Source organism: Mustela lutreola, chromosome 5 (genome assembly GCF_030435805.1).
Source record: "Mustela lutreola isolate mMusLut2 chromosome 5, mMusLut2.pri, whole genome shotgun sequence".
NCBI lineage: Eukaryota > Metazoa > Chordata > Mammalia > Carnivora > Mustelidae > Mustela > Mustela lutreola.
The window spans coordinates 69,752,580-69,824,668 of record NC_081294.1 but is presented as its reverse complement, the minus strand read 5'-3'; the positions used below and the strand labels follow the sequence as shown (position 1 = coordinate 69,824,668).

The 72,089-nt window shown below is 38.0% G+C and overlaps 2 protein-coding genes across 2 annotated transcripts; one reads left to right on the top strand and one right to left on the bottom strand.

Moving 5' to 3' along the window:
* Positions 1 to 15,530: 15,530 nt before the first annotated feature.
* LYRM7 (LYR motif containing 7) lies at positions 15,531 to 54,018 on the bottom strand. The gene is made up of 5 exons (XM_059174486.1): positions 53,901 to 54,018; positions 45,350 to 45,422; positions 43,846 to 43,916; positions 39,469 to 39,550; positions 15,531 to 20,828 (listed from the first exon to the last, which is right to left on the bottom strand). The coding sequence occupies exons 1-5, from the start codon at positions 53,916 to 53,918 to the stop codon at positions 20,758 to 20,760; spliced, it is 315 nt and encodes a 104-aa protein (XP_059030469.1). The 5' UTR covers positions 53,919 to 54,018; the 3' UTR covers positions 15,531 to 20,757.
* A 4,318-nt stretch (positions 54,019 to 58,336) lies between these two features.
* On the top strand, positions 58,337 to 63,001 carry HINT1 (histidine triad nucleotide binding protein 1). The gene is made up of 3 exons (XM_059174485.1): positions 58,337 to 58,560; positions 60,641 to 60,745; positions 62,676 to 63,001. The coding sequence occupies exons 1-3, from the start codon at positions 58,450 to 58,452 to the stop codon at positions 62,838 to 62,840; spliced, it is 381 nt and encodes a 126-aa protein (XP_059030468.1). The 5' UTR covers positions 58,337 to 58,449; the 3' UTR covers positions 62,841 to 63,001.
* The last annotated feature ends 9,088 nt before the right edge of the window (positions 63,002 to 72,089 follow it).

The window sequence follows — 72,089 nt, the reverse complement described above, 5'->3', positions numbered from 1 at the left end:
TTGGTGAGAATTTTCAGAATGGTTTGGAAAGAAGGATTATGTGGTATAAAGTTCCCTGAGAGGAGAGGGAATGGAATTCTTGAGGACCTGACCGGATCATCTTCCCAAGTCAGGTCACTTCACTGGCAGCTTGATATCTCTATGGGGACCTGAAGATCAGGGAGGTTTGCACCTACTATTGGAAACACCGCTGTGATCCCCGTTTTAGTGCAAATGAACTGTGTCACTTACCTAAATGAGACAGTAGTATCCTCACCCTGTGTCTATAGTCTGTTTCTGTCAATCACTTCTAAAACTCCTACACTCTTGGTTATAGAAAATAAACTTCATTGTAAGTGAATATCAGAAATTGGTTTAAGCCACACGCCAATCACAAATCAAGAAAAAAACATCTTGGGCGCCTGGGTGGCTCAGTGGGTTAAGCCGCTGCCTTCGGCTCAGGTCATGATCTCAGGGTCCTGGGATCGAGTCCTACATCGGGCTCTCTGCTCAGCAGGGAGCCTGCTTCCCTCTCTCTCTCTCTGCCTGCCTCTCCATCTACTTGTGATTTCTCTCTGTCAAATAAATAAATAAAATCTTTAAAAAAGAAAGAAAGAAAGAAAGAAAAAAACATCTTTAGTCCAAGTGGTTTAAACCTTTACATTTTTCCCTTGTGAAAATGGTCTTTTTGTACCTCCTGATATTTTATTACCAGGTTAATTAACATTGTCAGTTTTGTATGGGTCTAAATAGAAAAGAAAAGCTGCCAATGCATTTTGCTGAGGTATTTAAGCTTCAACCTCCCTTGTTTGTCAAATTTCCATTCACAATTTGTGTGTTTTAATGAACCATTATCATTTTTAAATAATAGTTTAAAGCATCATATAAGAATCAGTGAAAAGTGAATAAAATTTTATTTAGGTAGCAATTTAGTCAAATCACAGGATTTTAGACATAACAGCAGTGGACAAGTTAGCTGCCACAGAGCATTATCTTTAAAGTTTTCTGGAAACTTCTCTCCTCACTAGGTTCCTCACCCGGATGCAGTTGTTTCAATCAGAGGTTGTTCCCTTCATACGTATATGACAAACAAGCACTGTTCTCAGACAATCTGGAACTGAGACCAAGGGATTTTAGCCTGGGTGTGGCTGCTGTCTTGAATATAGGAAATGAAAACTCAAGAGTAGCTGTTGGTGTTATTTTCCTCACGCGAACTAAAAATCAGAGTGAGCCCCACTGCATTACTAGTGAAGAACGGATCAAGTGCAGAGGTTGGGGTGAGGGTGTCCCTGGATAGCCTATAGCACTCCAGACTGTTACTGAAACTCAGCTTCAGCACAGCTTCTGTGAGATGGACATTTATTCTTTACACCAATCCCCTTCTCTTTCTTTCTCTCAAACTAGGTAAAGAGGGTTTCCGTTAGTCACAACTGAAATATTTCTAACTAATACATCATCTAGGCTACACTTTTCATGGTATAGGAAAAGAAACACAAGTCCAGGGATGATAAAGGATTTTCTTAAAGACCTAATTTTCAGTGACAGAGCTCTAACTAGAACACAGTCTCCTCCCTTTTTGCCAATTTTTTTTTTTTTTTTTTTTTGTCCAGTGAATCTAGATATTTATTGGATGAATGAATCAGTGACTCCATGAATGAATTCACCTTGAATCTCAGCTTGTAACTAGTTTTTTCTAATGGGTTTGCTCTCTCCTTTTGGTCTAAATATGTGACAAACTCTCTCTGGGGCAGCTTTAGAATTGTGCTTTTCCAGCTCAAACAGTTTGAGCTAATTATGGAAAGGCCTTATTTGGTATAGCAGATTCTGTGCATGGCTCAGAGGTCGCCTTCAGAAGGAGGCATTCATATCACTAGCTCCTGGAAGTGTTGGCTGCTGAAGGTTCACAACTGTTGCCCTTTTTAGTTGTACCACTGCCCTTTTTAATTGCCTCAGTGAGGCTATGCCTCTTCCCTGGGGTCTGCCTGTCCTCCATGATTGCTGATGCCAGGAAACAACAGTCCGGTCCGCTTGTCTCACTTCAGCACAATTCTGAAGGCCATTTCATTTCCAGGCTGCCTTTGCAGCTATGTGGCAGTTCAAAAACTCCCTCTGCCTAACCTTCCTTACTCCTTCATAGGGGTTATTCCTGAGCACACTCCTTAATTTAAATCTCCTGCATGCACAAAGTCTATTTCTCTGGGAATCTTATCCAAGACAGTAGAACTTTCACTCTGTTACCAGAATAAAAGATAAGAGGAGCAAAAAAAGCTACAAAAAGCAGTATCAGAAAGCTTAAGATTCCCCAAAGTTCTCCTGTCTCACAAACAAAACTCCATTCTTTTCATTCTAATTGATATTTTAAAATAGTGTTTGTTGTGTTTTTTAATAAATTTTTTAATATAATATTTATTTTTGGGGCACCTGGGTGGCTCAGTGGGTTAAGCCTCTGCCTTCGGCTCAGGTCATGATCTCAGGGTCCTGGGATCGAGCCCCGCATCAGGCTCTCTGCTCAGCAGGGAGCCTGCTTCCCTCTCTCTCTCTGCCTGCCTCTCTGTCTACTCGTGATCTCTCTCTGTCAAATAAATAAATAAAATCTTTAAAATATATATATATATATAATATTTATTTAAAAAAAAACTTTTTTTAAAAGATTTTATTTATTTGACAGAGAGAGATTACAAGCAGGCAGAGAGGCAAGCAGAGAGAGAGGAAGGGAAGCAGGCTCCTGGCAGAGCTGAGAGCCCTATGTGGGCTTGATCCCAGACCCTGAGATCATGACCTGAGCAGAAGGCAGAGGAATTAACCCAATGAACCATCCAGGCACCCTTAATTTTTTATTTTTTATTAATATATAATGTATTATTAGCCGCAGAGGTACAGGTTTACACACTTCACAACACTCACCTTCCCCAATGTCCATAACCCCCCCACCCTCTCCCTACCCATCCCTCCCCCTGCCCCCCCCACCCCCCAACCCGCAACCCTGTTTGTTTGGTGAGATTAAGAGTCTCTTATGGTTTGTCTCCCTCCTGATCCCATCTTGTTTCATTTATTCTTTTCCTACCTCCCAAGCCTCCCACGTTGCCTCTCAACTTCTTCATGTCAGGGAGATCATATGATAATCGTCTTTCTCTGATTGACTTATTTCACTAAGCATAATGCCTTCTAGTTCCATCCACGTTGTCGCAAATGGCAAGATTTCTTTTTTTTTGATGGCTGCATAGGATTTCATTGTATATATATACCACCTCTTTTTATCCATTCATCTGTTGATGGACATCTAGGTTCTTTCCATAGTTTGGCTATTGTGGACATTGCTGCTATGAACATTCAGGTGCACGTGCCCCTTCAGATCACTACATTTGTATCTTTAGGGTAAAGACCCAGTAATGCGATTGCTGGGTCGTAGGGGAGCTCTATTTTCAGCTTTTTGAGGAAACTCCATGCTGTTTTCCAGAGTGGAGATTCCTCAAAAAGTTGAAAATAGAGCTGCACCAGCTTCCATTCCCACCAACAGTGTAGGAGGGTTCCCATTTCTCCGCTTCCTCTCTAACATCTGTCATTTCCTGACTTGTTAATTTTAGCCATTCTGACTGGTGTGAGGTGGTATCTCATTGTGGTTTTGATTTGTATTTCCCTGGTGCCGAGTGATGTGGAGCACTTTTTCATGTGTCTGTTGGTCATCTGGATGTCTTCTTTGCAGAAATGTCTGTTCATGTTCTCTGCCCATTTCTTGATTGGATTATTTGTTCTTTGGGTGTTGAGTTTCATAAGTTCTTTTATAGATTTTGGGTACTAGCCCTTTATCTGATATGTTGTTTGCAAATATCTTCTCCCATTCTGTCAGTTGTCTTTTGGTTAACTGTTTCCTTTGCTGTGCAGAAGCTTTTGATCTTGATGAAGTCCCAATAGTTCATTTTTCCCTTGCTTCCCTTGCCTTTGGCGATGTTCATAGGAAGAAGTTGCTATAACTGAGGTCGAAGAGGTTGCTGCCTGTGTTCTTCTCAAGGATTTTGATGGATTCCTTTCTCACATTGAGGTCCTTCGTTCATTTTGAGTCTATTTTCGTGTGTGGTGTAAGGAAATGGTACCGTTTCATTTTTCTGCATGTGGCTGTCCAATTTTCCCAACACCATTTATTGAAGAGGCTGTCTTTTTTCCATTGGACATTCTTTCCTGCTTTGTCAAAGATTAGTTGACCATATAGTTGAGGGTCCATTTCTGGGCTCTCTATTCTGTTCCATTGATCTGTCTGTTTTTGTGCCAGTACCGTACTATCTTGATGATGATAGCTTTGTAATAGAGCTTGAAGTCTGGAATTGTGATGCTACCAACTTTGGCTTTCTTTTTCAATATTCCTCTGGTTATTCAAGGTCTTTTCTGGTTCCATATAAATTTTAGGATTATTTGTTCCATTTCTTTGAAAAAAAAAAGGATGACATTTTGATAAGGATTGCATTAAACGTGTAGATTGTTTTAGGTGGCATAGACATTTTCACAATATTTATTCTTCCAATCCAGGAGCATGGAACATTTTTCCATTTCGTTGTGTCTTCCTCAATTTCTTTGATGAGTATTTCATAGTTTTCTGAGTATAAATTCTTTGTTTCTTTGGTTAGGTTTATTCCTAGGTATCTTATGGTTTTGGGTGTAATTGTAAATGAGATTGACTCCTTAATTTCTCTTTTTTCTGTCCTATTGTTGGTGTAAAGAAATGCAACTGATTTCTGTGCATTAATTTTATAACTTGGCACTTTACTGAATTCTTGTACAAGTTCTAGAAGTTTTGGAGTGGAGTCTTTTGGGTTTTCCACATATAGTATCATATCATCTGCAAAGAGTGATAGTTTGACTACTTCTTTGCTGATTTGGATGCCTTTAACTTCTTTTTGTTGTTTGATTGCTAAGGCTAGGACTTCTAGTACTATGTTGAATAGCAGTGGTGATAATGGACATCCTTCCTGTGTTCCTGACCTTAGTGGAAAAGCTCTCAGTTTTTCTCCACTGAGAATGATATTCACAGTGGGTTTTTCATAGATGGCTTTGATGATACTGAGGTATGTACCCTCTATCCCTACACTTTGAAGAGTTTTGATCAGGAAAGGATGCTGTACTTTGTCAAATGCTTTTTCAGCATCTATTGAGAGTATCATATGGTTCTTGTTCTTTCTTTTATTAATGTATTGTATCATATTGATTGATTTGCGGATGTTGAACCATCCTTGCAACCCTGGAATAAAACCCACTTGGTCGTGGCAAATAATTGTTTTTTTTTTTTTTTTTAAAGATTTTATTCATTTATTTGACAGAGAGAAATCACAAGTAGATGGAGAGGCAGGCAGAGAGAGAGAGAGGGAAGCAGGCTCCCCAATGAGCAGAGAGCCCAATGCGGGACTTGATCCCAGGACCCTGAGATCATGACCCGAGCCGAAGGCAGCGGCTTAAACCACTGAGCCACCCAGGCGCCCCACAAATAATCGTTTTAATGTACTGTTGGGATTCTATTGGCTAGTATTTTGGTGAGAATTTTCGCAGCTGTGTTCATCAAGGATGTTGGTTTGTAATTCTCTTTTTTGATGGGATCTTTGTCTGGTTTTGGGATCAAAACCCTTTGTGAGTTATTTTATAACTGTTTACTTCTTTTTTTTTTTTTTTAAGATTTTATTTATTTATATGACAGAGACAGATCACAAGTAGGCAGAGTGGCAGGCAGAGAGAGAGAGAGGGAAGCAGGCTCCCCGCTGAGCAGAGAGCCCAACGTGGAACTCAATCCCAGGACCCTGAGATCATGACCCGAGCCGAAGGCAGCGGCCCAACCCACTGAGCCACCCAGGTGCCCCAACTGTTTACTTCTTTAGGAGATCAAAAGTACATCATCTTGTATATTTATTTTATTTTATCAACCACTTTCTAATAAATTACTTTTATATTCTTAAAATTCTGTTTAATCCCTATATAGCAGTAATTATACTACAACTGCCTCCGTCTTTGCTGGTTTTCTCTTCTAGATTGTCTTGTCTTTGAATCTCTAGCACCTATCTTTCAGACTGCCCCTGAGCAATTCAGTTAATGTTGGTTGAATAAATAGATTGTATTCAGTTGAAATTTGGAAAATTATAGCAGGGAAAAAACCTCTTAAACAGAAGGCCTGAATCACATTTCATTAAATAAGATTTCTTTTTAAAATTAAAAATTTTTATTATATATATATATTTAAAGATTTTGTTCATTTATTTGAGAGAGTGAAGAGCATGGGGAGGGAGCAGTGGTAGAGAGAGAGAAGGAAGCTGAGTCCCCACTGAGCAGGGACCTGGGACACAGGGCTTGATCCAAGGACCCTGGGCCAACTGAGCCATCTAGGCACCCCTGAATAAGATTTCTTATACTCAGAAGCCTTGAGATATTAACAATAGAATTGTCAGAAAGACATTTTAGAAACTTGTTTGTTTCTAAAAGAAACAGTACCTGGAATTCTGAATTTGGCAACATGTGAACTAAGCTAATGTAGAACCATTCCCTCAACAAAATGCTGAATGAGATTCAATTTTTAATTTCCTCCAACTTTTATTTTGAAAAATTTCAAAGCTAAAGAAAACTTAAAAATCTGCAAACAAACAAACAAACAAAAAACCCTTGCCTTTTTCTTTCTCTCCTTGAGTGTCTTTATAAACTCATGGAAATTTTATTTTTTAATATTATTAGTCCACGAGGGTCTAATTATTATTTTTGATCCATACAATGTCTCGAATTTGACCAAGGAGTTCTTTCAATCTGGTCTCTGTATCCTTTTAACATTACATTAGTCTTTAAGTATTTCTTTGCACTCTGGCTCATATTACATGGCTGAGCTCACAAGAAAAGAGAAAATTCATATTTGCTAGAAAGATAACTGAAAACCAAGCAGATTATAATTGTAAACTGACACAGAGGTAACCCAGGAGGCTGTAAGGGGACCTGGATCTGGACCTTAATAGCTAAGGGCTTTGATTTTAGTTCCCGCATATCAACAGGTGATGAGTCCCTGGAGTCGAGTGTAGCATGGAATAGAAGTGAGATCTCTAAACAAAGCAGGTCCCCTTCAAAGAGCTGCAAGTGCCATGAAATGGGACTGAAAAACTTTTCATAAGGCCAGAGAGAGAGAGAAGATCCAGGGACTCTGGGTGGAGGAAAAAAAACCACTGGTGACAGAAGAAAATCACTACACCAGTCAGTGATTCAGTATCAATTTTAAATTACCTGAGGGGTATGGACATTTCCAAGGTACTCTTGGCATGCCTGGCAAAGGCATGCATAAACTCTTTTTGGATGGACACTCCCATGATCTACAATTCCACATTAGATCTTCAGAAAAATAACAACTACCATTCAAGATATACACACATCAAAAAATTAAAAGACACATGAGTAAAGACTGTCACGAACAAAGGAGTATTGAAAATCTAGACAGTTGATAAAATAGAATATTCTGAGAGAGTCTATAAAATTAGTATTTTTTTTAGAGACAGAGTACATGTGAGTAGGATGGGTGGGGAGGGGCAGGTTCTGCACCCAGCATGTAACCCAACATGGGACTAGATTTCATGACTTGAGTCGAAATCAAGAGTCAGATGCTTAGATGACTGAGGCACCCAGGCACCCCTAAAATTAGTATCTTTAAATTATAAAACATATAAAGTCTGATTAGAGATCAAATCACTATGCAAAAGGAACAGTGTGTTTTTTTTTTTTTAAAGATTTTATTTATTTATCAGAGAGAGAGAGGGGAGAGAGCGAGCACAGGCAGACAGAATGGCAGGCAGAGGCAGAGGGAGAAGCAGGCTCCCCACCGAGCAAGGAGCCTAATGTGGGACTCGATCCCAGGATGCTGGGATCATGACCTGAGCCGAAGGCAGCTGCTTAACCAACTGAGCCACCCAGCCGTCCCAGGAACAGTGTATTTGATTTTAAAAAATTACTAGAAATGAAAAATAAAGTCAATGTAATGACAAGAGAAATGCATGGTGTGAATTAAATGACCAGACACAAATGAAGAAAACAGTAATGAATTAGAGCAGATATTAAACCAGTTAAATTGAGCAAAGTATCAGAATGAAGCATAATGAGAGATGCCTAAGAGAAGCTCTACTAGGAAAAAACTATAGAGAATGTTTGTGAGATACTGAAAATATAGTGGATGAGAAATTTCCAAAATTGAAGTATAGCGTGACTCCTCAGAAAAATGAAATAAACCAGGGCGCCTGGGTGGCTCAGTGGGATAAGCCTCTGCCTTTGGCTCAGGTCATGATCTCAGGGTCCTGGGATTGAGCCCCACATTGGGCTCTATGCTCAGCAGGGAGCCTGCTTCCCCCTCTCTCTCTGCCTGCTTGTGATCTCTCTCTGTCAAATAAATAAATAAATCTTAAAAAAAAAGAAATACACCAAGTTTGAGTACGATAAACAAAAATAAAATCGCTGCCTAGAATACTGAGAAAAACACAAAAATCTTAAAAGCAATCATAAAGAAAGGGCAAATAAGATAAAAGGGACTGGAATTAAACTGCTGTTAAACATCTCAGCAGTAAAACAAGATTAAAAGATAATGCAACAGTATCTATGAAGTGTTCAAGGCAAAGAAAGCCAACATAGAATTCTGTACCTAACTAAACTATTATTCAAGAGAAAGGGTGAAAATAAGTATTTACAGACACATATAATTATTGAAAGAAATATTAAGAATGTATAGAATGGTCAACTGCTACTATTTTTCAGTTCTTTGACCAATACTACACTTAAAAAGAAAGTTTTTAAAAAACTTTTATAGTTTTATAGTTTTTCACTATAGCTTTGTGATATTTTTAACAGCTTTATTATAGTTGATATACAAGTTAATTATACATATTTAAAATGTACACATGCATTTTGTACATTTTTTGGTATGTGCATACACATATGAAACCATTGCCACAATCAAGGTAATAAGCATATATATGACCCTCCAAAATTTCCTCACGCACCTTTTTAATCCCACTCTCCCTCCCTCCCCATGCCCTCATCCCCTGGTAACTACTTACCTGCTTCCTATCACTATGAGTTAGTTTGCAGTTTCTAGACTTTTATATAAACAGAATCATAAAATATGTACTTGTTTTTAATCTGTTTTTTTTTTTCTCATTGAGGATAAAATATTTTGAGATTCATCCATGTTGTTGCATATAGCAATAGTTCATTTCTTTTTATTCCAGAGAAGTATTCCTTTGTACGGATACAATAAACAAAATTTATTTATTCATTCATCTGCTGATGGACATCTGGGTTGTTTATAGTTTCGGGCCATTACAAATGAAGTTGCTAGGGCACCTGGGTGGCTCAGTCATTGAGAGTCTGCCTTCGGCACAGGTCATGATCCCAGGGTCCTGGGATTGAGTCCCACGTCCGGCTCCCCGCTCGCGGGGAGCCTGCTTCTCCCTCTCCTGCTCCCTGTTTGTGTTCCTTCTCTCGCTGTTTCTCTCTGTATCAAATAAATAAATAAAATCTTTTTAAAAAAGTCTTTTCTATTGAGATATAACTGACATATAACATATTAGTTTCAGGTGTATACTGTAATGATTCAGTATTTGTATGTACTGTGAAATAATCACAATAATAACAATAAGTAAAATAAGTCTAGCTAAATTCATCACCACATACAGCTGCAGTATCTTTTCTTGTGATGAGAACTTTTAAGATTTACTCTTAGCGTCTTTCAAATATACAATATTATTAAATACAGTCACCATGCTGTACCTTATATTCCCATAATTTACTTTTTTTTTTTTTTTACAACTGGAAGTGTGTACATTTTGACCACCTTTGATCACCCTTTCTGCTCATTCCTTACCTCTTGTCTCTCGAAGCTACCAATCTGTTCTCTGTATCTATGAGTTCAGCCTTTTTGGTTTCAGAGTCCACAAATAAGTGAGATAAAAAATATTTGTCTTTCTCTGTCTGACTTATTTCCTTTAGCATAATGTCCTCAAAGTCCATCCACGTGGTTGCAAATGGCAAGATTTTATTCTTCTTTATAGGTGAATAATACACACACACACACACACACACACACACACATACACATACCACATTTTCTTTATCCATTCATCCATCAATGGACACTTAGGTTACTTCCATGTCTTACCACTGTAAATATGTTGCAGTGAACATGCAGGTGCATATATCTTTTCCAGTTAGTGTTTTCTTTAGATAAGAAGTGGAAGTGCTGGATCAAATGATAGTTTTATTTTGAATTTTTTGAGAAACTTCCATAGTTTTTCCATCATGCCTGCATCAGTTTACATTCTACCAACAAGATACAAGATAACCCTAACTCTAACCCTTTTTGTCCACATTCACACCAAAGCTTCTCTCATCTTTTTGATGAATCATTCTACATCATTCTCAGATTATTCTCACATCAACCACAGATATGAGGTGATACCTGTGGTTTTGATTTGTATTTCATTGATGAACAGTGATGTTGAGCATCTTTTCATGTAGTTGTTGTCGATTTGTAGGTCCTCTTTGGAAAAATGTCTATTCAGATCTTCTGCCCACTTATTAAATTGGATTGTTTTTTGCTATGGAGTTGGTAAGTTCTTTACATATTTTGGATATAAGCCCCTTATCAGATATGACCTGCAAATATTTTCTCCAATTCCATAGGTTGCCTTTTCATCTGATTGATGGTTTCCTTTTCTGTGAAATATGTCTTTGCATGGATAAATGCTTTCATTTCTCTTAGATAAATACTAAGGAGTGGAAAGTTTGGATTATATGGGGAGTATATGTTTAAATTCTTAGCAGATTTTCAAATTTTTTCTGTCATTTTGCATTGCATTCAGCAGTATGTGGGAATTTCAGTTCCTCTAGATCCTTGCCAACCCTTGGTATGGTCACTCATTCTAATTTTAGCTACCAGAGAAGGTATATAGCAGTATATAGCATTATTAAATTGTGATTTTAATTTCCAAAGACTAATAATGTTGAACATCTTTTTATGTGCCTATTTTCCACTTGTATATTTTTTTGATTATTCGATAACTTGGTAATTTTTTCAAATATTGATCTGTTTTAAAATTTAGATTGTCCCCATATCTTAAAAGTTCTTTATATATTTGAGATACAAGTTTTTTTTTTTTTTAAAGATTTTATTTATTTATGTGACAAAGAGCAAAAGAGAGAACACAAGCAGGGGGTAGCTGGAGAGGGAGGAGGAGGCAGCCTCTGTGCTGAGCCTGGAGCCCAAGGACCTTGGGCTAGATCCTAGGATGCTGGGACCATGCCCTGAGCTGGAGGCAGACGCCTAATGACCAAGACACCCAGGTGCGCCTGGACACAAGTTCTTTATCAGTTTATTATTTGTGAATATTTTCTCCCAATCTGTGGCCTGTCTTTTCATTCTCTTAAGAGTTACCTTTTACAGAGTAAAGGTTTTTAATTTTGATAAAGTCCAGTTTATTAATTTTTTTGTTAATGTATGGTATATTTTGTGTCATATCTAAGAAATCCATGCCTAACCCAGAATCACAAAGATTCTCTCCTGTTATCTCACGAAGTTTTACAATTTTAGGTTTTAGATTTAAGTTTATGATCGATTTTGAATTAATTTCATATATATATAGTTTGAGGTATGGATCAAAGTTCCATTTTTTGCATATGAATATCTAATTTTACTTTTGTCATAGCTGATTTAACTATTTGTGGACCTTTATTATTCCTCATAAATTTCTGAGTAAATTTTAGTAGTTCCTCAAAAAAAACCCTACTGCAATTTTAACTGTGATTACAACGAATTTAAAGGTCAATTTGGGTAGAATCAACATGAGCATAAGTCTCCCCAATTATATCACTGAAATTCTCTTGCCATAGTCATCAACACCACCTCCATGTGTCTAAATCTTACTGGAATTTTAATTGTGATTACCCTGCAACACTCCCTCTTCAATGAAACACTTTTTTCACTTGGTTTCCAGGACTCTACCCAGGGGTCAACAAACTTTTTCTATAAGGGGAGCAGACAGTAATTTGAGAGTATGAAAGCAGCTATAGAAAATATATAAATGAACAAATGTGGCAGTATTCCTATAAAATTTTATTCACAAAAAAAGGCAGTGGGTCAGATTTAGTCTTTGTGAGCCACAGTCTGTCAGCCTCTGTTCTACATTCTTTTTGTTTTTATTTTACCTTACTGGAAACTTCTCTGTCTCTTGTGCTTATTATTCCTTATTTCCTTAACCTCTCAACACTGGAGTAATCCAGAACTCAACTTTCCCTCTCTAGGTATAATCAATTTCTTGGTGATTTCATCCAATATTATAAATTTAAGTAGTTTATTTATGTTAATGGCTGCCAAGTATGTATGTCCAGCCCAGACAACTTCCTGAACTCCAGCTATTACACATTTGTTGTCTTATTAATATCTCCACTTGGATATCTAATAGGCATTTCAATCAATACATGTCCAAAACTAAACTCTTGATCTTTGTTCACAAACCTGGTCTGTTTTCACCATAATAACTGATGGCAACAATATATTTGCTCAGGTCAAAACCCTTGGAAATCATCCCGAACTCCTTTTTTTCTGTCTTACCTTACATATACTCCATCAGGAAAACCATGACCTGTGTCAAAATATACCCAGAATCTGGACACTTCTTAATTACCATCATTGCTGCCACTCTGGTCTAAGGCATTATCACCTCTTACCTAGATTTATGCAACAGATTTCTAGTTGATATTGATGCACTGAACCTTGCTCCGTAGTTTCTTCTCAGCATAAGCGCCAAAGTGATCTCTTTATTTTTTTATTTTTTAAAAGGTTTTATTTGACACAGAAAGAGAGATTACAAGTAGGCAGAGAGGGAGGCAGAAATAGAAGGGAAAGCAGGCTACCTGCTGAGCAGAGAGCCCCATGCAGGGCTAGATCCCAGGACCCTGAGATCATGACCTGAGCCAAAGGCAGAGGCTTAACCCACTGAGCCACCTTGGCACCCCTAAAGTGATCTCTTTAAAACTTAAGATCAGATCCTATCACTTCTCTTTTCAAAACCATATAAAGGCTCTGCATTTTATTAAAAGTGAAAACCACAGTCCTTGTAATAGCCCACATAAAGTGGCATCCAGTCCCCACCTCCTTCTACCACCAGATCATTTCTATGATTTCATCTCCTACTACTCACTCCATTAACCACTTTGCTTCTGTCACTGGGCATGAACCCGTCTTAGGAACACTGCACTAGTAGTCTGCGGTTTGGTAAGCTCTCCCCTTAGAAGGATACTGTACATCCTAATCTTTATTCAACTCTCTTTCTTTGTGAGAACTTCCCCGTTCACATTTACAATTGTAATACCCTACTGTTCCAGGCTTCCCTATCTCCCTTTCCTGCCTTTCTTTCTGCTTTACTTGTTAATTTTGTCTATCTATCACCTCCAAAAGTAAGTTCCCCCGGGCAGTGAATTATTGAGCTGCCCAACAGAAAATAGATGGTACACTTAAAATAGCAGCAGTTTGAGAATGTTTTACTTGTAAAGTGACTACAAAACTATGTGTAGGGGATGGGGCGCCTGGGTGGCTCAGTGGGTTAAGCCGCTGCCTTCGGCTCAGGTCATGATCTCAGGGTCCTGGGATCGAGTCCCACATCGGGCTCTCTGCTCAGCAGGGTGCCTGCTTCCTCCTCTCTCTCTGCCTGCCTCTCTGCCTACTTGTGATCTCTCTCTGTCAAATAAATAAAATCTTTAAAAAAAAAAAAAAAAAAAAAAAACAAAACTATGTGTAGGGGAACCCATATGGTTAGTGCCAGAGGAGCTGTTGCAACCCCAGGCCTGGAGAGGAAAGGGAAGCTCTTATCCAAACCAGAAGGAGTGAACTGTACAGAGTCACCTTGAAAGATGCTGTGAGGGAGAGTATAAAGTAACCTTTCAGATAGTCAGAAAGATAAATACCTGCCTTAACTCTCCTGTCTCCTGATCTCCTGCTGGCATCCCCCATTAGAGAACCAGCCAAAAGTCAGAGGGTACAGAAAACACTTGAGCTGGTTGGTACAAGTCAGTTCTCCCAGAGAAGGTTGAAAGCAGAATCAAAAAAGACTTAAGAGGGGCGCCTGGGTGGCTCAGTGGGTTAAGCCGCTGCCTTCGGCTCAGGTCATGATCTCAGGGTCCTGGGATCGAGTCCCGCATCGGGCTCTCTGCTCGGCAGGGAGCCTGCTTTCTCCTCTCTCTCTCTGCCTGCCTCTCTGCCTACTTGTGGTCTCTCTCTGTCAAATAAATAAATAAAATCTTTAAAAAAAAAAAAAAAAGACTTAAGAGTGGATCTAAAATGACAAACAGGGCGCCTGGGTGGCTCAGTGGGTTAGGCCGCTGCCTTCGGCTCAGGTCATGATCTTGAGATCCTGGGATCGAGTCCTGCATCGGGCTCTCTGCTCGGCAGGGAACCTGCTTCCCTCTCTCTCTGCCTACTGTGATCTCGCTTTGTCAAATAAATAAATAAAATCTTTAAAAAAAATAAAAAAGAAAAATAAAAAAAATAAAATGACAAACAAGACAAGGCAGGCGTTTTTGTTACTAGGGTTCATGTGTGTATAAAACTCAATAGGTTTACAATAAGAGTGTCTGGGTCTCTCTGTTTAAAAAAGAGGGAACACTTGATTATGCCAACTGCTGAGAGAATGAATAAAATGAGGACAAAAAATTGACCTTTGGACTTACAAGTGGAGGTCGTCACCAGTAACTGGGACAATATGGGTTTGATTAGAATGGCAGAGATTAAGTTTTGACTGGGATTTCCATAAGATAGAGTTGTAAGAGAAGTGGCGACAGTAAGCACAGAAGCCTCTTAGTAAAAGTGCAGAAAAATGGTGCTGAAGCTCAAGGGTGGGGGTGGGTTCAATAAAGCTTATTTTTTGTTTTTTAAATATTTAATTTTTTATTAAAGATTTTATTTATTTATTTGACAGACAGAGATTACAGGTAGACAGAGAGGCAGGCGGGGAAAGGGGGAAGCAGACTTCCTGCTGATCAGAGAGCACAATGTGGGGCTCGATTCCAGGACCCTGGGATCATGACCTGAGCCGAAGGCAGAGGCTTTAACCCACTGAGCCACCCAGGTGCCCCGGGAAGTATTTTAGAATGTTGAATGCTGTTGAAAACAATCCAGTGGGGGGCGGGGCGGATAAAAGATTTGGTGGAGGAGAGAGATAATTGTAGGAACAAAGTCCTTAAATGATTCTTATATATAGTAACTTGGGATATGATCACAGTTGTTTTAGATGTAATCAAGAAAAGGATGGGCTATCCAATAAATGATGCTGAGGCAAACTTTTCTCATAAAAAAGGATAGAATTAAACTCCTTCCTCATAAACAAAAGCAAATTCTAGATGGCATAAAGGACCAAAAGTAAAAAGCAAAATTTAAATGTTCAAAGGAAAATGTATCAGAAGACCTCTGACTATAGAGTAGAAAATAATACTTAAAAAGGTACAAAAACAAAAGAAAAGATATTTAAGAATTTACTCACTGTAAAAAATATTTAAACATGCAGAAATTACCATAAGAAAAATCCCCAATTTATTTACAAAATAAATTCCCATACTACAGGTTTATATAAATAGTGTTAAAAAGACCAGTCACATTGTGGAACAAAATATTTACATAACAGATAACAGACAAAGGATTAGTACCCAATATATAAAAAAAGGGATCAGTAAGCAAAAGCCAGATAATCCAAGAGAAAAAAGTGAACAAAGGATATGATCACACATTCATAAAGGAAAACTGTAATGACCAATAAACACAAGATTATCTATTTCACCTGTAATCCAGAAATGCAAATTAAAACATGATACCATTTCATATCCATCGATTTGAAAAAAATGGGAGAAGTCATATATAATAATAATAATTAGAATAAGGAAAAATGGGACCTCTCACACAGTATTGACTAGAATATAAACTGATACAACTCCTTTAAAGAACAATTAAAAATTCCTGGAAGGACTGAATATGCACATACCCTATGACTTAGTGTTTCTGCCTCCTCCTATAAATTCAGATAAACTTTGGGTACAAAATCCATGTGCTGGAGTTGTTGGTAAATTTGTTTGGAATATCAAAAAACAAAACAATACTATCATTCATCAAGAGACACGGATAAACTAGTTCATTCTTACAATGATATAAGACATAAAAGACCCAGATATTTATACAATAGATCCCATATAAAAAATTAAAAAAACAGATCTTTAAAACCTAAGTATGATGAAAATAAGTTACAGAACACATGGAGCATAACACCATTTATTTTCATTTTAAAACTTCAAAACAAAACTATGTATTGTTTTGAATACACATACATTTGTAAAAGTACAAAAACAAGTAAGGGAATGGTATCCACCAGTTGTAAAACAGTAATTATACCTGAAAAGACACAGGAGGAAGAAACAGAAGTGGGACTTTGGCTTTGTAAGATTTTGTGACTTATAAGAAAGGACATCTTTAAACAAATATGGCAAAATGTAACCTCTGTCAATGTGGGAATGAGGGTCACGAGTGTCTGATACACTAGATGCTAATATTTTTACTATTTCATAATTAAGTTTTTTTTTTTTAAAGATTTTATTTATTTATTTGACAGACAGAGATCGCAAGTAGGCAGAGAGGCAGGCAGAGAGAGGAGGAAGCAGGCTCCATGCTGAGCAGAAACCCAACGTGGGGCTCCATCCCAGGATCCTGAAATCATGACCTGAGCCAAAGGCAGAGGCTTTAACCCACTGAGCCACCCAGGTGCCCCTCATAATTAAGTTTTAAATAAATCACTAGTAGCTTAGGTATCGTCTTTTAAAAATTATACATTAATCTACTCACTGTAAAAAATATTTAAGCATGCAGGAGTTACCATAAGAAAAATCCCCAATTTACCAGTCCTTTCATCAAGTCTCATTTTCCTACCTAATTACAACTGACCCTCGAACAACATGGGGGTTAGGGACACTAAACTCCCATGCAGTTAAAAATTGACATATAACTTTTAATTGCTCAAAAACCTAACTATGAATAAGCTACATGCTGGCCTTACTGACAACATAGTTGGTTAACACATATTTTGTATGTTATGTGTATTATATATGGTATTCTTATAATAAAGTAAGCTAGACAAGAGAAAATATTAGGAAACTTGTAAGGACAAGAAAATACATTTGCAGTACTGTACTCTATCAAGAAAAAGGTCCACGTATAAGTGGATCCATGCAATTTAAGACCTTACTGTTCAAAGGTCAACTGTACTTTTTAAATTTTTTTTATTTTTTTATGTGTATTATTTAAAGTATGTAGATTTCTATTAATTTGTGTGCGTGTATATATATATACGTACATATGTATATACAAGAATACATATATACGTGTATATATAATATACATTATATTTCTCCATAATACAAGAATACATATATACGTGTGTGTATATATATTCTTGTATTATGGAGATAAAAGACTGAGTAAAATGTTAATTTAATTATTTTTAAAATGGAGAGCGGCAGGCAGAGTGAGAGGGAGAAGCAGGATCCCAGCTGAGTAAGGAGCTACACGACGTGGGGATCCATCCCAGAACCTTAAGATCATGACATGAGCCGAAGGCTGATGCTTCACCGCCACCCAGGCATCCCAATATGTTTATTTTAAATTTTAATGTCAATTTTCCTTTCAAAAAGGTCCTATCACTTTTATCCCTTCCAGAAATATTTGAGATTATCCACTTCCTCATACCCATGTTACCCTTACAAATAATGGATATGATCAGTTTAACTTTTACAAATTTGATGAACAAAAAAAGTTTCATTTCATTTTAATTTACATTTCTCTGATCACTAGAGGGGCTTAATATTTCTTCTTTTGTGAAGAAATGGACCATTTTCCCCATGTTTATTTTTCACACAATTATGATTAATTAAGTCATAGGAGCACTTAAATATTTAAACTATTTTAATCACTATGTTGACAGCAAATAATTTCTCTAAACCTTTTTAATAGGAGCTTTCACAGAGTACAGAAGTTACATATTCTTGGGTGCCTGGGTGGTCAGTGGGTTGGGCCTCTGCCTTTGGTTTAGGTCATGATCTCAGGATCCTGGGATCAAGTCCTGCATCGGGCTCTCTGCTCAGCAGGGAGCCTGCTTCCTCCCTCTCTCTGCCTGCCTCTCTGCCTACTTGTGATTTCTCTCTCTGGTGTCAAATAAATAAATAAAATCTTAAAAAAAAAAAGTTACATATTCTTATGTTGATGTATCTTTAATCTTTTGGGATTTTGATAGATAACATTTAAACTGTTCATGTCCATAACTTTCAATTGTCCCACCTAAAAACACAATAGTCTTCCATTAAGTTATACTTTTTTTAAAGCCTTACTATTTTATAGTTTTCTCTGCTAATATAAACAGGATCCTTTTTCTTATATATGTATATGTATATATACATATATGTATAAAATATATGTATTTTGAAGAAAATCTCATAGCCACTGGGTTTCATAAAATATGCATGTGAATTATTAATCTCTATTGCTCCTAATGATAAGTTTATAAGAAAAAAGAAATCTGTTCAGATATTTAAATTAATGTGAATGAAGAATGGAACACAGGAATTAAGATTAAAGAAAGAAAGCAAGGGAGTGCTCAGTAGTTTAAGCATCTACCTTCAGCTCAGGTATGATTCTAGGGTCCTGGGATGGAGTCCTGCACTGGGCTCCCTGCTCTGCAGGAGCTGCTTCTCCCTCTCCTCTTGCTCCTAACTCCTGCTCATGCTTTCTCTCTCTCTGTTAAATAAATAAGTAAATCTTTAGAAAAAAAGAAGATAAAAAGCTAGAAACTATTAAAATTTTCAGTATTACTGAAACAATTAAAATATATTAAGTTAACCTAGGTCAGCCAACTTTCCTCCAAATAGATAATATAGATACTTAATGAAACAATAGTAGGTCAGGGAATTTAGCAGTGATTATACTGTGACAACTTTCAGCATTCTTTTATAAGAACAAATTTCAAATATGAAGCAACAATTAGGTATCATTTCCATAAAAATAAATACTATATATGGGAGATGAAAAATTAATGTTGCAAGTCTTCTGACATGTATAAACCATTTCACAGACAACTCAACACTCTTCTTACAAGTATTAGAAGACATTAAGGCTAGTTAATGGCTTAATATTAAGTGTAGTATGTCTGAGGAATTTAGAAAATCTTTGATCTCCCCAAATTAAATGATTTTATTATTTTTAAATTTAAATTAAATTATTTTAAAATATGACATTTTATATCCAGTATGGATATATCCATGTTTTGCCAATAAAGCTTGCATTAAGAATCCTATAAAAATTAAAAATTTTGTAACATCATTGAATGGGAGAATTGGTCAGCAAATGGGGAGAGAACACACTGTTCACTAAGAGAATGATAAAAATACACAGTTAAAAGAGAAACAAGAAGAATATTAAATACAATTTTTTAGTTCCCACCGTTAGATGGTAGAATGACACACTGTTTTGTGATACTGCCCATTACGTCAGGGATGGATGCGATATGTGGAAAAAGAAAAGCCATTTAGTTTTATTGATTACAATGGAAAGAATGTAGCCACATATTACATTTTCACAATAAAGTCCAGCTGTGGCCCAAGTATACTATTTCTACTAAGGCTGTATTACATAGTTTGATTAAGGGTCGCTATTTCCTAAAAAAATTAGGATTCTTTATTCCACAATGATCCTACGTGATTTTGATATTTTATTTATCTATCTTCAGAAGACTAATTTTTTCTTAAAGATTTTATTTATTTGACACAGATAGAGAGATCACAAGTAGGCAGAGAGGCAGGCAAAGGGGGATGGGGAAGCAGGCTTTCCCTTGAGCAGAGAACCCGATGTGGGGCTCGATCCCAGAACTCTTGAGACCATGACCTGAGCCAAAGGCAGAGGCTTAACCCACTGAGCCACCCAAGCGACCCTCTTCAGAAGACTTATTAGAAAAATATCTTTACAGGAACAGAGAGAGACTCTATCTCTGAAAGGAAACTGAGTAATCATTTGTTAGCTACAGAAATTTCACTGCTTTAGGAGACTAAAGGCCACATTCTATCACATTGTGATTTTTCTGACCAATTTAGTTTATAGAACTAAACACAGATTTATTAATTTTATTTTCCTTTTTTTAAAAAAAATTTTACTTATTTGAGAGTGAGAAAGAAAGAGAGAGTACAGGGGCAGAAGGAGAAGGGAAAGTAGACCCATGCTGACCAGGGAGCTCAAAATGGAGCTCAATCTCAGGACCCTGAGATCATGACTCAAGCTGAAGGTAGACACCCAACCATATGAACAATCCACACACCCCCAATCTAACAATTTTAACATAATAGTTTCATTTCACATGGGAGGAAAATCCACCAACTTGTCAAATCACTGCATTCTTAGTTAAGACCAAAATACTCATCAAGGTCATAGAAAAATGAATACGACATATCTCCTAAGCATTTATTTTAGTTTATAAAGTTTGATTTTCAAAGCAAACGACATGTCTTATTTAAAGCTGTCTAAAAATATTTAACTATGTTCTGCAGTTTTCAGCAATGTTCTTTTAATGTGAAATTTAATTATGAAATGGTACTTTAATTCATTCACTTTCAATAGGCTGGTTCTGAAATACTTGCATTTCCAAAAGTTCCATTGCCACAGTTATATATTTAGGATTAAAAACTAAAAGACTTGATTTTATCCTAGAAAACTCATTGCTTCTGAGTTGGTGCATCACAATATGGCACATTTTCTATAAGGAGCTCTCTCCTAGGGATCAATTCTGAAAGAAAAATAAAAAGAATAATTGATATCATTAAAATTAAAATAAAATGAACATAATACTTGTTCCCCCCTAAAATTTCTATCAGTAAAATACTGAATTTTAAGGTAAATCTTCCAGAAATATTTCATTTCAGTTAACTTCAAAGGTGAAGTCCTTGATTTTAAATGGAAACTGTTAACAGGATTCTCATTTCAGATTATATTAAAACATCTATGATCAACTTAACCCTTAATCATTTATTTATTAAATATAACTAATTACCTAAACAGAATTTGACTAATGTACATTATCACCTATCTGATGACAGATTGCTGATAATTAAAACAATCAACTTGAAAATTTGTTAAAGTGCTTACTATATAAAAAGCAAGGCCATTTTCCTTACTTAAAGACTCTAAATAAATTTTACAGAATAGTGGTTCTCATGTGGGGGTGTTTTGGGTTGTCACATCAAATGAAGAATGCTACTGGCATTTAGTGAGCAGGAGCCAGGAATGTATGGGAAGTCTGGTGCAGTGAAAAACTATGCTGTTCTGGGGTGCCTGGGTGGCTCAGTGGGTTGAGCCGCTGCCTTCGGCTCAGGTCGTGATCTCAGGGTCCTGGGATCAAGTCCTGCATCGGGCTCTCTGCTCAGAGGGAGCCTGCTTCTCTCTCTCTCTGCCTGCCTCTCTGTCTATTTGTGATTTCTCTCTGTCAAATGGATAAATAAAATCTTAAAAAAAAAAAAACAAAAAAAAAAACTATGCTGTTCAAAATGTCAACAGTGCCCCACTGAGAAACCTAGTCAAACAACAACAACAAATAATGAGTCTTTGGTAAGACATCCTGCTGGAGCTCAAGTGAGATGCAGCTTTTAATTAAGATAAGAAATTTTGTAAACATCATTGATTTTTCCTTTTTTTCTCCAGAAGAGATGAATTCAGGTATCATGATAACTTGGATATACTCTTCAAAAATAACATGGTCAAGAAAGACAAAGACAGATTGAGGAATTGTTCCTGATTGAGGAAGACTAAAAAACATGGTGACTAAATGCTATTTGTGTGATCCTCAACTGGTTCCTAGACCAGAGGGAATTTTTTTCTTCTGCTACAGAAGACAAGTTAGGACAAATGAAAAATCTGAATGGTAGAGTTATATCAATGTTCATATTCTGGTTTTGATAATTACACTGTGGTTTTATAAGAGAATTATTTGCAAATTTAGCAAACATATATGAAAGTTGTTTATTATTTTTTTAATTTGATAGACAAAGATCACAAGTAGGCAGAGAGGCATGCTGAGAGAGAGAGGAAGGGAAGCAGGCTCCCCGCTGAGCACAGAGCCTGATGCGGGGCTCGATCCCAGAACCCTGGGATCATGACCTGAGCCGAAGGCAGAAGCTTTAACCCATTGAGCCACCCAGGGGCCCTAAGTAATTATTATTTAACCATTGTTTATATCTCATCTGCTTCCACCAATCTTTGGAGATACCACCAGAGAGCAAATTAGAGTTTAGGTTTTAACATATTAGCGATGGCAGTAAATTGTTTCACTTATCAAACATATATATATATGTGAACATTACCTCACAAAATAAAAATGTAGAAGCAAATATAGAATAGTCTCTTCAGTACGGCATAGTGGCTGTAGTTAATAATACTGTATTGCTTATTTGAAAGCTGCTCAAGGGGCGCCTGGGTGGCTCAGTGGGTTAAAGCCTCTGCCTTTGGCTCAGGTCATGTTCCCAGGGTCCTGGGATCGAGCCCCACATCGGCCTCTCTGCTCAGCAGGGAGCCTGCTTCCTCCTCTCTTCCTTTGCCTGCCTCTCCGTCTACTTATGATCTCTATCTGTCAAATAAATACCTAAAATTTAAAAAATAAAAATAAAAAAGAAAGCTGCTCAAAAAGTGTATCTTAAAAGTTCCCGTCCCAAGAAAAACAATTTGTAACTACATACGCAGACAGATATTAACTATACTTATTGTGGTAATCTATTTTGCAGTCTATACAAATATGGAATCATGTTGTACAAATGAAACTAATATAATGTCACATGTCAGTTACACCCAATAAAAAAAGTCTATTCAACTTCAAGGAGTTTACAATCTGGTGGAAAATACAGATCAACCAAAAGTCCAACAAAAGACAGTTTAAAAAAGTAAGGGGTTTAATTTGCTCACATATCAAGAAATATAGATTAAGGCATCCTGGGCTACTGCTGGTCTTTACTACCACTAAGAAGCCAGGCTCTTTTTAAATTCCTGCTCTGCTATCCTTCATGTTTGATTTTTGTCTTTACTATTGCTGTGATATCATAGCAGGCAGATGGGAAAAGGGCAAAAGGACACTGCTAGGTAGGCTTATGCCTTTTTAACTGGAAAATACCCTTCTTACAACAACATCCAGTATACAACTGCTTAGGTGGTCAGAAAGGTGTAATGTAGTCTGAGAAATAACTTTTTTTTTTTTTTTTTTTTTTGGCTTGGCATACTGGATCCCAAACAAAGTTTTTCAGCTGGTAAGAAGGAATGGATATTGAGGAGGTAACAAGTAATATACTCTTCTGGCTATACAACATGAATATATGCCTTCATTTCATATATAGAATATATCCATTTACTACGTGACTTCCAAGGTCGCATCCAGATGCAAACTGGGTACCTCTGGCGAATGTGCTAGCCTTCCCATCAGGACTAGCCAGCACCCACATGGTAGTTACCTACTGGACTACAGTAAAGAATAAATAGATACAGCAATGGAAACCTGGAATAGGAAGCACATGGCAGTCACTGTTCCACAGTAAATTATAAAACCTGCTGGAAGAGCAAGGAACCCTTGCTTTTGGCAAAGTAATAAATTTTTTAGTCAGACAATCTGGTAGCACATATCCCGTTTTCTGGGAGACTTAAAGACCCTCTCTTGTCCACTGTTCCTCAAGGCTCCTGGTATGTCCGGGGAATCCTTGTCCAGAGATGGGCATACTGGGGAAGATGCCCTTCTTTGAGGCTCTGAAGCTTTCACAATCCCCTTTTTATTGATATGAGTTCAGGAGCCCAGGGATGGTCTTAAGAGTTGAAGCCAGGTACCCAGGCTTGGCGTTTCCTGGCAATATACTTCATTCAAAATTATTTTTTTTCTAGTCATTTTATTTTATTTTTATTTTTTTAAAGATTTTATTTATTTGACAGAGATCACAAGTAGGCAAAGAGGCAGGCAGAGAGAGAGAGGAGGAAGCAGGCTCTCCGCTGAGTGGAGAGCCTGATGCGGGGCTCGATCCCAGGACCCTAGGATCCTGGGAAGGCAGAGGCTTTAACCCACTGAGCCACCCAGGCGCCCCTCTAGTCATTTTAATGTATAAGTAGACACAGGCAAACATCCTGATAATTTTTAAGCATGAGGATTTCCATCCTTTGGTAATGGCCTCTATATTCTGGCCTCTATATTCCCCAACCCTAAGATTAATGGATACTTCTTCTTCTTCTTTTTTTTTTTTTTTTAAGATTTTATTTATTTATTTGACAGAGAGAGACAGACACAGCGAGAGAGGGAACACAAGCAGGGGCAAGTGGGAGAGGGAGAAGCAGGCTTCCCGCCAAGCAGGGAGCCTGATGCGGGGCTCGATCCCAGAACCCTGGGATCATGATGACCTGAGCTGAAGGCAGCCGCTTAACGACTGAGCCACTTAACAACCAGGCGCCCCTTAATGGATACTTCTTAAAGTAATGAAAAACTATAGGCCCCAGTGAGTAAGTGAACTGTATATCTCTGATTCTTGTCTGGAAAATGGGAATGGCTTGAGGCATTAATTTTATTTCATGTTGGAACTCAAAAGTGCCCTGCTTGTATTGGCTATAGGGTTAGTGGATAAGAGCAGTTCTCATTTTCAATTCTGCAAGACGCTAAATCTCAAGTATAGGACTTTCAATCAGGATGTAGACAGAAAAGTGCTCTTAGCAAAAGAGTACCTCCTTCCATATTTGCTTTGCACCAACCAGCTTAATCTGCATTCATTCTCTTTTTCAGTATTTTGCTGAAAGCAGGAGGAAATAACCAGAACACCTGACATTCTGTTATTTCTCTTATTGCTGTAGCTTTAGCTGGTACTTGGTCTGTGTCTCAGAAACATGATGAGGCACTGACTTTATGTTTCATCACTACATAACAAGGACCACCAGCCTAAAGACTGTAAAGGTCAGGTCCATAACAGTCCTATCTCCCTCTGTCCTTGCCTTCTATTCAACTAATTTCACATTTTAGGCTGTGTAATTTTCAGTAACTCACTTCTGGTAACAACTTCTGTTGTTCTTAGTGAAAAGTAACAGAAGCTGATTCTGGCTAATTAGGCAGAGAAGTCATTTATTAAAAGGGTTATTAGTCTAACTCCATGCAATTATTGTGAGGGCTTAAGAATCAGGCAGGCTTAAGGCTAGGCTTTCAGCAACAATACACAAAGTCATACCACAAAATTGGCCTGATGGTGAAAACTATTGCTTCTTTTGGGCACTAGAAGAAATTGCCTCCATTTCTACCACCACGGAACACAAGATGCTACATTTCAGATGCTGCTGGAAACTCAATTTTACTACATCTGCTCCTGCCACCACAACAATGCCACTTCTGAATCAGTAACTTGACTCTACAACCACAGATGTACCCTTGCCTGCAAAAGAGATTCTATGCCAACTGTCTTTTCTCAAGTTCATTTCTGATTATGAGTGAATATACTTCACCTATGTCAAATTCTGTGCCTGACTAAAACTAACAGTCAGGAAATGACAGATGTTAGAGAGGATGCGGAGAAATGGGAACCCTCCTACACTGTTGGTGGGACTGCAAGCTGGTGCAGCCACCCTGGAAAATAGTATGGAGGTTCCTCAGAAAGTTGAAAATAGAGCTACCCTATGACTCAGGCGATTAGTGCAATTACACTAATGGGTATTTACTTGAAAGATACAACTGTAGTGATCCGAAGAGGCACGTGCACTCAAATGTTTATAGCAGCAATGTCCACAATAGCCAAACTATGGAAAGAACCTAGATGTCCATGTACAGATGAATGCATAAAGAAGATGTGGGGCATATATACATATATATATGTGTGTGTGTGTGTGTGTGCACATGTGTGCATGCATACGCATACACACATGCGCGCGCGCACGCACACACACAGTGGAATACTATGCAGCCATCAAAACCCCCGCAATCTGCCATTTGCAACAACAGTGGATGGAACTAGAGGGCATAGCGAAATAAGTCAATCAGAGAAAGTCAATTATATGATCTCTCTAATATGAGGAATCTGAGAGGCAGGGCAGGGGCTTGTTGGGGTTAAGGAAGGGGAAAAAATGAAGCAAGATGGGATTGGGAGGAGACAAACCATAAGAGACTCTTAATCTCAGGAAACAACCTGAGGGTTGCTGGGGAGTGGAGGAGGGAGGGATAGGGTGTCTCAGTTATGGACACTGGGGAGGGTATGTGCTATGGTGAGTACTGTGAATGTGTAAGACTGATGATTCACAGACCTGTACCCCTGAAGTGAATAATACATTATATGTTTATCAAAAATAAAATAAAATAAAATAAATTCTATGCCTGAGCTGTAAAGAAAACTGAAGAAGTGGATTTTCTATATTCTATGATGGGAATTTAGAATTCGATGAAATGGGGTGCCTGGGTGGCTCAGTGGGTTAAGCCGCAGCCTTTGGCTCCTGTCGTGATCTCAAAGTCCTGGGATCGAGCCCTGGGATCGGGCTCTCTGCTCAGCGGGGAGCCTGCTTCCTCCTCTCTCTCTGCCTGCTTGTGATCTCTCTCTGTCAAATAAATAAATAAAATCTTAAAAAAAAAAAAAAGAATTCAATGAGATGGAAATCCCAATAACAAAATGATCAATTCAAAGAGTGGTAATAACCAGAAAACCTATCAAATGTTCACTCCATCCCTTTACCCAATTCACCTTATTAGGTAACCTTTGGAATCACAAAGTGTCCTAAAGGGGCGCCTGGGTGGCTCAGTGGGTTAAAGCCTCTGCCTTCAGCTCGGGTCGTGATTCCAGGGTCCTGGGATCGAGCCCCGCATTGGGCTCTCTGCTTGGCAGGGAGCCTGCTTCCTCCTCTCTCTCTGCCTACTTGTGATCTCTGTCAAATAAATAAAATTTAAAAAAAAAAAAAAAAAAAGGTGCCCTAAAACTGATTTTTTCTAAATTAACTTCCAGCACTTTCATTAGGCCAAATTTATCATGGGTATATTTACACGCTGTATACTATTTTTCACTGCGACATTGCTTTATTGATTGTAAAGTCCCTGACTTTGCTCTCTATATTAGATGTCAATGTGTCATAACAGCGTAAGTTTATAAAAGTTGTCAGATTTTGAAAAAGAACTATACCGAGATCATGATTTATTTCCTATACTTTAGGCTCCTGAAAAACCTTATCTATTACGGTCATATGAAATGTATCACTTAAAAAGTAATTTCTTAAAATAAAAAGGCTTTATTTAATTCACTCTGGCTCAAATAAAAATGTAGGTCAAGATTAAAAATAAATAAATAAAATAGAAGAGGAAGCAGTATTTCCAAACTCATTTCATGAAGCCAGCATTACTCTGATACCAAAACCAGACAAGGACACTATAAGGAATGAAAACTAGAGACCAATATCCCTGATGAACATAGATGTGAAAATCCTCAACAAAATATTAGCAAACCAAATTCAACAATATGTGAAAAGGATCTTAAACCAAGATCAAGTGGGATTTATACCAGGAATGCAAATCAACATCTGCAAATCAATGTGATATACCACATTAACAAAATGAAGGAATAAAAAAAAAATCATAGAATCAACTCAAAAGGCATAGAAAAAGCATTAAACAGTATTCAATATCTATTCATGATACAAACTTCCAGCAAAACCTCAACATAATGACTATGACAGGCCCACAATTAACATCATACTCAATGATAAAAAAACAAAGTTCATCCTCTAAGATCATGAACAAGACAAGGCTGCCCATTCTCATCACTTCTATTCAATGCAGTACTAAAAGCCCTACCCAGAACAACGAGGCAAGCAGAAGAAATAGAAGGTATCCTAATAAGAATAGAACAATGGTCTCTATTTGCAGATAATACATTATATATAGAAAACCCTAAAGACTATCAAAACTGCTAGAATAAACAAATTCTGTAAAGTTGCAGGATAAAAAAATCAATATACATACAAAAAATCAGTTGCATGCTTATATGCTACTAACAAATCATCAAAAAGAGAAATTTTAAAGGATCCCATTTATGACTGTGGCAAAAATAATAAAATAGTTAGGAATACATTTAATCAAGGAGGTGAAAGACCCATATACTCAAAACTATAAAACAGTGATGAAAGAAATAAGACAACACAAATAAATGGAAAATTATTCCATGCTAATAAGTTGGATGACTTAACGCTGTTGAAATATCCCTCATATCCTATGGAATCTACAGATTCAATGCAATCTCTATCAAAATTCCAATAGTACTTTTCACAGAAATAGAGCAAATAATCCTAAAATTTATATGGAATCCCAAAAGACCTTGAAAAGCCAGAGAAACCTTGAGAAAGGAGAACAAAGTTAGAGACTTCACACTTCTTGATTTCAAACTATACTACAAAGCTATAGTAATCAAAATAATACGGTATTTGCATAAAAACATAAGAACAGATACATAGATCAATGGAATATAACAGAGGGCCCAGCGATAAACCATGCATATACTATCAGTTAATTAACGACAAAGGAAATGGGAAAGGATACAACGGGAAAAGCTGGTCTCTTCAATAAATAATTCTGGGAAAACTGGACATCCACATATACAGAAAATGAAAGTGGACCCCTAACTTACACCATACACAAAAATGAACTCAAATCGGTTGAAGGTCTGAAGACCTGAAACCATAAAACTCCTAGAAAGAAACACAGGGGAATAAATTCCTTGACACTGGCCCTGACCATGACTTTTTTGGATCAGACACTGAAAACAAAGGTAATAAAAGAAAACATAAATAAGTGGGACTAAATCAAACTAAAAAGCTTCTTGTACAGCAAAGGAAATTATTAACAAAATGAAGTGCAACCAATGGGATGTGAGAAAATATTTGCAAATCATATATCTGATAAGAAACTAATATCTAAAGTGTATAAAGAACTCATATAATTCAAAAGCAAAACACCAAACATATAATTAAAAATTAAATTAAAAAATCTAATTAAAAATATGCTCAGAAGCTGAGCAGACATTTTCCCAAAGACCTATAAATGGCATAAATACACGAAAAGGTGCTCATCATCCCTAATCATTAGGGAAATGAAAAGCAAAACCATAATAAGATAGCACCTCATACCTGTCAGAATGGCTACTGTCAAAAAGACAAGAAAGGATGGCAAGGATGTGAAGAAAAGGAAACCCTTGTGTACTACTGCTAAAAATGCATGCAGTCACTAGAGATAACGGTATGTAGTCTCAAAAAATTAAAATAAAACTACAATATGATCAGGGTGCCTGGATGGCTCAGTGGGTTAAGCCTATGCCTTCGGCTCAGGTCATGATCTCAGGGTCCTGGCATCAAGCCCTGACTCTCTGACTCTCTGCTCGGCAGGGGCCTGCTTCTCCCTCTTCCTCTGCATGCCTCTCTGCCTACTTGTGATCTGTCAAATAAATAAATAAAATCTTAAAAAACAAAAAAACAAAACTACAATATGATCTAGCAATTCCACTTCTGGTTATTTATCCAAAGAAGATGAAATCACTATCTTGAAAATATATCTGACCCATATGTTCACTGCAGCATTATTTATAATAGCCAACACACTGAAACAATCTAAGTGTCTATAGACACTGAATGGATAAAGAAAATGTGCTGTGTGTATATAGATAAATAGATAGATAGATAGATAGATAGATAGATGATGGAGTATAATTTAGCCATAACAAAGGAAGGAAATCTTGCCATTTGTGAAAACATGATGGGCTTTGAGGGTGTTATGCTAAGTGAAATAAGTTAGACAAGGACAAACACTGTATGATCTCACCTACGTGGAGAATCTAAAACAAATACAATATAAAATACTGCCCTCACAGATAAAGAGAAAAGATGAGTGACTCAGAGGTGGAAAAGTATGGGGATTGGATGAAATGGGTTAAAGTGGCCAAAAATACAAACTTCCAGCTTTAAGATAAACTCTGGGGATATAATATACAACATGGTGACTACAGTTAACAATACTGCATTATAGGGCAGCCTGGGTGGCTCAGTGGGTTAAAGCCTCTGCCTTCGGCTCAGGTCATGATCCCAGGGTCCTGGGATCGAGTCCCACATCGGGCTCTCTGCTCAGCGGGGAGCTTGCTTCCCCCTCTCTCTGCCTGCCTCTCTGCCTACTCGTGATCTCTGTCAAATAAATAAGTAAATAAAATCTTTAAAAAAATACTGCATTATATATTTGAAAGATGTTAAGAAAGTAAACCTTAGCGGAGCCCTCCTGGCTCAGTTGGTAGGGCATATGACTCCTCATGTCAGGGCTATGAGTTCAAGCCCCACATCAGGTGTAGAGATTACTTAAAGAAATAAAAATAATTTTAAAAAATCTTTTTTTAAAAAAGATTTTACTTCTTTGACAGAGAGATCACAAGTAGACAGAAAGACAGGCAGAGAGAGAGGGCGTAGCAGGCTCCCCACCAAGCAGAGAACCTGATGCAGGGCTTGATCCCAGGACCCTGAGATCATGACCTGAGCTGAAGGCAGAGGCTCAACCCATTGAGCCATCCAGGCACCACCCCCCTTTTTTTGTTTTTAAAGATTTTATTTATTTGACAGAGAGATCACAAGTAGATAGAGAGGCAGGAAGAGAGAGAGGAATAATTTTTAAAACTCTTATAAGAAAACCCAGTAAATCTTAAAATACTCATCATAAAGAAAAATATGTGTAACTATATATGGTTGTTGAAGTTAACTAAAAACTTGTAATAATTTCACCATATATAGATACATAAAATCATTATGTTACCTACCTAGAACTAAGACAATGTTTTATGTTATATTTCAATTAAAAAATCTATCAGTGGCATGTTTATGAGTTTGGTAATCAGAATGTTGTTTAGGATATAAACAAATTACAGGGCATTAAAATATTTAGAATATTTAGCTCCACAGTTCTAGAAAGATCTCTAAACATATTAAGCACACAGATATATATAAACTCAAATTAAAGAACTTGAAAAAAATCCAGTTTTTTTCTAAGAATCTGTCCTGACCCACCAAGTGTTGGATTTGGAACTCTGCCTATGTGCCTCAACTACACATCTGCCTCTCTTTTCATGGCACCCAAATGATTGTAATACTTAACTGTTTATCACAGCACTCTAAGTTCCATTAGGACAGGAACTGTCTTGCTAATTTTTTATTTTCAGTGCCTAACACAGTATGTATTCAATAAATGTTTGTTGGATCACATGAACTTGCCTCAGAATAAAAAAACATTAGATTGTTTTAGGCAAAGACAAATATTAAAAAAACAAAGAATAGAAGTTTAAAAATATACCTGAAATAAAGAATAGTTTCCTGGAATTTTTTTTTTTTTTTTAGATTTTTATTTATTTATTTGACAGAGAGAGAGATCACAAGAAGGTGGAGAGGCAGGCGGAGGGGGTGGGGGGAAGCAGGCTCCCCACTGAGCAGAGAGCCGGACCCTGGGCTCTATCCCATGACCCAGGCTGAAGGCAGAAGTTTAACCCACTGAACCATCAGGCGCCCCTGGAACTTTTAGAAATGAGGTATGATTAATATATAACCACATGAAGTCCTGAGTTTTTTTGTTCACAATTTGTTCATCATACATCTTCTTATACATAGCTTTTTCTTTTTCACAAATTTGGTAACTGTCTATAAAATATATGTTTGAAAAAGGCCAACAATGAAACCAGCTGCCAATGTTCATATGAGAAAGAGGGCTGTGACAAATGTCAATAACCAATGAACAAATATAGAACAAGGGGATAATTTCAGTATTTATCTAATCATAGTTATTCTTTTTCTATATAATACCTAGCAAAGCTAGGCTAGACCAATGATGAAAATGGTATGAATCAAAGATTATGATTAATCCAAACTCATGTATCAGAGATACCAAAAAACAAATAAACTAGATGCACAGAAAAAATTAGGGAATATATGGAAATAAAAAGTTTCCCTAATATTTTTTTTCTCGTCCTGCCCCAGTTTCCCCAATATTTGAAAAGATTGTAAAAATAATGAATTTGGGGCACCTGGGTGGCTCAGTGGGTTAAGCTGCTGCCTTCGGCTCAGGTTATTCTCTCAGGGTCCTGGGATCGAGTCCCATGTTGGGCTCTCTGCTCAGCAGGGAGCCTGTTTCCCTGTCTGTCTCTCTCTGCCTGCCTCTCCATCTACTTGTGATTTCTCTCTGTCAAACTAATAAATAAAATCTTTTAAAAAAAATAATGAATTTGGAGGGGGTTAGGGAGAGGGTGGTTGGGTTATAGACACTGGGGAGGGTTTGTGCTATGATGTGTGTACCTGATGATTCACAGACCTGTACCCCTGGGGCTAATAATACATTATATGTTAATAAAAAATTAAAAAAAGACAAATAGGAAAAAAATAATGAATCAACAAAACTAAAAACCTATGGAATGGGAGAAAATATTTGCAGATGACATATCTGATAAAGGGTTAGTATCTAAATATATACAAAGAACTGATACAACTCAATACCAAACCCCCCCAAAATCTAATTAAAAATGGGCAGAAGATATGAATAGACATTTCTCCAAAGAAGATACACAGATGTCTAACAGAAACATGAAAAAATGCTCAACATCATCCATAATCAGGAAAATCAAATCAAAATCACAATGAGGTATCACCTCACACTTGCCTGAGGGCTAAAATCAAAGACAGGAAACAACAAGTGTTGGTAAAGATGTGGAGAAATAAGAACCTTTATGCACTGTTTGTGGGAATACAAACTGGTGCAGCCACTGAGGAAAACAGTATGGAGGTTCCTCAAAAAATTAAAAAATACAACTGCTTTATAAGCCAGTAATTCCACTAGTGGGTATTTACCCAAAGAATAAGAAAACACTGATTTGAGAAGATATATGCACCTCTATGTTTACTGCAGCATTATTTATAATAGTCAAATTATGGAAGCAGCCCAAGTAACCACTGACAGATAAATGGATAAAGAAGATGTGGTTTTACATGTATAAGATGGAATATTATTCAGCAATAAAAAAGAATGTACTCTTGCAATTTCCAACAATATGGACAGATCTAGAGAGCATAATGTTAAGTGAAATAAGTTAGAGAAAGAAATAGCACATACTTTCATTCATTTGTGGAATATAAGAAACAAAACAAGTGAACAACAACAAAAAAGAGACAAACCAAAAAACAGACTCTTAACTCTAGAGAATAAGTTGATGGTTATCAGAGGGGAGGTGGGCAGGGGGAAGGGTAAAATAGGTGAAGGAGATTAAAAATATACTTACCATGATGAGCATTGAGTAATTTATAGAATTGCTGAATCACTATATTGTATTCCTGAAACTAATACAATACTATTTTTTAAAAGATTTTATTTATTTATTTGATAGAGACACAGCGAGAGAGGGAACACAAGCAGGGGGAGTGGAAGAGGGAGAAGCAGGTTTCCTGCCAAGCACGGAGCCCAATACAGCGCTTCATCCCAGGACCCTGTGATCATGACCTGAGCCGAAGGCAGACATTTATGACTGAGCCACCCAGGTACCCCATAACATTGTATATTGACTATAATGGAATTGAGATTAAAAAATTTTAAAAAATAAAATGTTGACATTTTACAAAGTTTCAAAAACTGAGTTTTTTTCAAATGATGAAATTATTAGATCTGTAATAAAGAAGCTGGTAATTCTCTGCAAGGAGAGAGATGTGATTTTTTTTTTAAAAAGGAAAAAATGAGAGGGGTGCCTGGTTGGCTCAGTCAGTAGAGCATGTGACTCTTGATTTCAGGGTTGTGAGTTCAGGCATGGTGCTTACTTAAAAAAAAATAAGAAGGAAACAATGAGAAGTTATTCAGTATAAAAAGAGTTCTTGGTAGGTGTTCATATTTTATTTCTACTCTAGTTATTTGAAAGAGAAGGAAAAAGAAACATGGATTTAGAATTCATGTATCTGCTTCTGAACTTGATTATTTAATTTTATTATTTTCAGTTTCTATTATTTTTCATGTTGGGACATTATCTAATATTTTTTAGAAACACACTATCACAATTCTTGCTTTTTAGCCAAGTAGCAAAATTTTAATTCATTTCTGTATACCAGTACAGACACTACTAAAATTTATGGAGAGATTTGCTTAAAGTAATTGTAAAACAGAGATTAAAAAATCAGATTTGTTGGGGTGCCTGGGTGGCTCAGTGGGTTAAAGCCTCTGCCTTCAGCTCAGGTCATGATCCCAGGGTCCTAGGATCAAGCCCCGCATCGGGCTCTCTGCTCAGCGGGGAGCCTGCTTCCTCCTCTCTTTCTGCCTGCCTCTCTGCCTACTTGTGATCTGTCAGTCAAATAAATAAATAAATAAATCTTTAAAACAAAAATCAGATTTGTTGGGGCGCCTGGGTGGCTCAGTGGGTTAAAGACTCTTGCCTTCAGCTCAGGTCATGATTCCCAGGGTCCTGGCATAGAGCCCCAAATCAGGCTCTCTGCTCTGCAGGGATCCTGCTTCCCCCCCCACTCCCCGTCTGTCTCTCTGCCTAGTTGTGATCTCTGTCTCTCAAATAAATAAATAAAATCTTAAAAAAAAAAAAATCAGATTTGTTGTATCTTGGATTCACAGGAATAAATTAAGAAAAAGAGACCCATATTTCTCTTAATAGAAAGAATGGGGCCATTATTAAGGTAATACAGCATTCTATACTAATTACCATGAAAGAGTCAAAATTTCCAATCTTGTGGGAGAATGAAATTATACAGAAAACCAACAGATAAAAAGAAATTTAAAGCAATACTGTTGCATCTAAAACCAGGCATCTGAAATATGGATATCAGATTTAGATGAAATAACCTAAATTTTTGTTCATATAAATAAAAATACCTTTTTTAAAATGTTAAAAATAACATTAAGCTGTGACCACCTGTATAAAATGTTGCTATACTATACAAAAGCTCTAAAGATCATTATTAAGATTAAAGATGATGACTAAAATTTGCAATTTAGATTAGCTATGTTTACTGCTCTTATAAATACAACTCAGAGCTAGTACTGCCTTTTTAAAAATGTTTTATTTATTTACTTGACAGAGAGAGGAATCACAAGTAGGTAGAGAGGCAGGCAGAGAGATGGGGAAGCAAGCTCCCCGCTGAGCAGGGAGCCTGATGCAGGGCTTGATCCCAGGACCCTGAGATCATGACCTGGGCTGAAGGCAGAGGTTTAACCCACTGAGCCATCCAGGTGCCCCTAGAGCTAGTAATTTCTTTTTTTTTTTTAAATTAAATTTATTTATTTTCAGCATAACAGTATTCAGTATTTTTTCACCACACCCAGTGCTCCACGCAATCCGTGCCCTCTATAATACCCACCACCTGGGACCCCAACCTCCTATGCCCCCCCCCCCCCCGCCACTTCAAACCCCTCAGCTCAGATTGTTTTTCAGAGTCCATCGTCTCTCATGATTCACCTCCCCTTCCAATTTTCCCCAATTCCCCTCTCCTCTCCATCTCCCCATGTCCTCCATGCTATTAGGTTATGCTGCACAAATAAGTGAAACCATATAATAATTGACTCTCTCTGCTTGACTTATTTCACTCAGCATAATTTCTTCCAGTCCTGTCCATGTTGCTACAAAAGTTGGGTATTCATCCTTTCTGATGGAGGCATAATGAGCTAGTAATTTCTGATAAATTCTCATGAACTAAAAATAACTTTAAAGCTCTATAGGACTTCAAGATTTATTATAAGGCTGTAATAATTAAGACAATATGGGATATGATGCATGGATAGAAAAACCATACAGATTATAAAGTTCAGAAACATATATGCAGATATATAGTTATCTGATTTTAGAACAAAGGTGATTCTGCACTGCAGTGGGGAAAAAGGGGTCTTCTTTATAAAAGTTGTTTTTTTAAAAAATATTTTATTTATTTATTTGACAGAGAGATCACAAGTAGGCAGAGAGGCAGGCAGAGAGAGAGGAAGAGAAGCAGGCCCCCTGCAGAGCAGAGAGCCCAATGTGGGGCTTGATCCCAGGACCCTGGGATCATGACCTGAGCCGAAGTCAGAGGTTTTAACCCACTGAGCCACCCAGGTGCCCCAAGGGGTCTTCTTAATAAATGATGCTGGATTAACTGGAAATTCACATGTAAAAAAATAATTCTTGACAAAGAGCTTATGATTTCACTTTTATGTGGAACCAAACAACAACAACAATGAATAAAAAAGCAGAAAGAGACCTATAAATACAGAGAACAAACGTGGTTGCCAGAGGTGACAGTGGTGGGGGAATGGGCAAAAAGAGGTAAAGGGGAGTGGGAGGTACAGGCTTTCAGTTACGGAATAAATAAGTCACAGGGTAAAAGGTATGGAGTAGGGAATATTGTCAATGGTAGTGTAATAGTGCTGTGTAGTAACAAATGGTAGCTACACCTGGGATTAGTATAGTACCTACGGTGTTGTTGTATCACTATGTTGTGCACCAAAAACTAAAATAACACTGTGTCGGGCGCCTGGGTGGCTCAGTGGGTTAAGCCACTGCCTTCGGCTCAGGTCATGATCTCAGAGTCCTGAGATCGAGTCCCGCATCGGGCTCTCTGCTCAGCAGGGAGCCTGCTTCCTCCTCTCTCTCTCTCTCTCTCTCTGCCTGCCTCTCTGCCTACTTGTGATCTCTGTCAAATAAATAAATAAAATCTTAAAAAAAAAAAATAAAATAACACTGTGTCAACTATACTTCAATTAAAAAAAGGGGCGTCTGGGTGGCTCAGGCAGTTAAGTGTCTGCCTTGGGCTTGGGTCATGATTTCAGGGTTCTGGGATTGAGTCCTGCATCAGGCTCCCTGCAGAGTAGGGAGCCTGTTTCTCCCTCTCCCTGCCATTACCCCTGCTTGTGCACCCCCCAACCCGGCCTTCATAAATAAATAAATAAAATTGAAAAAAAATCTTCACTCCTATCTCACATCATAAACAAAAATCAACTCTAGTTGATATAAACAACCAAATGGAAAAGATCAAGCAATAAAGCTTTGGGAAGAAAGCCCAAGAGAATTTCTTATGACCTTGCTTGAGATAGACAAAGGTTTCTTACAGGACTCTAAAGTACCAACTATAAACATAAAAACAGACAAACTGGATCACATTAGAATTAAGACCTTCTTATCAAAAAACATTACCAAAACAAAAAGCAAGCCATTAAGTAGAAGATTCCTATAAGACACATATGCAAGGAAGAATACATATTCAGAACATACAAATTTCTTCACATCAATAATAAACATATAAGAACATATATGTTCTTATATAGAAGAACATATAATTTCTTCACATCAATAATAAAAAGGCAGATAACCCCTTGGAAAAACAGGAAGAAGACTTGAATAATTTGACAGTTCATAAAGGAGAATAACCAAATGGCCATTTAACAACTGAAAAGGTGCTAATACCTCATTGGTTACCAAAGATTTTAAGTTAAAATCACAATGCAATACCATTACACAATTATCAGAAAAGCGAAAATTAAAGATGTAGAGTACTAAGCGCTGATGAGGATGTCAAGCTACTGGAGCCAGACACTGCTGCTGGATATGTAAATTAGTCTAACCACTTTGGAAAACCAGTTAGCAGCAGCATACATTAAGATTTCTTCATAAATACAGTGGAGTACTATAAATGTCTTTTCTCTTATGATTTTAATAACATTCTCTTTTCTCCAGCTTATTTTAAGACTATAGCTTATAATACATATAACATACAAAATATGTATTAATGTACTGCTTATGTTATCAGTAAGGCTTCTCATTAAAGGTGGCTATCAGTAGTTCAGATTTTTGGGTAGTCAAAAGTTATACATAATTTTTTTTTTTTTTAAGAGAGAGAGAGAGACTTCAAGCAGTGGGGAGGGGCAGGAGAGGGAGAGAGAATCTTAAGCAGGCTCCACGCCCAGAGATCATGGCCTGAGCCGAAATCAGTAGCTGGATGCTTAACCAGTTGAGCTAGCCAGGCACATTATACATGAATTTTCTTTTCTTTTCTTTTCTTTTTTTTTTTTTTAAAGATTTTATTTATTTATTTGACAGAGATCACAAGTAGGCAGAGAGGCAGGCAGAGAGAAAGAGGGGGAAGCAGGCTCCCCGCTGAGCAGAGAGCCTGATGTGGGGCTTGATCCCAGGACCCTGAGATCATGAGCTAAGCTGAAGGCAGAGGCTTAACCCACTGAGCCACCCAGGTGTCCCTACATGAATTTTCTAACATGCAGGACGTCAGCAACGCTAGCCCCTCTCCTGTTCAAGGGTCAATTGTGTATATATATGTTTTATATATATGTACATACATATGTACATGTATGTGTAAATATATGTGTACATTTCATTTTTCATATATGTACAAATTTTAAACTAAAAGGCACATCCAATAATGTTCAAAGAATCAATATTCATTATAGTGCAGAACTAGGAGCAACCCAAATGAACAGGAAGGATAAACTGTGGTATATACAAACAATAGTCATAGAATTGTTGGTATACACAACAATATAGATGAATCTCACAAATATAATGCTGAAAGAAACTAGACAAAACAGTATTCCTATATGATTCCATTTACATGAAGTTCGAACATTTTATTATACTAAGTTTAAAATCTATAGTAGTAGTAGTATAGTGGTTCGCTTGTTGGAAGGGGGTATCTGGAAAAGACATGAGGACATGATGGATTTTGGAGATACTGGTAATATTAAATAGCTTACTGTAGATGTTGGTTACATGGATATTTCACCTTGTGAAAACTCACTGGCTATATAGTTATAAATTGTGCACTTTTCTGCTTGTATAATTTGGTAGCTCACTTAAAAAAAAGAAGAAGCCTTTCAAAAATTTGAATACCATCTCTTTTGTTGTTCTTGTTGTTGTCCCTAAAGATACATTTATTTAGGCAATGCAAACAAAATATAATGTGAAATGAAAACTCTGCTGAAGCCCTACAAGGAGTCTGGAGGTATAATGGAGGATCCTTAGCTATATCTCCATTTCTTATAACCATTTTAAAAATAACTCTATTCATAGAATAAAAGGTAAAGAACTAGACAGTTTAAGTAGGTGATAAAAGATAACACGAAAGAACCCCAAATAAATATGATGAAAAGCTAGTCATACTGTCTTTCTAACTAGTCTGTAATGTAACCAGTGGTTAAGATTAAAAAGAAAACATAAATTTAAAAAAGAAAAAGAAAAAAATACAGTACAGCAAAGTTTTATAACCTGCCATTTAAAATGGTAGCCTTACAAATGTATACAAGATACATATACACTGGCAAAATCAAGCTGTTTTACTATTCAACATTAAAAGTGTTGCAATTGCTCAGTATTTTAAAATACAATGAAGTCACAAATTATTTTTTTTTAAATTTTACTTACTCAGTGTATTGTGGTCTGTGTGAATAGCTTGTATAACAGATGTTCTGAGCAACAATTCAACATCGGAACCTATTTTTATTAGCTGTTAAGAAAACCAAACAGAATAAATCCTTTGGGTATTTTTTTAATGGTCCTTATGAATGTACTGTTTTTTGAAAACTGTAAGTTTACAGTTATTTCTTTTTGGGTTATACTGCCTTTAACTTTTTGTAACCATTCCAAGCATACAGAAAACTCAGACATGTGTGTACTTTTAACTTTTATCCATCTGTTCCATATTTTGTTCCAAAAGAGATTCAGAATATTTTTTGTTGGAATATATATATTTTTATGTTTAAAATGTTGTTTTCTTTGGGAGAGGGTTGAATCTTTCTTTTATAGAATTGGATGTTCTAAATACTAGAAATAATACTAAACTAGGAGTTGAAATAGCTCTATCATTAAATATAAGACCTTGGGTTAAAAACCTACTCTCTTTAAGTTTCAGAATTTATCATATGCAAAATAAAGTGGACTAGAACAAAGATTCTCAAAGCTGTGGACTCCTGAAGGACCTTGAGATCCTTTTAGATACCATGAAGTCAAAATGATTTTCATAATACTAAAGCTCTCTGCACCAAGTTGTGAGAAGTAAAGCTTTCTCCATGGAATACACTTTTATATGAATGAACAGTAGACGAACTATGATCATTTATACTTGGGTATTTGGCAAACATTTTCTTGAAAATGAACAAGTTGACTCTGTTACTTCAAGAAAACAACTAACTGTATTTGCTGACAATGATAAAATTCACATTTTCAAGAAAAAAATAGAATTCTAGGGAAACTGTATCTGCCATTGACAGTTTTTCAATGCTTATGGATTTTTCTGATTAGATATTAATATTAATAAATATAATCTTAAAATATTACATACTGAATTACATTAACATTTAGAAGATATGCATTACTTGGTGAACTTCTATTTCCCAAATCAACAGTGCAAGATGTTACAAAATCATGCATGGTAAAAGATCCATTCAAAGAGAAAGGCAGATTCAACCTACTGGTCTACTAAATGAAAGCTTAAGGGCCTGCAGGAGAATAATATTCTAGAAATAAGCAAGCATAAACGCTCTGAGATAGGAAAGTTCTTGGTAAATGCAAATGCTCTCAATGCACTCAGAATGTAATAATTAAGAGGGACGGAGGGACCTGAGTGGAAGTCAACAGATGTCAGATGATACAGTCTTATAGTTCACAGTAAAGACTTTAGATTTTGCTTTGGGATGAGAAGCTATGGGGGTTGTGAATACAGGAGTGATGGCCTATGTCTTTTTATTTAAAAGTTTCAATCTGGGGTGCCTGGGTGGCTCAGTGGGTTGAAGCCTCTGCCTTTGGCTCAGGTCATGATCCCAGGGTCCTGGGATCGAGCCCTGCATTGGGTTCCCTGTTCAGAGGGGAGCTTGCTTCCTCAACTCTCTCTCTGCCTGCCTCTCTGCTACTTGTGATCTCTGTCAAATAAATAAAATCTTGAAAAAAAAAAAAAAGGCTCAATCAGCCTTTAAAGGTATTGAGAATAGACTGTAGGGAGGTTAGGGAGGAAACAGTGAGACCCACTAGGAGGCTGTTGTAACAATCAAGTGAAAGATGATGGTGGCTTGAAGTAGGAGGTAATGATGGGGAGGATGAGCAGTGGTTGAATTCCAGATATATTCTGAAGTCAAAAAAATTGGTTGACAGGTTGGATATAAGTGTGAGAGAAAGACAGCAATCAAGAAAGAGAGCACCAAGTTTTTTTGGTCTGAGCAATAAAAGATGGGAGCTGCCATTAACAGACATAGAGAAGGGGTAGAAGAGCAAAGTCTCAACTCCCAACAGATCTGAGAAGGGACTTAGCAGGAGAAAGAAAGAATAAAAATGGGTCTCCTCATCCACTGGAAGTACTTAAACCTTAGACTCATAGGTCTAAGGCAGGAAACAAGGCTTGATGAGTAATAAGGGATAAGGGGAAATCAGAAAGGAAGAGCAGGAGGTGGTCTGTATGAATCCTGGAGGGCTCCCCCCCACCAAAAAATCTATCTATCTCCTTACTTACCTATCTACCTCTTTCCACCCACTGGTCTAACAGATAACAGAGTTCCACAATGCAACTAACCTTGAAGGAAGTTTACTATTTGTTGAGGTGTAGTATAAAAGAATATTCACAACTTGTTTTTTTTTTTTTAAAGATTTTATTTATTTATTTGACAGACAGAGATCACAAGTAGGCAGAGAGGCAGGCCGAGAGAGGAGGAAGCAGGCTCCCTGCCAAGCAGAGAGCCCAATGTGGGGCTCAATCCCAGGACTCCAGGATCATGACCCGAGCCAAAGGTAGAGGCTAAATCACTGAGCCACCCAGACGGCCCAGATTCACAACTTATTTTGAAAAGACTATTATATACTCCTACTCTTTTCCAACTACTTATCTGTGCGAGGCTGAATTTTCTTCATATATTTTAACTTAAAATACACTGCACCAAATTGAATGAGGAAGCAGACAGGAGAACTGAATTGCTTTCTATTAAGCCAGACTTTAAAGAGATTTGCAAAATGGTAAAACAGTGCTCACTCTTCTTACTAAATGTCCTGAAAATAGTTATTTTCCATAAACAGTGTATTTGTTACCATGTAATGAGTTTATTATTTTTAGACAAAAAATACAAATTTCAAAAATCTCTTAATTTCAATTCCTACTAAGGAAAATATTTAAAGACACACCACATGAAATGCACTTTTTGGGGTCCTCAACTTCTAAGAAGGCAAACGGTCTTGAGACTAAACAGAGAACTGCTGGTATAAAAGATACCTGGGGCGCCTGGGTGGCTCAGTGGGTTAAACCTCTGCCTTCAGCTTAGGTCATGGGATCGAGCCCCGCGTAGGGCTCTCTGCTTTAATCTATGCAGAATTATACAAAATATACATTTGCATATAACAAATATGTCATTTCTAAACTGCTTTATGTTAAATTAGTGCTTTACAAGTAAAAGGAATTTAGAAGATTGTAGTTCATTTCCCAGTTGATATAGATATGCCAATTTAAAAATTTTTTATCATGATTTCTAATTTTAAAAATAATTACCATATTGTTATTCATCAGCCTACTGACCAGCAAATAATGCAAACTTTTGTATAGATCTTGTAACTTCTCTTCAACTTATGACTTGATTATGATGTCATCTTAACTTCTGCCATGAATAAAAACTACATGGTCCCTATTTGCCCTACCAGATTGTTAAATGAAATCTTTTCCTTTCTTTTTTATATCAGAGGAATAAAAACATTTAGGCTATCTCATTTTAACTTATTAACTTGATTCAGATATTTACTATTCTAAAAACAGCATTTTTCTCTACTAAAAATAAATGTATTTTTAAAAAATATTTTATTTATTTTTTTGACAGAGAGATCACAAGTAGGCAGAGCAGCAGGCAGAGAGGGGGAAGCAGGCTCTCCATTGAGCAGGGAGCTTGATGTGGGGCTTGATCCCAGGACTCTGAGATCATGACCCGAGCCAAAGGTAGAGGCTTTACCCACTGAGTTGCCCAGGTGCTCCAAAATAAATTTATAAATTTATTTTTATAAAAAAAATTTAACATGTAGAAATTTTATTAAACATTGAAGATTTTCTCTAATTTGTAGCTTCCTCCTTATCAAAACAATTCTTGGAATTATAACTGCTCCTGCAAATAAATTTCCATTTTTTATTTTCCTCCTAAGGGTCCTTTTCCTACATTCATACCAAGTTAGATACAGAAACACTTAAGAGGCTCAAAATAGAGACAATATGTATGTATATGCAGCATGATTTTATACAAAAATGGAATTGTGCATTTTTTTAAATGAACATGTACTGGGAGTATTAAGAAGCTCACAGATCAGTGTCAGTAGACTGACTGTCTTCAACTAGAGCAAGTGACCAAAAGGCGAAGCAAGAATAGTTCACAAATTGTGGCTGATTAACTTTCACTGTTGAGTTAGGAATTAAAAAAAAAAAAGCTAGTCTACTTGAGCTAAATGAACAGAAATTCCTTCTGTAGTTCTAATACTCACTCTCCTTAGGTTTACTCATTTGCCTTACATAAAGATAGAATTTCTGTGGATTTCTGGGTTGGTTCAACTGCTCTTGCTTTGACCATAGCTACATCTATGTTCTATACACTGGCAACTTGCTGTCTTAGGGGTGTAGAGGATGACCTTGAAGAGGTGAGCCATACCAAACAAGTGAAGGTTACCTATAATTGTGATGCCTTCAACCATCAAGTAATAATTTTTATTTCATATACACCCTCTATTTTCATCATTCTCTAAGAAAATGTATAAGGGCTTTATCATAATTGAAAGACTCAATTACTATACCTCTTCTATTTTCTTGGGAGAAGTTTCACTTTTATTACTTTTGAATTCTTCATTTATCTTTATTCTGGCTGCTAGAGAAAGAAAAAAAATATATATATAAATATTTCTCTTCTAATTTATAATTCCTGTCCCAAGAATTTATATGTTATTCATTATGAATGACTACTTCACTAGTAGTCAAAATAGTTTTGCCTCAAGTGAAACTAATTATAAAAATAAGACTTTTTTTTTTAAACTATCCTGGAAAACTTTTGACAGGCTGGCAAATTTTTAATTAAACCTAACACACTCTAATATATTAATACTTTCATTTCTTGCTCTATACCTCCAATTCATTTGCATATCTCTAGCTATCAGATTCTAGTGAATCCCATTTAATACTTTTTTTCTATGAATCTGAAAATTTAAAATGCTTTAAAATGGCAAAACTCAATATATACAAACATGTTAAACCACAAACACACACACACACACTCAATAAAGACAAAGTACCAAAATATACATAAAAATGGTTTGGCTGGCACTTTGTCATCATTATAGCATAATTTTAGTCTAATCTGACAACTGCCTTATTGTTATTTGAGCATGTAAAGGAACAACCCATGTAAAGTGCTTAGTAACTACACCATGTTAGCTGTTCTTATGTCACTTAATAACACTTAAAGTGCTGTTGATGGAGAACAGCCAGAAAACCCTCCTTCTATGCTTTATATATTTCAATATAAGGTGCTGAAGATTTGGGATTTAGAGCCAAACTGCTTAGGATAAATCCCAGCTCTACCTCTCACTAGTATGATGTGGGTCAAATCCTTTCACATTTTATCAGTTTTCTCATTGGAAAAAATAAGTTTTAACAGTAACTACCCCACAGGGATATAGGAAGAATTACATGAATTTGGTAAAGCATATATAATATGACGTATGTACTTTAATATTCAAGAAATTATTCTTGGTAAATTACAAAAACTTGAATTCCTAGGGACAGTAGGGATACTACCTAGGTGCCCTCCTAAAGAGTTTTAGTAATATATGAAAACAGATACTGCACATGACCAATACCTAACTTTAGCTTCAGAACTCTGACTTCTAGATACGATTAAAGCCACTTAAAACAGTGAAACACTAAATTTGTAAAACATTTGGGACAGATTCTCTTTCACAGCTGCTATCACTTCTAGAATGGCACAAGGAATTAAAAATATGGAAGTATCTGTTCCTAGGGACTGTGAAAATATGATTATATAATAGAAATAAGTTTAATGGCTTGACAAGCAATGGAGTGTGCTGAATTTTTTATCTTTTCTGGTTCTCTATAAACACTAGATGTTAAAAATATTTAAGTAGATACTCCCCAAAGTAGTGTAATATAAACCAATGTTCATAAAACATAACAACATTAGGGGAGAGATAACAAAGATCACTCTCCAAGCTGGGTCTTGACTATACAAGTTCTCTTGGATATGTGAAGAACTGATTTACTCCAAAGTGGTGAAAATAAACCTACCTTCTAATGCTCTGGTATCATTTTTAAAAACTCGTTGTCTGGTCCTGTGTAATGTTTTAAAGAGCTGTAAAACCTGTAAAAAAAAAATTAGAATTCAGACCTCAAAAAAAGAAAATTGACATTTTATATAATTAAAAGGATTACAAAGTATTTTACCTTTTGTTATTTTGATTATTTTTCAAAATAGCTGGTGAAAACCAGGGTTTGCCAAAATAACTTTCCCTTCTTAATTGATCTTTAAATTAAAAAAAAATTACATTTACAAAAATACCAAGTTCTTTTTTTTTTTTGTGAAGATTTTATTTATTTATTCGATAGAGAGAGATCACAAATAGGCAGAGAGGCAGGCAGAGAGAGAGAGGGAAGCAGGCTCCCTGCCAAGCAGAGAGCCCGATGTGGGGCTCGACCCCAGGACCCTGAGATCACAACCCAAGCTGAAGGCAGAGGCCCAACCCACTGAGCCACCCAGGTGCCCTAAAAATACCAAGTTCTTTGGGAAAAACCAAGTATGGTTAAAAAGTTAATAATCCTCCTGCCAAAACCAGTCTGCTAGAGTAACTTTATTAGTCTGGTATGTATTCGTTCTCACTTTTCTTACCATGTTGAGACCTTCAACTGCTTTTAAAGTTTTATACACATTTATACAAACTCATGGACTTACTACATCTTAAGAGAGCCCAGAAGGAAGATGTTTCAGATAATTTAGGAAAGTATAATTGTGATTTCCCAAAGAAGTGGAACGCTGAGACTTATGAATATTCTAAGACTATGTTAAAAAAACAGAGAGAAGAGCCTGACATTTGGTAGAAGACAGACTGTGTAGAGGCCTTAGTGTTAGGCCAAGCCTACCTCACACTTCTCAAGTTTAAAAAGTACTCAGTATTGATCACCCAGTATTGTTTTATTGTTTTTTCTCCTGTCTTTTCTTTCTTTTTTTTTTTTTTTAAAGATTTTATTTATTTATTTGACAGAGAGAGATCACAGTAGGAGAGAGGAAGGGAAGAGATCACAGAGAGAGAGGAAGGGAAGCAGGCCCCCTGCCGAGCAGAGAGCCCGATGTGGGACTCGATCCCAGGACCCTGAGATCATGACCTGAGCGGCTTAACCCACTGAGCCACCCAGGCGCCCTCTCCTGTCTTTTCAATTTCAGAAACAGAAGACACTGAGTTTCTCAAGCTGGAAATCTCTAGGCAATTCTTTTAATCTATATTACGCTTCATGTGAAAATTTTAGGAATGTCTCTCTAATGTTTTGATATTCTCCATTCCTGAAAATTATTTAAGTTCAGACCCTCCCATCTCTTGCTTAGATCACTTAGACACTCTACCACTATTTCCTCCTTTCCTCCAATTCACTCACTAGATAAAATATCTAATATTTATTTACTAAGTATACTCTGTGTGCTAGCCATTGTTTTAGGTATTTACATATATTAGAAAACCTATAACATCAAAGGCAGACACCAAAGCAGAAACAGGAAACATGAAGCAGAAAACATAAAAATACAACAAAACAAAAACCAAAACCACAACAAACTTCTTCAGAAACTTAAGTGACTGCAAAGATGTAATAACAACAAAAAGAAGTCACAGTGAATTAAAAAAGGAACATTCAGAAAACACCCAAGGTGCTCAGGTAACAAATGAGTGATAGCAAATATTAAGGATAGAAAAAACAGCTGAGAAGTAAAATAAAAACTCAGAAATTGAGGAGAGAAAACACAATTAAGGGAGTCCTCTAAGTGAACCAACGATTACATTAACAGGATTTCCAGGGGTGCCTAGGTGGCTCAGCGGGTTAAAGCCTCTGCCTTCGGGTCGGATCATGATCTCAGGGTTCTGGGATTGAGCCCCCATATCGGGCTCTCTCCTCAGCAGGGAGCCTGATTCCTCCTCTCTCTCTGCCTGCCTCTCTGCCTACCTGTGATCTCTGTCAAATAAGTAAATAAAATCTTTAAAAAACAAAAATAAAACAAACAAAAAAAAACCACTCAGGATTTCCAACAAGAAAGAACAGAGGGGCCCCTGGGTCCCTTAGTTGGTTAAGTGTCTGACTATTAATTTTGGCTCAGGTCATGATCTCAGGGCTCTGGGACGGAGCCCTGCATTAGCGTTTGCTCTTGGTGTGGAGTCTGCTTAAGATTCTCTCTCAACCCTTCACCATCTCTCTCTCAAACAAATAAATCTTTAAAAAAAAGGGCAGAGAAAACAGACAAAATAAATTAAAAAGGGGAAAAATTAAGAAAATGTCACCAAGTAAGGTTAATCAGCTGCTTGACTGAAAAAGCTCCAAGTGCCCAACACAAAACCCATACCATAGTACATCATAATATAGGTTCAGAACAATGCTAATAAAAAAAAAAATTCAAAGATAAACAGTTTACATAAAAAGGATAGAAAATCAGAATGACACCTGCCTTCTAAACAGTATTACTGTGAGAAGACAATGGTGTAAGATTTTCAAGTTAAAAAAAAAATGTCCAAAGCAATTCTCTCCGGTCCCCTTCCTCTTTAGGAGCTCTGTACTATCACTTTACTATCACTTAATAAACTTTGCTGCCCACCAAAAAAAAAACCAAAAAAAGGTCCAGCTTAGAATACCATACATAGGGGCACCTGGGTGGCTCAGTCAGTTAAAGCCTCTGACTTCGGCTCAGGTCATGATCCCGGGGTCCTGGGATTTGAGCCCTGCATGGGGCTCTCTGCTCAATGGGGAGCCTGCTTCCTCCTCTCTCTCTCTCTGCCTGCCTCTCTGTCTACCTGTGATCTCTGTCAAATAAATAAAATCTTAAAAAAAAAAAAAAAAGAATACCATACATAGCCAGATTATCATTTAACTGCAAAGGCAAAGAGACGTTTTGAAAATACAACGTATTTTATCTGCCATATCCTTCCTTGTAAAGCTATAAAAGAGTGTGTTCCACAACAAGGGGATGAACTATAAAAGAAAAACATGGGAACCAGTGAGAAGGGTGAACCAACACAAAGAAGGTGAAGGACAAATACAGGTCAGCATCTGTGTGGCCGGCCCACAAAGCAACTAGTCTAGACTACAGCAGAAGTTTGAACTACTCCAGAAAAAATGTTCCCAGGAAAAAAACCAAACTGATAACTGATTTTGGGAACAGGTAAGTAGGAAACTAACCAATGATAATAAAAACATGGTTATTAATTTCAAGAAAAACACAATTAGAAAAAAAAAAGCAATGTAATCATATATTAGAAGACTCCGCTGTGGACATTTTATACAGTCATAGTAGCTTAAAAAAAAAATGAAAACTAATTAACCAAAATTTGTAAATGAGAGGACTAAGTTAAAATGGCGAGCTTAGTCATCAACTTGTATTGTTAAAAGTTAGTAAACAGTATCTCTCAAAAGAAAAAAAAACGAATAGCAGTTTAAATATATTCTTTAGAAACAGGGAGGTAAATGTAAGAATAGCTAAAATGATTAAAAGCACTTATCCCTGGGGAGCAGAATTGGGAGTATGTAGAAGGAAGTACACACCTATTGGTTTCTGTTTATAACACTTCGATATTTTAAACCTTACACAATTAGAAAAAAAAAAGCAATGTAATCATATATTAGAAGACTCCGCTGTGGACAATTTTATACAGTCATAGTAGCTTAAAAAAAAAATGAAAACTAATTAACCAAAATTTGTAAATGAGAGGACTAAGTTAAAATGGCGAGCTTAGTCATCATGAAAACTAAAAAAAAAAAAAAAAAAATTGCTTTAGAAAGAGAAAGGGAAAAGACATTATCAGAAAAGAGAAAAGACAAGCCCTAAACAGAAGAAAATATTTCCATACCATATATGTGGTAAGGGGCTGTTATTTGGAACAATTAAAGAACTTTTATAACTCTACAATAAAAACATAGAAAAAGGATTTCAATAGACATTTCACTAAAGATAGACAAATGGTCATCAAGGCCATAAAAAGATGCTCAATATGATTTGGCATCTGGGAAATAGAAATCTAAATCTCAGTGAAATAAACTTAAGCCAAGCAGAATGGCTGTAACGAAAAAGAAAATCAGTAAGGAGTATTGGTGAGAATGTGGGGAAACTGAAACTCTTTTACATTACTGGTGGGAATATAAAATGTTGTAACTTGTTTGGAAAACAGTTTGCCAGTTGCTCAAAAAGTCAAACATAATGTTATCACCTGATCTAGCAATTCGACACTTAAGATACACAGCCGACAGAAATGAAAGCATAGGTCTACACAAAAACTTGGACATAAACGATCATAGCAGCACTATTCACAACAGTCAAAAAGGAGAAATGACTCAAACTTCTATAAATTCAGAAATACCTGTTATAGCTTGAATTGTGTTCCTCCAAAGGACATACTTAAATCTTAATTCCTAGTACTTGTAAAATGTGACTTTATTTGGAAATAGGGTCTTTGCAGATGAATTAAGTTAAGATGAGGTCATTAAAGTGGGCTATAATACAATATGACTGGTATCCTTAAAAGAAGGAGGAAATGCCATGTGAACAGAGACACACAGAATGCCATGTGAAGATGGAGGCAGAGATCAGAGTGATCCAAGAGTAAGCCAACAAGCCAATGAACATCAAGGATTGATGGCTAGCATCAATACATCAAATAGAAGTAAGGATTCTACCCAGTTTCAGAGGATGCATGGCCCTGCTGGCACCTTCATTTCAGACGTCTAGCTCTAGAATTGTGGAGACAATATCTTTCTGTTGCTTTAAGCCACCTAGTTTGTGGTACATTGTTAGAACAGCCATTGAAAACTAATACAGATGTTAGTATTGGGAAGTGGGGTATTGCTATAATGAGTACCCAAAAATATGTAAGTGGCTTTGAAATTGAAATGTGTAGAGACTGAAAGAATTTTGAGACTGCCTTGAAAAGATTGTAGAAATATGGACTTCAAAGGTAATAGAATATCATAGAAACCCAGGCAGTTTAGTATTACAAGAGTGGTAGAAGACAAGTTACCTGGGATTAAAAGCAAAGTGGAAAGTTAAGTAAATCTAATCATTTTACGTGTTTCTCCAGGGAAAAAACTAATTTCATTAACAAAACAGCCAGTATCCCTAATTTAAGAACTAGTGTACACAAAAATAAATTCAAAATGGATTAAGGACCTTAATATGAAACATGATACCATGAAAATCCTAGAAGAGAACACAGACAGTCACCTCTTTTACATTAGCTGTAGCAACTTCTAGATATGTCTCCTGAGTCAAGGGAAGCAAAAGTATAATTAAACAATTGGGAGTACATCACAATAGCTTTTGCACAGCAAAGAAAACAATCAACAAAACTAAAAGGAAGAATGGAAAAAGATATTGGCAAATGACATATCTGATAAGGATGTAGTACCCAAAATATACAAAGAACTTATAAAACCCATAAAATGAATAATCAACACCCATAAAATGAATAATCCAGTTTAAAAAAGGGTAGACGACATGAATAGACATCTTTCCAAAGAAGACATACAGATAGTCAACAAACACATGAAAAGACACTCAACATTACTCATCATCAGAGAAATGCAAATCAAAACTACATGAGATACCACCTCATACCTATCAGAATGGCTAAACTCAAAAACAAAAGAAATAACAGATATCGGTGAGGATGTGGAAGAGGAACCCTCTTGCACAGCTGGTAGGAATGCAAAGTGGTACAGCCACTCTGGAAAACAGTGTGGAGGTTCCTCAAAAAGTTAAAAATAGAATTATCCTATGATCCAGCAACTGCAATACTAGGTATTTACCCACAGAATTCAAATACATTAATTCAAAGGGTAATATGCATCCTGATGTTTACAGCAAAATTACTTACAATAGCAAAATTATGGAAACAGCTCAAATGTCCATTGACTGATGAATGGATAAAGAAGTGACATAAATATACAATGGAGTATTGTTCAGCCATAAAAGAATGAAATTTTGCCATTTGCAATGATGTGGATGGAGCCAGAAAGTATTATGCTAAGCAAAATAAAACAGAGAAAGACAAATACCATATGATTTCACTCATATGTGGAATTTAAGAAAGAAAAAAATTAGAAAAGGGGGAAAAAAAGGGAGAAGCAAACTAAGAGACTCTTTAAGTATAAGGAACAAACTAATGGTTACCAGAGTGGGGATGGATTAAACAGGTGATAGGGATTAAGGATTGCAGGTGTTGTATGGAAGTGTTGAATCACTATAGTATACACCTAAAACTAATATTACACTGTAGGTTAACTGGCATTTAAATAAAAACTTAAAACAAGAGAACTAGTATAAGAAAAGGAAAATGTCATCAATACTGTCTTGGAGCTATAAGAGCTAAAATCACCTTGGAGTTAATAAATTTTTATTAAATGCAGAAAGTAAGGTCACAGATTATCTTCTCTTCCTCATTTACTTATACTAATTGGATAATTTAGGTAATGCATTTGGAAAGTGGATTCTCTACAGATCAGTTGGAACAGGACACTGCCACTTATTGTAGCACGGACAAGTTACTCAGGCTTTTTGTCTCAATTTTCTTACATAATGGGTTAATATTAGGGGTGTATGGGAAATTTCTGAACTAGGTTTCACTTTAGATAGTTATTACTTTTCTATCTCTTCTAAGTCTGGGTTACATGCCCTTCCTGAGAACATCCACAGCATTGGGCACTTACTGCATAGTATGTGAATCAAATACATATTCACTGTGGTCCCATACCTCCTCAAAGGCTACGTATCCTTTACACTTACCATAAGTATCTTCTATACATAGCAGGGCTCCCCAAAAGTGTTTCTGGAATGAATCTTATTTAATTACTTTTGAATTCAAGTTTTGCAAGCAACATCCCACTTCAAGGACTTTCCATATACTTCTTCCTCTTTCTGAAATATTTTTTTCCTCTCTTCCAGCTAGTTTATTTTTTCTTTTTAAAAGATTTTATTTATTTATTTCAGAGAGAGTGTGGGCATGCAAAAGCAGTGGGAGTGGCAGAGAGAGGGAGAAGAAGCAAGCTCCCTGCAGAGCCAGGGGACTGCGATGTAGGACTCGAATCCAGGACCCTGGGATCATGACTTGAGCAGAAGGCAGCGGCTTAACCAACTGAGCCATCCAGGCACCCTCTTTTAGTTAATTTCTAATCAAACTTCAGGTCTTAACTTTCAATTCTATTAAAGACTTTTTTTTCCCATTTTTTTAGGAGATTTTATTTATTTATTTGATAGAGAAAGATCACAAGTAGACAAAAAGGCAGGCAGAGAGAGAAGAGGAAGCAGGCTCCCTGCTGAGCAGAGAGCCTGATGCGGGACTCGATCCCAGGACCCTGAGATCATGACCTGAGCTGAAGGCAGAGGCTTTAACCCACTGAGCCACCCAGGCACCCTTTAAATTTTTTTTTTTTTTTTAAATAGGCTTCATGCCCAGTGTGGAGCCCAACCACAGGGCTCCAACTCAAGATACTGACATCAAGGCCTAAGTTGAGATAAAAGCAGGATGCTCAACTGACTCAGCGACCCAGACATCCCAAGATATTATTATTATTATTATTTGCATCCCTCTAAATCCCAGCTATAAGCTCACAAAATACACTGTATTTTCAATTCAAAATCCCCTCCCTGCTAAATTTCTTTATGAAGTCAAAGGTGCATCCACTATGCCTAGACAGGTCAGGCTAAATGTTGGCTGTAAGGTATTACTGATAGCTATTATAGACACTCAATAAATTAGCTGAATAACTCTTTACAACTGTTTCTACTGATGCTGTGACATATACTAAAATGTACTGCGAACACCAAAGTCAGTTGTACAGGAGGCACCGCTTGGTGGTGCCTTATTACTGACCAACCACAAACACTGCCTTTCCTCACTCTACTGGAACAGGCCTTTTCCCCGCTTCCACGCTTATACTGCAGCCAGTGACAGAGACTAGGGATGGCTAGCTCCTAAGAAGTGTGCGCCAGCCAGGAACGTGCATCAGTTTGACAAGAAATCAGTCGGACACCAGTTCCTCAGGGAAGCACCCGGCGGGACCATCACTTCCCAAGCTTATTCCGAGCACTCAGGTCTCATGCGTCTCTGCTCTGTCTCCGTTGGTGTTGATTTTTGGCAAGTGATTCCGCCAGGATTCAGTTTCCTCGGCTGCCATACTTTGGGGGTACCTTCCGGTTATCCGACTAAACGCCACCTCGTCGGACCTTTCACTCAGTAGATGGTTCCAGTGCAGAGCTGCCTTTGGCGTCTCGTCTACCTCTCAACCATGTGAAAAAGGTCCCTCAAACACTCGGTGTGGGGATGAAACGGGGGCAGAAACTTGCACGAGGTACGAACACATACTTTGGTACCCCACGAGAGGAGTAGGGAAACACGGTGCCACCCTCTCTCCTCGCACCAGCACAAATCCTCCACCGCCCTTCGCAAGTGGTCACTGGGCTCCTCAGGGGCAAAGTTCACGAGCTCCGTGAAGGGTTCTGAACCCACACCTACTGAAATTCCAGACAACCTGCAAAAGGCTGCTCGCTTTCCCTCCCCGTAGGCAACAAACCCAAACCCTCCCTGGGCCCTGTCACCTTGGTCGCCTGACCCATGTCTCTCCTCACCGCGGCGCACACAGCTCCGGCGATCAAGTCGCCCCCGCCTCTCGGCAACCAATCACTGCCCGCGTGGACGATCCAACTCCCTGAAGTCACGTTCCTAATGTGACGCAACCAATCACCGCTCAGATTCCCCTTTGTAGCCCCGCCCTCCACAGTGAGACACCGGAGACAAGTTTGCTAAATGGCTGCAGCGGGTTACGACCGGGAGAAGCCGCCGAGCCCAAACACCAGAGAGGAGGAGGACGGAAATTACCTGGACGCCATGTTAGTTAGGGGCAAAGTCACTTCCGGTCTCTTATGAGACAGGTGAGGAGAGTGGGTTATTTATTGGATGGCTTCGATGTTTCTACGTTATTACTTCTTGCTTGGACGTTGGGGTTATGTAATAAAGAACCTTTATGTTAATGATTCCCAATCGCGACTGTCTCCTTGTGAAAGTGCGTAAGAGCCAAGTCCTAACAAATATAGCTGCCGTTGGTTGGAATTCTGGCTTCCCAAAGTGCTATTTGTACTTTCTCTCAATTAATTCCCGGAAAAGGCGAGGCAGAGTTACTTTGCTCAAGACCACAGGCTAGAGGGGTGCCAGGTGACTCAGTCTGTTACACTGGCAACCCTTGATTTCAGATTAGGTCTTGATCTCTGGGTAGTGAGATTGAACCCCTCCCCTCCCTTCCGCTCCACCCTCAGCTGGGAGTAGCTTCTTTCATCCCTCTCCCTCTGCCTCTCCCCTTGCTCAGGTGCTCCCCTGCACACTTTCTCTAAAATAAATGATTCTTAAAACAAAACAAAACAAAACAAAAAAACATACTGCTGATAAATAAAGGTTTGGGACACAAATCCCTATGCCTGACCTAATCTTACCCTCTGCACATCCTGCTCACTCACCTTACCCTACTCTTTGGTTTTGCTGGTCAAGCAGACAGAAATGTTATTTAAGTACATTTTAATTTAGGACCTTGTAAACTTCAAGAAAAATCTCAACCTTTCCCTCATCGCATAATTGTTGTTTGCCTTCCCTATGTCACAGCCTTTCAGGTTAATTTTCAGGTAAAATTTCTTTTTACTAGAAATGAATGATTTGAAGCAAAAGATGTAAAGACTTTTTTCCTCCTCTGTGAATTATGTCATTTTAAAAAATAATGCAAGTCATCAGACTAGCAAGATAATAGGTGCCTTCTTAAATTGTAACTCATTAGATTTGCAGATGAATGTTTAACATAACCAAGCAATTAAACCAAATATACTCAGTACTGTCTTTTATATAGGAAACAATAGATGATCTTGTGACATTGCATGATGGAGCCCTCTAATTTTTTAAGAATGATCAAAACATACTTATTTTCATTTCCAGCTTAGAATCATTGCCCAATTTCCTGAATATTCATAGTTTATTGTTATAATTTCAGGCTAACTAGGGTCCTGTATTCAGTTAACCAAAACCCCGTATCTCCCAATACTTGAAAATAAAGTTCGCACAGGGCCAAAATCAGTTCAATACTGGAGCTTCTCTTCTTTTAGATAAATCTGTATGGTTCCTTCAGCTGTTCCATAAACGACATAATAATTTTGCTTATTCTAGGAATATGTCCTGGTTTGTTAACATCTCAAAAGTGTCAGATCAGAACTAAACAAGAATTCCAATTTATTCCTCAAATAAGTTCATGGAGCTATAAGTAGGCAGAATTAAGGCCTCCAAAGATGTCCTTGTTTAAATCCTAGGAATTTTTGAATATGTTACCTTATATGACAAAAAGGACTTTGCAGATGTGATTAAATTAAGGCTTTTGAGATGGATTGTCTGGTGGGCCCAATGTAATCTCAAGGATCCTTATAAGTGGAAGAAGGAAGCAGAGTCAGGGAGAGGTTTGAAGATGCCCTATTGCTGGTTCTGAAGATAGAGGAAGGGGCCTCAACCCAAGAAATGCAGGTAGCTTCTAGAAGGTAAGGTAAGGGAAATGTTCTTCCCTAGAGCCTCTAGAAGGAATGCAGCCCTATTAACACATGATTTCAGCCCACTGAAATTCAGACTCCTGACTTCCAGAACATTACCTGTTTGTGGTCCCTTCTATCTTGAAAGCCAACAGTAGAGGATCTTCAATCTTTGACTGTCACCTCTCCTTCCACCATCATATCTCCTCCTTCTTCTGCATCCCTCTTTCACTTATAAGGCCTCCATGACTATATTTGCCCTATCTGGACAATCCAGGAATCTCACCCATCAGAAGATCCTTAATTTAATGACATCTGGAAATCCCTTTTACCATGTAAAGTAACATAATCATAGGCTCCAGAGATTAGGACATGGGCATCTTCTGCCTACCATATCCAGTTTAGTTGAAGCTGGTCAATAAGGTTGAAATGGAAGGAAATGAAGTAGGAGAAGCAGCCATGGGCCTGATCATGAAAGAACCCTAGAATCCAAGGTAAGGATTAATATTGTGATGAAATGCCTTACCAGCAGTAGAGTGAGATCATAATTTATATTATATAAAAATCACTTTGTGTGCTGAACGGCAAATTGACTACAATGGAAGCAGAACTTACCTAGGAGGCTCTCAAAGTACTCCAGGCAAAATATGACAGTGGCTTGGATTAGGGTGGTGTAGTAGAAGAGGTGAAAAAAAAATGATTGGATTCATGATCTGTATTGCCAAGAATAAAAAGAGTTAGGATGATTTCATGGCTTTTGACTTGTGCAACTTGGTCAATGGTATTATGGTAGATGTAGAATGCTGCAGCACTAGGATTCCCCAAATGTTAACAGTTGACCACAATTACTTTATCCTTTTCTCTCTCTATACATGAACATTTTCTTTGTATTTTTTTACTGTTTGAAAGTGAGATGCTGACATGATACTCACTCCCATACTCCTAAATACTTCGGTTTTTTTATTCTTAAAAAAAAAAAAAAAAAAAAAAAAAAAAGACAGTCTCTTATAGCAGTGGGCCTCAAAGTACGATTCCAGGGCAACCAGCAAATGCATCACTTGGAAACCTGTTAGAAACCTAAATTATAAGACCCCATCCCAGAGAAACTAATTTTGACAATTTTGCTGTGGTTATCTGAGAAAATTAACACAACTTTCAAAGCTACTATCTAATTGATAGGCATTATTTAGATTTTGCCAATTGTCCTAGGAATGTCTTTGACAGTAGCAAACGAGTCACTTTTGAGACTCAAGGGATCCACAATCAATAATTTTCATTGGCAGAGGACAGGACAAGACAAACTAGTACACATTCTCATATAGGATAGTCCTGGAGCTATAGTTAATTTTTCCTAGTAAGGGCATGTGGAAATTAAATGTTAGCTAGAGAAGAAGGCCAAGAATGGAACCCATTGAGAAGTCTGGAACTGGACGCTTACTGTGAAGGAGAAATAGCATTCAAAGGAGTATAGAAGACAAGACCACGAGAGCGAAAACTATTATTGAAAAGAGGAAATGGGGGCACCTGAGTGGCTCAGATCATGATCCCAGGGACCTGGGTTCTAGCCCCCGCATCGGGCTCCCTGCCCGGCGGGAAGCCCGATTCTCCCTCTCCCACTCCCCCTGCTTGTGTTCCCTCTCTTACTGTGTCTCTCAAATAAATAAAATCTTCAAGAAAAAAAAAAAAAAGAAAAAAGAAAGGAAATGATCAACAACAGAAAATAATGCCAAGAGGTCTACTAAGATAAGAAACGGAAATGTTCACAGAATTTTGTTAAGTGGAGGTCCTTAACAATATTGACAAGAGGGGAATGGTTAAAAGATGAGAAAGTAGACACAATAAATAAGAAGCATTAAAGATATGAAGGGGTATGTCAAGGAAGGTGTTCTTCCTTTAAGGTGGGACATGTTACATTACGCTGATTACTTCCGGGAAGAAGTTTGCCCAGTGGAGGGAGATTTACAAAGTCGGGTTGCTTGGGTCCCTACCCTGGAGTCCAATTTGGATTGATCAAGAGTTTGGCCAGATTCAAGAGGATTTTTCAAAAGTTCCCCAAGTGATTTTAATGTGCAGTGAGAACCACTGCTAGAGGGAGACATATCCTGGTACAGGGAGGGCTTACATACTGTAATTAAGACCTCTTGCAGCTGAGAAATTGTTAGGGTGTCTCAGACAGCAAACACGACCAGCACTGCCTGGATTATCAAATCTTTTCAGTTACAGTATCTAATTATTCCCACAAGGGTCCATAAAGCAAGTGAAGAAGGACGTATACAGTAACTCCACTCACCAAGACACACTAAAGAAAGAAAAAAAGAGAGAAAGAAAAAAAAAAAGACCTCGGCGTTCCTCTCTAGAGTCTCAATCAGGAACCTCTCTTCAGCCAAGGCTCCCCCGCGGTTCTTGGAAACTCCTGCGCGCGCTCTGCGCTTTGAGCGCAGGTCGCCAGTGCGCACGCGCAAGGCCAGCCCGGACGCCCGAGCAGCGGTCCCCGCGCAGGCTTGGCTGTGCACGCCCGCCCTCTGCCCGCTGTCCCGGCTCCTCCCTCCTCTCGAGCTTCTGCCTGGGGCGGCCGCGCGGGAGGGAGGCCGAGATGGCAGATGAGATCGCCAAGGCTCAGGCCGCGCGGCCTGGTGGCGACACAATCTTCGGGAAGATCATTCGCAAGGAAATCCCAGCCAAAATCATTTTTGAGGATGATCAGGTAGACACGGGACGTGGCCTCCCTGGAGGGCTGAGGCAAGGGCAGTCTCCCTTGAACACGCGGGTTTCCCGCGGCCGAAAGGGAAAGAATCGGTCGGCGACGCGAAGGGAAGGGACTCGGCCGCCCCGCGGGGCCTCTGCCGCGGGCCCCCAGCCAGCGGGCAGGGCCGCGGCCGCTCCGAGGCCGCCTGCCGGCGCGTGCCGGCGCTCCGGTTACGCGTTATCAGCCCGGGGCGCGGGTCAGGCTGCCGGGCGCCTGCGGGGCCAACACTTCGGGGTCCGGGCGCGTGTGGGGGACGCGCTGGCTCCTCGGCGTGGGCGCCCCCCGGCTCCGCCTCTGCCTCGTACCTCGCCCGTGTCAGGAATCTCACAATCTCGCCAGCGCTCTGCCTGACAGGGAGAAATCCGATCGCGCCCTGACTGGGGCCCAATCTCCGCGATCTCCCGCGCACAGCCTACCCGCCTGGGCTTTCCCGGGCGCCAGTCCGCTCCACTTTGTGTGAGACGGACGGGGGCCGGCAGCCTTGGAGGGAACGGCGGGGCGCGGGGTGGGGGGGGGGGGTGGGCGCGTGCGGACGCGCTGGGCCAAAGGTCCGCCTCCGCCAGGGCCTGCTAGTCAACCCCACCCCACCCCCATCCCTTTCCGGCTGCGGACTCTGGCGGAGGGGGTGGGTCGCCTTTTGGAATTTGCTTTCCCTTGGCCCCGCGCGGTAGCAAAGTTTGCTTTCCTATTTGGCAGGAAGCAGTATTATGCCAGGGGACTACGCACGTTTTTGTTGACTTCCTCGTAGGTGAAATTCTGTTTTAGGAGGACCAAGTAGATGTGACATCTTGTGTAAAATACTTACTGAGCGAGTTGTATTTATGGGTTTGGACCTCAGATGACGATGGGCAGGAGATTGGGCGATTTAGACAAATTAACTGTTAAATTAATTTTAAGAAATATGGAATATATGGGAAACACTGGTTTTACTCTACTAGTAGCGTTCTTAGATTCAAAATGTTATCTGAGATTTAATTAGATTCTTCTAGGTGAATTTTGATGGCTTTATTTGTTACTAGCAGGGAAGTTCTTTTGCTCTAGAAAATGCGTATTTTTAAGTATTTTCACTTGCTTTTTATAAATGACAATTGAAATTCTGATGTTTGAACCACCCAAGACCCAAGAGTATGACTGCATGAAGCAGTCTAAGTGATACAGCATTTTGTGTGGAGTACTAAATAGAATTAGTCTTGAGACCGTTTAGCAGGGAGGGTTCTATATAAGCAGCTTCCACCTTTAGTAGAGAACAAGAGATAAAAATATATTCATGCGATATGTAATTTGTCTAAATGCTTCATTAACTTCATTTCTACAAAAGACAAAAGGCAAACAGTTGAGTAAGATGGGAAGAAATAGGTATTAGTCAAAATATCAGACAAATACATAATTACTAAGCTGATCACTGCAGTAAAGGAAAAAACCCAGGAAACTGCACAATCAGCACTCCTAACGTAGGGAAGGTGGAGAGAGAAATCTGATTTCTTTCAGAAATCTTATATATGCTGGTTGCTGAGGAATGGATGTCAGGTTAAGTTAGACAGAAATTGGGCTTGAGGGGGTAGAGGACCATTGCAGTAGAGGGAAGGACCTTTGAAAAAAGCCTGGGAGTTTGGAGAGAGATGAAAGACACTGTGATATGATCAGGAAGAGTTGTATGAGATCAAATTGAAAAGGTAGACAAGGATTAGCATGCTTAATTTCTATTTCACTTAAATGTCCCTATCTCAGAGTGATTTGTCTGTGAACCCCCAATCAAAATTGTTTTTTTTTTTTTCCTTTGAAAATCATTTATTTCACTCTTTACTTTTCCTTTGTAACATGTAGGTAAGATCGTACCTTAATTATACCTTTATTTGTTTAAGGTCAGCCTTCCCATTAGACTAAATTCTATGAAAATAGCCGTGGGATCACATGTATTGTGTACACTTCTGGTTACTTAGCATCTACTACAGTTCCTCCCATGGGGCTAGTGTGAAAGAATAAATTTAGCCTAGAAGATGATACACTAAAACAGATTTTTTCCTCCCCTTTTCTCTAGTGTCTTGCTTTCCATGACATTTCCCCTCAAGCACCAACTCATTTTCTGGTGATACCCAAGAAACATATATCCCAGATTTCTGTAGCAGAAGATGATGATGAAAGTGTAAGTAAATTTACCAACACAATTTATTTTCCTGCCTTTTTTTTTTTTTTTTTAATTTGGGAGACTAAATTTTTACCAGAAAGTGAGGTCATATTTTTATTTTCCTGAGGGAATTATTGAGGGAAATAACCAGACAGTCCTTTGGGAGTCAGTGCAATGTAGAAATAGTTTGATTTTTTCAAAATTGAGATATAGTTGGCACATAACATTATGTTAGCTTTAGGTGTACAGCATAATGGTTTGATATATGTATATTATGAGATGACCACCATAGTCAAGTGAACATCCATCATCACCAATTCTTAAAATGGTTCCTTACAAGCAGTAGTTGGTGAGACTCATTTTTCCTCAATAAAGAAACAGTACATCATACAGGGGATGATGTGGGGGTTTTGTTTGTTTTGTTTTTGTTTTAGATTTAAAAAAAATTTGACAGAGGGAGAGAGAACAAGGAGAGGGAGTGGCAGGCAGAGGGAGAGGAAGCAGGCTTTCCTGCAGAGCAGGGAGGCCAATGTGGGGCTCATTCCCAGGAGTCTGGGATCATGACCTGAGCTGAAGGCAGTTGCTTAACGGAGCCACCCAGGGGCCCTGATGTTTTCTATCAATTTTTTTTCTATTAATGCCATTAGAGAAAAGAAAAATCACTACTTGGTTTTGCCAGATGTCTAGGCCTCAATTAAATATTTTCCCAATACTCCTTGTGGTATAATTGTTTATAAATACTGGCTCCTCTTCTTCAGGGGTGCTTTAACACTTCGTGCCTTATTGATGTCAGGCCTGCTCATGTGACTTGATTTGGCCAGGAAGTGTAAGCAGGAGTGACACATCTTGTATAAAAACTATAAGAGACGAGCAACTGGTTTGTCAAGTTCTCTCTTTCCACTGCCACTCTAGTCATACACAAACTACTCCATCAGTCTGGGTTTCAAAGTGAAAAAGATGAAGAATTTAGAGCCTAATCAATTTGTGATGAGCATGTAGTAAGCACAAGAAGTGTATCTTTGTTATAAACCAGTATTTTAGGGTGGTTTGTTACCCCAGCTTAACCAAACTTACCCTGATTGATGTACTTTTCTAGTACAAGAAAGCAAGATACATCTTGCTTTATTAATAACATTTAAATCTGGGGCGCCTGGGTGGCTCAGTGGGTTAAGCCGCTGCCTTCGGCTCAGGTCATGATCTCGGAGTCCTGGGATCGAGTCCCGCATCGGGCTCTCTGCTCAGCAGAGAGCCTGCTTCTCTCTCTCTCTCTGGCTGCCTCTCCCGTCTACTTGTGATTTCTCTCTGTCAAATTAATAAAATAAAATCTTAAAAAAAAAAAAATAACATTTAAATCTTTTTTTTTTTAAGATTTTATTTATTAATTGAGAATGAGAGAGTGAGATAGCACGAGAGTGGAGAGGGGCAGAGGAAAAAGCGGATTCAGTCCTGGGATTCCTTTTTTTTTTTTTTTTTTTTTAAGATTTTATTTCTTTACTTAATATAGAGATACATAGTGAGAGAAGGAACACAAGCAGGGGAAGTGGGAGAGGGAGAAGCAGGCTTCCCGCAGAGCATGGAGCCCAATGCAGGGCTCGATCCCTGGACCCTGGATCATGACTTGAGCCAAAGGCAGATGCTTAACGACTGAGCCACCCAGGTGCCCTATTAAGAACATTTAAATACCCACTTGGAAAATGATTTTAAAATTGTTTTAATTGAGGAGATTTATGTCTAATTTGTTTATTGGAATTAGTAATGAGTAAATATCGAATCTTAATGGGTTTTTAATTATAAATTGTGTTGTAATAGTATTAAGAGTTTCCAAATATTTGCCCAGAGGGATATGTTTCAACTTGATGGCCTTTTAATATTTCAGCTTGGTAGTATGTTATTTAATGGCAAGAATTTGTAAACTGCCTGTGCTTAAGAAACTTTTTTTCTTTTCCAGCTTCTTGGACATTTAATGATTGTTGGCAAGAAATGTGCTGCTGATTTGGGCCTGAAGAAGGGTTATCGAATGGTGGTGAATGAAGGTTCAGATGGGGGACAGTCTGTCTATCATGTTCATCTCCATGTTCTTGGAGGTCGGCAGATGAATTGGCCTCCTGGTTAAGCTTGTTTTAGGGTTGATTTTCCCTCCTCTAGGCAGTGGTCAATATTTCCCAGTTCTGTAGGTTAAACAATATACTTCCTTTTGCCTATGTATGGAGAGATTGAGGAAATAATTTTTAAAAGCCATACATAATAAAAGACAATGTTGCATGGTTTACAGCCTCTTTGACTCCTGTATTTGATTTAGTAAAAAAAATATACATATATATTTGTTGGAATGTATGATGGTAGAGTTCATAATTTGGGAGGTTTTTAGTTTTTCTTCTCAAGGAGGGTTAAACATATGTACATCGTTATAATCGTGTTACTGGTTTCTGAATACAAATTATAAGATTTCACAAATTTAGCTATGAAATACCATTTTAGGGTAAAATATTAGTCCAGGAGAAGATTTTCTAATCGAAATCTCTCATTTTTTTAAGAACAAAGGAATATATGATGTGATTGATCCAGAAAGTGACAGGTTTGGGTCTAAAAGGAATAGTTTTTGTCTAGCCCATGTTTTACCTAGACTTTGGGATAATTTGGAAGGGATGAAAGTAGATTTATCACAGAATATTTGATGACCATGTGAAGCTACACATTGGCATTTCTTTTGTTATCTAAACTCTTGTCTGAATATTTATTATAATCATACTACTTAGAATTAATTTTCCAAATTGAAAACCTACTGGGTTTTTTTTTTTTTAAGATTTTATTTATTTATTTGACAAAGATCACAAGTAAGCAGAGAGGCAGGCAGAGAGAGGGGGGAAATAGGCTGCCTGATGCAGGGCTCGATCTCAGGGCCCTGAGAGCATGACCTGAGCCGAAGGCAGAGGCTTAACCCACTGAGACACCCAGGCACCCGAAAACCTACTGTTTTGAATGTGCATTGTACACTAGCAAAAATATTTAAGTTGTACGTGGATCTGGCTATGTGGTGTTGGGGGAGTGGAATCTAGTGGTTTGAGTTCTCATGAAGACCAAACCTTTTTAGGGTTGCCATGCACCCTAGCCTTTCTGAGATGTTGTAGGGCAAGTTTTTTTTGCCTTTTGGGTTTCCTTCATGTAGGCACTTTCTGTTCTCCAAAACCTAACTTGATACTTCTGTCTGCTTTACTTTCCTCTTTGATTCTCTTTGTGCTTATGGATTCCTTCCATTATTCATCTCTAAAAGGCCAATTTAGTAAGGGTTGACATTAATTGAAAACTTTTTTTCTACATTTTAAATTATATTATTGATTTTTAAATAGCTTGGGTAGATTAGGAAAATTGGCCATTTAGATCTTAAAAATAATTTTTTCCTAATTGTCATTTTTTAAAAGAATTTTATTTCTTTATTTGAGAGAGAGCGTGCCAGCATGAGTCAGAGGGAGAGGGACTAGTAGACTCCCCACTGAGCCGGGAGCGAGCCTGATATGGGGCTCTATCCCAGGATTCTAAGATCATGACCCAAGCCGAAGAAGACTTACGCAACTAAGCCACCCAGGTGCCTCCCAGTTGTCATTTTTTAACATTTTTAAAATCTTTGTGTAGTTATGTATCAAGTTTTTAATTTATTTCATATTTTAAAAAGCCTTTCCCACCCCAGGAAGATTTTTAAAAATTATTATTTCTTCCCCCTTAATACTATAATGGCTTTATGTACTTTTTAAAAAGTAAGCTCTAGGCCTAAGGTGGGGCTTGAATTCACAACCTTGAGATCAAGAGTCCCATGCTCCATTGACTGGGCCAGCCAGGCACCCTGACTTTTTTTTTCAATGGGGGAACGTCTGGGGATGAGTTCGGGAAGGACTTGTGCCACTATAAAAAATGTAATAATGAGAGAAGCATTTGTATTATGTGTAAGAGGATAGAGGCTGCCTTTTTAGGCACATTATCTTTCCCATTGATTTCATCAAACCAGTGCCAATAAATCAGACGGCTGCTAAGTTGTCTCACTGGTTGTGTCTCTGACCTTTCTGCCTCAAACTGGGGCAGCTATTGCCCACCGACTCATTTCTGTGGATAATTGTGGGTGCAACTTTTTTTTCCAAGTTAAAGCTCCTTCCTTGTACTCATTTATGGTGCTTTATTGTACAGGTTACATTTTTTTCTATTCACATTATAACATACAAAAATAACAACTAATTAAGTTTTAAAAAGCCCTTTTCTCAGACTGTGGGTTTTAGTTAAATAGAATAAAAAGTGGTTAAGCCATTCTCAAGTACTGTAGGTATGCCAAGAGTTGATTCAGACTTTTCATATCAGTCCTTTTATTAGTTTGGAAAGCAAATTTTGAGAACGCCTGTAGATGACAGTAATTGCTTCTTGAACTGCTTTCTGTGATACACAGGATCATTTAGTAAAGAGATTTGTACGCATACTGGCATACCTTGGAAATATTGCAGGTTTCTCTACTAGACCACAACAATAAAGTGAATATCACAAAAGTCAAGTCAGATGACTTCTCTGGTGACCCAATATATATAAAAATTACGTTTAGAAAAAAAATTATGTTTATACTCTACTTATAGTCTATTAAGTATAAAATAGCATCATGTATTAAAAAAAACCAACAATGTACGGGGCCTTGGTGGCTCAGTTGGTTAAGCGACTGCCTTAGGCTCAGGTCATGATCCCAGAGTCCTGGGATTGAGCCCCGCATTGGGCTCCCTGTTCAGTGGGGAGTCTGCGGCTCCCTCTGAACACCCCCGCATGCTCTCTCTTACTCTTTCTCTCTCTCTTGAGAAAATAAATAAAATCTTAAAAAAAAAAATGTACGTACTTTGAAAAATACTTTATTTCTAAGAAAATGCTAACTATCACCTGAGCTTCCAGGGAGATTACCTTTGCTGACAGAGGGTCTTGCCTTGATGTTGACAGCTGCTGACTCAAGGTTAGGGTTGCTGTAGCAATTTCTTCAAATAAGACAACCATGAAATTTACTGTACTGATGGACTCTTCATTTCATGAATGATTTCTCAGCGGCATAAAACAATGTTTGATAGCATTAGACCCACAGAACTTCTTTCAGAATTGGATTCAGTTTTCTCAAACCCTGCCACTGATCAACTAAGTAATATTCTAAGTCTTTTGTTTTCATTTCAACAATCTTCATAGCATCTTCACCAGGCACAGATTCTATCACAAGAAAGCACTTCGCTCACCCTTAAGATGCAACTCCTTATCCATTGAAATTTTATGAGATTGCAGCATTTTGGTCACATCTCAGGCTCCAGTTCTAAATTCTAGTTCTCCTGCTATTTCCATCACATATGCAGTTATTTATTCCACTGAACTTTTGAACACCTCACAGTTAACCATGAGAGTTGGAAACAACTTCCAATCTTTTTTTTTTTTTTTTTTTTTTTAAAGATTTTACTTATTTGAGAGAAAGAGAGCATGAGCTGGGGGAAAGAGGGGCAGAGGGACAAGACACCCCACTAAGCTGGGAGCTGGATATGGGACTCCCATCTCAGGACCCTGAGATCATGACCTGAGCCAAAGTCAGATGTTGTTTAGCCATCTGAGCCACCCAGGCACCTCAACTTCTTCCAAACTTCTGTTCATGTTGATATTTTGACCTCTTCCATGAATCATGAAGGTTCTTTTTTTTTTTTTTTTTTTTTTTTTAAGATTTTATTTATTTATTTGAGACAGAAATCACAAGTAGACAGAGAGGCAGGCAGAGAGAGAGGGGAAGCAGGCTCCCCGCTGAGCAGAGAGCCCGATGCGGGGCTCGATCCCACGACCCTGGGATCATGACCTGAGCTGAAGGCAGAGGCTTTAACCCACTGAGCCACCCAGGCGCCCCATGAAGGTTCTTAATTGTATCTGGAATGATGAATCTTTTCTAGAAAGTTTCCATTTTACTTTGCCCAGATCCATCAGACAAATCCTTTTTATGGTAGCTAAAGCTTTAGGAAATGCTTTTCTGTCTTTTCTTACATTTATTTATTTTAGAAGAGAAAAGTGAATGCACACATGGGGGTGGGGGCAGTCAGAGGGAGAGGGAAAGAATCCTAAGCCTGACCTGGGCTTCATCTCACGGCTCAGATCATAACCTGAGCTGTAATCAAGAGTTGGACACTTAACTGACTGAGCCACCCAGGCACCTCAGGAAATGCATTTCTTAAAGAGTGAGACTGGAAAGTCAAAATGACTCCTTGATCCATGGACTGCAGAATAGATTTTGTCTTAGCAGTCATGAAAACAACATTAATCTCATTGTACATCTCCATCAGAGCTCGGGTGACCAGGTACATTGTCAATGAACATTAATTTTTTTTTTAAGATTTTTATTTATTTGACAGAGAGAAATCACAAGTAGTTGGAGAGGCAGGCAGAGAGAGAGAGAGGGAAGCAGGCTCCCCGCTGAGCAGAGAGCCCGATGCGGGACTCGATCCCAGGACCCTGAGATCATGACCTGAGCCAAAGGCAGAGGCCTAACCCACTGAGCCCCCTAGGTGCCCCATGAGCAGTAATGTTTTTAAAGGACTTCCCTCCTACCCCACCCCTCCCGACTCAGCAGCAGATCTCAATATTAGGCTTAAAATACTCAGTAAATATTACTGTAAACATGTTGTAAACAGATGTGTTGTCATCCAGGCTTTGTCCCATTTATAAAGCAAATGCAGAGTAGATTTAGGTTAATTCTTAAGGACCACAGGCATTTCAAAATGGTAAATGAGCACTGGATCTACATGAAGATATCTACGAAGAACTTATCAAACTCAATACCAAAGAACAAATAGTTTAGTCAAGAAATGGGCAGAAGACATGAACAGACAATTCTGCAAAGAAGACATCCAGATGGCCAACAGACACATGAAAAAGTGCTCCACATCACTTGGCATCAGAGAAATACAAATCAAAACCACAATGAGATACCACCTCACACCAGTCAGAATGGCTAAATTAACCAGTCAGGAAATGACAGGTGTTGGCAAAGATGTGGAGAAAGGGGAACCCTCCTACATTGTTGGTGGGAATGTAAGCTGGTGCAGCCACCTCAGAAAACAGTATACAAGTTCCTCAGAAAGTTGAAAATAGAGCTACCCTATGACCTAGCAACCTCACTACTGGGTATTTACTTTAAAAATACAAATGTAGTGATCCGAAGGGGCACATGCACCAGAATGTTTATAGCGGCAATGTCCACAATAGCCAAACTATGGAAAGAGCCTAGATGTCCATCAACAAATGAATGGATAAAGAAGATATGGTATTATATATACAATGAAATACTATGCAGCCACCAAAACCCCGAAATCTTGCCATTTGCAACAACGTGGATGGAACTAGAGGGTATTATGCTTAGCGAAATAAGTCAATCAGAGAAAGACAATTATCAAATTATCTCTCTGATATGAGGAATTTGAGAGGCAGGGCAGGGGGTCATGGTGGGGGAAGGGGGAGAAAATGAAACAAGATGGGACTGGGGAGGGAGACAAACCATAAGAGACTCAATCTCAGGAAGCAAACTGAGGGCTGCTGAAGGGGAGGGGCTGGGGAGGGATAGGGTGGCTAGATGATGGACATTGGGGAGGGTATGTGCTATGGTGAGTGCTGTGAATTGTGTAAGACTGATGATTCACAGACCTGTACACCTGAAACAAATAATACATTATATGTTAATTAAAAAAAAAAAAAAAAACTTTTCTTTTGTCTTTACAAGTTGGCTAAGTAGTACAAGAGGCCCACCTGTCAACCTGCCTTGGCTTTTGACATGCCTTCCTCACCAAGCTTAATCATTCCTGTCTTCTGATTTAAAGCAAAAGACATGTGACTCTTCCTTTAACTTCAACACTTGAAGAACACTGTGGGGCTATTAAGTAGCATTTGCTCAGAGTATTGTATGTGTGATGGACACTTGTAATTATTTGTGTTCAGCACTTGAATGCTCTTCACATTTGAGGGATTCCTTGCCTCCCCAAAGAGAACCTGAAATGAACAGAAATCTAGTATTCTAGCTCCTCTGCCAGCTGGGATGTAGGCCCTTGAGTTAGGCTCTGCCAATCAGATACACTCATCTGGGATTTTGAATTTGAAACTAATGACACAAAGGAACAAGGACAGTGGAGACTTCTTTCTGGTGTCAGTGGCAGCAGCATCCAGTTGGCAGGCACAAGAGTGCCTGTGTTGCCAATCGTTGGATCCCGTATTGAATACCGGGGTGACAACAGTGCTCGCTGTGGTTCCTTTGTTCAGTGACGAGTAACAGTGTCTTACTAGACTAGCTCTCTGATTCTATTTTTGAGTGTGGTATCATCTGCATAGTTTATTTTATTCCTGCTATTTTCCCAGTTAATCTGTGACTAGCTACTAAATACTGTTTCAAGAAATGAATGGCTAGAGAAATTTTTTACTAGGAATGGTTATAGACAATAGATTCTCAGGGAAAGTGAGATAGAGTGGTGGAGAGCTGAGATTAGTTGTTGGGCCTTGTTTGGGATGAAGGCAAGGTGAATCCAGTGAGTATTAAGAAACTAGATTTTCAAAGCCCATGGTAAATAGTAGCAAGATAGCTAACTAAATCATTCCATAGATCACTTGTACTGATATGCCAATTGAAGGAAAGGCTTTGGGTTTCTAGCTGCTATAGTCATAGGGTAGTATGAAGGACAGGCAGAATTCAAGGGTAATAGAGGTGTTGTGATTATTTCTAATTGCTGAGCATCTTAAAAAATGGATGACAAAGTAAGATTCCTTCTTTCTCTTAATTTAAAAAGTTTTTTAAATTAACATATAATGTATTATTAGCCTCAGGAGTACAGGTCTGTGAATCATTAGGCTTACACACTTCACAGCACTCACCATATCACACACCCTCCCCAATGTCCATCACCCAACCACCCTCTCCCTCTTCCCTTCCCCCCAGCAACCATCAGTTTGTTTTGTGAGATTAAGAGTCTCTTATGGTTTGTCTCTTATTCCTATTTTTTTTTGACAAACTAAGACTTATTTTTAAAGTTTTATAGAGAAAGAACGCATGTGTGAAAGTTTTATAAAGAACGCGTGTGTGGGGGGCACAGAGAGGGGAGAGGAAGAGAGAGAATTCATGCAGACTTCCCACTGAGCAGGGAGCCTGATACGGGGCTCCATCCCAGGACCCGGATATCATGACCCAAACTAAAACCAATAGGAAGACAGTCAACCTACTGAGCCACCCAGGCACCCCAAGCTAAGATTTCTAAATTATTAGTTCAAGTTATCTATTGAAACCCAAAGGCTTTCTATGACTATGTTATAAAGTTTGTGAGAGATTTGTTTCTTTAAGATATAAGCTCTTGCAGCTGAAGAAGTGAAACAGTTATAAGCCAAACAACATTTGATTCTTAAGGTTTCTGAATTTTGTTATTTTAATTCATATTTTTGTCTAGCCTCTTTTGAGGAAGTTATAATATCTATAAGCAAAGAATGGTATCTGAATACTTGGAATGAGCTATAATTGGACATTCTGGCTGACTCAGAGCATCCCAAATTCCCAACCTACTGAGCCTTTCTTGTCAGCTGAAGCAGCCTCTCCTCTTGTGTAAAATGTATTGGTTGCTTAAAGAAACTTCTCAATTATTTCTCTTATATACTGCAGCTATTTCTGTGCCTTACTCTTTAAAAAGAAAAGGAAACTCTCTTTCCTAAACTTCCAAGCACCTTGTGCATTTCTTTCTCTGCAATTATATCAGAAGATCCCAAGAGACCCTAGATGATACATTTGGGTTCATTCTGAGAACTGTAGAAAAAGAAACTGCCAGGCAAAATGAATACTTTCTACTACTGACAGGGATGGGGGAAGGCTAACAACACCCAAGAGTTAATAAGCTAAATGTAAATTAAAAAGATAAAAAGTAGAGTCTAAAATCCCATGCAAAGAGAGCCAAGTGAAATCAACTATGTATAAATATTAAAAACATAAACACACACAAAATATAATTAAGGTTACTTTTGAAGACAATACATGGACTCTAGATCCTAAACCAGATAAAAATTCTGAAGATAAGGACAATGGCAAAGAAATCTTGAATATTATCTCATGGGCTTGTTGTCTGCAATATAATTTGTAGCAATTTTTTTGTGTGCATCATAGGATAGAGCAAATGAGCAAAGATACTGGTGTGATTGGGAGTCAGAGTTTTCATTATAGAAGAAGGGAGATAAACATATGGAACAGGGCAAGGTGAGAAAGAACCTCATAAAGTTGTGAAGTATCAGATACAGTGATAGAAAAAAAAAAGCTTAGTTTCATCCATCAGGCCTTGTGACAGTAATACAATACAATGCCCACATTTTGGCCTTTAACTAGCATGTCTAACTAAAAAGTTTCTTGAAGAAAATGGCTGATGCCTGGTGAGGGGAAGGGGAAGCCCAAGGTGGGCATGGGATATCTTGTTCCTGCATGGTGGGCAGTGGGAGTGCTCAAGGACTGAGGAGGACATGTCAAAAGGATGCAGGAATTAGACTGAATGGGTTCCAGGTAGAATATAGAGAAATGTGTGAATCTACAATGATATGAGACAATGCTTTTTAAAAGTATAAGTGCCAACTAATAAATGTAAAAGAAATGATGAAATGAAAAACAATCACACTCCTCTCCCACTTCTATTCCCACTCTCGCTGACTGTGTTCCCTCTCTTCCTGTGTCTCTCTCTGTCAAATAAATAAATAAATAAAATCTTAAAAAAAAAAAAAAAAAAAAAACCACAGCTATAGAGGTACCTGGGTGGCTCAGTGGGTTAAAGCCTCTGCCTTTGTCTCAGGTCATGGTCCTGGGGTCCGGCGATCGAGCCCCACATCAGGGTCTCTACTCTGAAGGGATCTTGCTTCTCCATCTCTCTCTGCCTGAGTCTCTGCCTACTTGTGATCTCTGTCAAGTAAATAAATAAAATCTTAAAAAAAAAAAAAGCTATAAAAGAGATTCTTGGAACAATTAGGAGATTTGAATATAAACTGAATATTATTTTTTTTGAATAAAGACTGTATATTAAATGATATTATTGAATCGTTAACTTCCCTAGGTGGGTAACTGTGTTGTCATATTATAGGAGAATATCCTTGTTCTTAGGAGATGCATGCTAAAGTATTGAGGGATAAAGTGACGTGTAAGACATAGGGATTTTTCTTCTAAAAAATTTGGGGTACAACTTCTTCTAATAGATCAAAATATTCCCTAAATCTAGCTCCAGGCTTGTTCTCCAGCCCAAGGAAATTCTCTGCACTTTTTTTTCTTTATTTTCCCAACCAACTTACTTTATCAACTCCTTTTTTAGAAATTAAAATTTTTTTTTCA

Bases quoted from the DNA above. Each gene is read 5' to 3' on its own strand.
- HINT1 (XM_059174485.1), top strand. From the start codon at position 58,450: ATGGCAGATGAGATCGCCAAGGCTCAGGCCGCGCGGCCTGGTGGCGAC. The intron at 58,561-60,640 runs GTAGACACGGGA...CCTTTTCTCTAG, and splicing joins TCATTTTTGAGGATGATCAG to TGTCTTGCTTTCCATGACAT. The intron at 60,746-62,675 runs GTAAGTAAATTT...TTTCTTTTCCAG, and splicing joins CAGAAGATGATGATGAAAGT to CTTCTTGGACATTTAATGAT.
- LYRM7 (XM_059174486.1), bottom strand. The intron at 43,917-45,349 runs GTAGGTTTATTT...TTCTTTCTCTAG, and splicing joins TGATACCAGAGCATTAGAAG to CAGCCAGAATAAAGATAAAT. The intron at 20,829-39,468 runs GTAAGTAAAATT...TTTTTCTTTCAG, and splicing joins CACAGACCACAATACACTGA to AATTGATCCCTAGGAGAGAG.